The sequence below is a fragment of the Diadema antillarum genome, unplaced genomic scaffold, assembly GCF_040938485.1.
Source record: "Diadema antillarum isolate AM-2024a unplaced genomic scaffold, OU_Dant_1.0 seq00001004_RagTag, whole genome shotgun sequence".
Lineage (NCBI taxonomy): Eukaryota > Metazoa > Echinodermata > Echinoidea > Diadematoida > Diadematidae > Diadema > Diadema antillarum.
In genome coordinates, this window is record NW_027271842.1 from 616,757 (window position 1) to 685,941 (window position 69,185).

At 39.4% G+C, this 69,185-nt stretch overlaps 2 protein-coding genes and 1 pseudogene across 2 annotated transcripts; 1 reads left to right on the forward strand and 2 right to left on the reverse strand.

Moving 5' to 3' along the window:
* Window positions 1-1,654: 1,654 nt before the first annotated feature.
* On the reverse strand, window positions 1,655-22,217 carry LOC139742547 (galactose-3-O-sulfotransferase 3-like; annotated as a pseudogene).
* An 8,097-nt stretch (window positions 22,218-30,314) lies between these two features.
* Window positions 30,315-41,999, reverse strand: LOC139742548 (metabotropic glutamate receptor 2-like). Its single transcript, XM_071653080.1, has 4 exons — window positions 41,213-41,999; window positions 38,393-38,633; window positions 31,851-33,001; window positions 30,315-31,186 (listed from the first exon to the last, which is right to left on the reverse strand). Exons 1-4 carry the CDS (start codon window positions 41,963-41,965, stop codon window positions 30,551-30,553), a joined length of 2,781 nt encoding a protein of 926 aa, XP_071509181.1. The 5' UTR covers window positions 41,966-41,999; the 3' UTR covers window positions 30,315-30,550.
* Window positions 42,000-58,060: 16,061 nt separating this feature from the next.
* On the forward strand, window positions 58,061-68,953 carry LOC139742522 (organic solute transporter subunit alpha-like). The gene is made up of 7 exons (XM_071653054.1): window positions 58,061-58,175; window positions 61,098-61,258; window positions 63,001-63,074; window positions 64,249-64,407; window positions 65,519-65,630; window positions 66,844-67,096; window positions 68,565-68,953. Exons 1-7 carry the CDS (start codon window positions 58,061-58,063, stop codon window positions 68,831-68,833), a joined length of 1,143 nt encoding a protein of 380 aa, XP_071509155.1. The 3' UTR covers window positions 68,834-68,953.
* Window positions 68,954-69,185: the final 232 nt, after the last annotated feature.

Consider the following 69,185-nt stretch of genomic DNA (forward strand, 5'->3'; position numbering starts at 1 on the left):
GATAATAATACTGATAATAATAATAATATAAACGAGAGGAGCATGACGACATAAGTATAGGCCTAGGCAGTTACGATTACGACAGAGTGTGAGTCAATTTTGTAAAATAAAAACTCAAAGCTTTCACTCCTGCCAGGGAAAAGAACCTGCATTTTCTCATATTATCAGATTAGGATATTCTGAAAAACAATGCGAACAATACTTGTCAGATTTATTATTATCAACATCAATATTATAATTATTTACTACTACTATCATTATTAATGTTAATGATAATGAATAATAATAACAATATTATTGTTATTACCATTATTATTATTATCAATTTATCATTATCATCACTATTCAGACTAAGAAGATAAGATGTACACGTCTGGTTCTACAAAATGGCTCGTATTTTACACCGACGCAGCCCAGGCGAACTGTTCCGCTGTAGAGCGAGCTGGCAATGGGGCAATACGAACAACACACCAGCTACAGCGAGGGAACACTCAGCGAGACGCAACGAGACCAACTGGTACGAGCGGCTAGCGAGCAGCTAAAAGAGCAGAGAACGCGCTGCATACGCAACGTGACGAGCAAACTATACGTATTCACTCGTACCGCTATGAGCAGATGTTAGGGAACTTTAGTGGGGGTAATACGCAATAATACGCAAACCGAGCGCAATGTCATTGTACGGGCGGCGTAACGATGCGAGCAAAATACACAATAGCGTGACGGCAACCTTTGTGTTTTTATAAGCACAGCAATACGCAGCAATATACGCAAAGGTGTGACCCTAGCATTAGAATTTAATCTACATATCACATTACAATTAAGATATTTACATATTATAATATGTAAAAAAATCCTTTAAAAGGTGAATATAGTGAAAACGGACACTCCCACATTGCGGTGTTGCTTTAATATACAATTACAATTCACGTAAACTTGAGTTAGATATAATATGCATGCACTTTCATTCTCTCTATTGCTCTTTCTCTCTCTCTCTCTCTCTCTCTCTCTGGGCGTCCATCGTGCCAACGACGATTCGTCACCATCAGGTTACTGTTATTGACAGGAAGAAACATATCTTGAAAATAGACAAGGAATGCAAAAGCAGAGAGTTGTTTGGATGACGACGTTTTACAGAAAATTGCAACTTTGGGCGCTTTGCAATATTAATATCTCCCCCACAAACATGTACACAAAGTACTCGTCAGTAAACTAGTCAGGAAAAAATATCATGCATTGCATATCTTATTCTACAGCATAAGTTAGTGTGACTTTAAGGTGTTCCCATGTTATGGGTAGGCCTACTCATCAAGTTTTTAACACACTACTGTGCATCAATACAAAGAGAACGACTGATAAAAATCAGATGTGGCCACGACAAAGATTTATAAAAGCATACAGTAAAAAGGAATCAAACAATGCCACACGGATCTGAATAAATAGTGACAATGTTAGACTGATAACGGTCACCTACCATATTACCATGTACTAGCGTTGATCACGACAAAAACACAAATTGAGCCAACAAGGTAAAAATGTAACACAGAAACTATGACGCAACGCACATATACACACACACACAGAACACAGAACCCCCCCCCCCCCCAATAATGTATGTATACACTCATACACATGCACATTCAGCTTTGCTCACCCACACAACCCCAAGCTCATTCAAACACATTACATGTACATGTACTTACACAAAGATGTGTATTTCCTCGTAAATGCACTTTCAGTATAACAAAACTTTAACATGGACAGCCAACTCGTCTGACGCAGCTGTCACACTTGTGATGGGATTAATCCCAAAGATTGCCATAACCTCTTAATGTGATTACATTAACATTCAATACGGCGTACATAGTAATTCATAGCTTGAAAACCAACAAATCAAAGGCTACGCAAGGGAGAATGGAGACACATTAACGTATCTAACTAGAATTCCTCTGTCCTTCATTCGCTTGATCAGCTTTTTGGTGTCTCTCGAATGCTTTCCGGTTTTTCTTGGGGAGGTTTGCTGGAGCAATTGACGGAAGTGGCGTAGTTCGTCGTCGAATCGAGGTCCGTAGGCAGCGATTCGCTGCCACAATACGTCCTATTAAAGTAGTCATAAAGTCGCGCATCGGTCGGCGTTCCAATCACTAATCCGCTGTCGCGTGGCCTCGTCTACTGGAATCTCGTTGCTCGAATTTTCTGACCAACCTCTGCGTGTACAGGATGTCTTCGGTGTCCCAGCACAGGGTGTCGCGCAGCAGCAGGAGCGACTCGTCGTAGTACTCCGTGATCATGACCAAGTCCAATTCCTCGGCAAGTCGCGCGATGGTCTCGTCGACAGCGGTTTGATCGTCAAAGTACGAGGTGTTCAGCCAAAGGTCAAATATCTGCTGGTTCCACAGCACGTGCGAGTAGGTCCGATGGACCATCTGGCGGTAGTTCCCTGCAGGATCTCTGAAGAAGCCGTCAATGACATTTGGATAAGCCTCGCCGCGCGCCTCAAAGATTCGTTCGAAGCGGTCGGCAAAGTTGAAGTAAACGAACGAAGACACGAACTGGGACCGGGGATCGCGAAGAATAGTGACGTATTTGGCATTGTGCACCACGGCGTCCATCTCGGGTCGATTGTAACGCGCATGGCTCGTCAGCATGTTAAAGCCATCCTCTCTGCGCCAACCGATCCCAAAGTCTCGCGTTTTGGCGATCATGTCACGCTGAAAGGGCAGCTTCCTATCCATGTATGGCTGCCCACCGGGCGGCACGGCAACGGTAAGATTGTTCTTATAAGCGTAGTGATCGAAAATTCCCGAGGTGGTGCTGCTGGCTGTTTTGTGCGTCTTTACGAAGACCACGTTGTCGTGCGGATGGCAATATGGCTTTCTTACATGACCAGAAGCCATCCACTTATTTCTGACACGTGGAAAGTCGAAACTCCGGCTGCATGAATGATCAACGAGGTAGTGGCAAGACAAAAATGAAAAGTGTGGGAAATTTATCATTGGGATACTTAAAACTACATCTCCCTGGAACGGAAAAACCTTGAAATTACTGTGAGTGGTCATCTTCCCATCCCCTCCCTGTTCTTTCGTTCCTTCCCATCATGGCAATGAAATGACTCCCTTGGGAACAGGCATTAGAAAATTGTCACTTTAATACCTTAGTAACGAAATACGACAGAAGCAATGGATTCACAACGGTCTGATTTGTCACTGAATGACTTAGTTTTGAGGATATGTTGCACAATGGCGCAAACATCTTGATCTACGGCAAAGGACGACAAGTACCAAACCCACATCACTTTAATACTCCGACCAAATTTCACCTAACTATATATTCTACTGTATTACAAGAGTTCTAGAATACATTAACTGTGCCCTCCCTTATTCTCCCAGTTTTCTTTGAATAACACATTGAACTAGCATCGAAAACTCCTGACATCTGATAAATCATCATTTTCCATCCGAACTGATCCAACCTCGTAACACGCAGCCACTTCTAACAGAACAGAACAGAGTTGGTTCCCAGTAGTCACTTCGAGCAACTTTATCTCTAGGTTTATGAATAAACATGGCATAGAGTCGAGGCGTATTTCTTTTTCTTTTTTGAAGGGCGCCTCTTTTCCAGTTTTGATATGCTGATATTGTTTTCTCAGCTAACAAACTTGGAACGTGGAAAGTACGATGTAATAGTCGCACATGCACCGCATATCCTTCGTGCAAGAATTATTGATCACTGCCCATTGGTTGGGCCATCGCAATGCCTCTCAAGCTAATTCTGCCCCCGTTTTGTGCCAGCGAGAGAGTTCATGAATTACCCACCGCTGCAATAATTGGGTAGCTGAAACGGCAGCCAACTGGAGGCCATCGATCACAGAGAAGTTCCATGCATTTTACATTATCCCGCAGGTATTTCAAACCCGGGTGATAGGAGCAAGGAGAGAACAGCATTCCTACCACTCTACTGCACGCATCGAAAGATGTTATCCCTCCAAAATCTCAAGTGATTGAAAAAAAAAAACTGATTTCCTAGAAGAAATAGCACTGAAGGACGAACAATCGTTAATAGTGTCCAGAAAACAATCAAATCTGACATTACTATACGTCCCGTCCTTTATCCAAACCCTATTTAGACCCGTCTTTTCCCTGAACTCAATATTCCCCGCAACGCTCAAGACGTGCTGTGAAATGTTCTTCTGACCTTTCTCACAATTTCACGCCTCAAAGTTCATACGGCAATTTCTTCTTCACCGTAAGTACCTATAAGGTTATCCAATTCCATTGAATGTTTCCTGGATTACCCTTTTCGCTTTCTCCGAATTGCACCTTTAAATTAATTTACATACATTCTTTATTCATTCACTCTACAAAACTGACAGAATTTCCTTGGAACCGTGTCCCTCGAGCGGCTCTCTATATAAGGATTTGCATTGGAACATTTTTCAAGATTCCGTCGATTACTTTCGCTATCAATTTACTACAAGTTAACAAATGATTTAAGCTTGGCGTTGTTCAAAACTTCAGTATCTAGCGCATTATGCTCTCAACATTCCGATTTGAATTCAGATTGTGAGCTAAATATGTTAACCGTATAACATAATATCTAACCCCCTTATCAGCCATGTCGATTCTACTGTGTTGGAACGAGTTTCGCAAGATGCTTCCGATATCATGCCATAATATCCTGTCAACATGAAACTGGAAGAGGTCCTACTAAATGAGTAATAAAGACAAAAAGTGCATGAGCCTTCTTTCTGAGTGTGTTAGGAAATGATATTCATCAATCAAAGGCTGTCAGAGTTGACACCAGTTTTCAAATCGATCTCAAATTAATGTGATCGTTAATATCAAGTGACTTCAATGCCTGACCATGAGTGAACGATAACGGTTAATATTTTTGATGTTCCATCTAAGGTGCAAGGATTTGCTGCTTGATTCCCCCCTTATCCCCCCCCCCCCCCCTTAGAAGAACCTGTCGATGAATATAGCTCTATAATGACACTGCCTAGATCTTGTATGAACTCGAAAGATTCAGTGTGATTCAAGAAACTGCAGTGACTATCAGCATTATGAGTCATTTCACCTATCGTCAATCGATTAAACCCCATTCAAGCCCACCAACACCAACAGCCCGCTCTACAGCTAAGCCACTGAAATTGTTTCTCCGATGATACGCCGAACGTGTGTAACAGAATTACAAACGAGCTCGACCTATTTCCACTTTTTATTAGATTGGACCCAGGTGCAAACACATGCCACCGGGCTGGAGAAAGGGGCACCCACAACCCACTACGGTGACAAAACATCCATCTATCGTGCATTTTACTCACTGGTTTTGCTTGATGGGACTCAAACGCTCTAAAACGTCGGTTATGGCCAGTCAGAAACAGTCAGGATATAATTCGGCGTATTTTAAGAGAATCCTACAAAGTGGAATACTGGAGCTGAGTGATACCCATTCATGCCCGCGGATACCCATTCTTACCCCCTTCCCTAATCCTTCCGAATCCATTTTTCCACTCTTTTGTACTTCCTGCTTCTTTCAATGGAATGTAATCGGTCTTTCCACGTGATGGAAATTACAGGACTATACAGTTAGGACACATGAAGCGTAATCTGTGTCACGGTAATAATTACTTACAAGAGACATCAGCAAATGCAGTTTTTGCCCTTATTCTACTCCCAATATTCAAACATATCGTTTTCAAAATAATAGTTCCATATTGTGAGAGCAATTGTCTCCAGAATAATCGGCAAATATTCCCATCATTCATTTCATTATCACGGGTTTTCTACAGAGCTCACATCATCCCCTCACCCCTGAATGAGAAAATGAACATTGGTTTAAAATACCGGATCAATATCAGGATAATCATATGAGAATCCGGAGTGCTGATACAAAATCAATTGTGATTATTCGATTTAGCACTCTTTTTCGTAAATGGGGTTGTGGAAATACACTAGCTGGTTAAGGTCAAAGGTGCAACAAATAGTTAATTCATATTAGTATCAAATTTGATATCATTATCCTAACGATAAGTCGGGTGTAATTTCCGATTGTGCATTATTATTATTATTATTATTATTATTATTATTATTATTATCATTATTACTATTGTTACCTTGCCGACTGCCCACTGTGATCCAGAATGGTAAGGTGTCGTGTTAAGGAATCCCTTTTGTCGGTGACCACCAGAGTGGAGATCAAAAAGAGTGCAAATATGACCAGAACGGCGAGTAGAGCAACGATCACACGTCTGCGCGCCATTTTGGACGGGTCTTTAACCTGACCACATGTCTTTAGGAGTACCTACAGCACAGACAAGGGGGTGGGATAGTCAGGACGAGAGAAGAGCGAAAGAACGCATGTCAAGATCCCAAGAAAGGGGGAAAGGCATATCGAAAATAGTATGAAGGAACCGATTAAATTCAATCAAACGTTAAAGTGCGGTGCAGTGTACACTTAATGTGGTTAATGAAGTAATACAAGAAGCTTTAACCAGTGTTCCCAGGTGTCAACGTGGAAAGAAATGTCATACAATATCAATTTTACCATATACCGGCTAACTATACAACGATCGCGTTAGCAGCAAAGTATCGATTACTTTTATACGTTCAGGACAGTCTCTGAAGGGCAGATAAAAACGATCAAACAAACAAACCTGAAACAAACGACAACCCTAAAGTACGACGTGTACAAAACAAAATAACACAAAACCATTTTTCCCGAAGTAATAATAATATGCCATATACAGCACCTCGTCTGGTATACCCGAGGGGGTATAAGAGTACCTCCTTGACAGGTCTATATACCTTCAACTTGTCTCGACGAATTGTGATCTACGTGTAACAGACGGAATCAGTGGAGCATGAGAGCATAATGCACAACACACTGCACTGTGGCCAGTTGGAGTTCTTCCACAAATCAAACCACAGACACAAATGCGAGTACACAAGCAGATACATGACTGTAGTAAATGCCAGATTGAGAGCCCCCTTTCTTGAGAGTGAGAGAGCTTATTTTTCTCGACAAACTCCGTTGAGTTGAGCAGCACCATGAAATGCACAATTGGGAGCAACGATAAGCAGTCTTTTCACAATAAGTATGCAGGATTCACCTATTGAACTTTCTACAAAGGCTTCAGTGCGTATAAAGTCTCCCCTACCGAATCCCTTGCCCCCATCCGCACCCTTACAAAGTTCCCAAACAACAACAGTTATTCCTCTCCCGACCTCGACAGGTTCCTGTCACATGCATTCAAGGCGACACACTTTGTAAACGGGATACAATCGAAGAACTCTTAGGGGGAAAAAGAGAACGAAAAAAAAAATCCGTCTGAATGTCTTTAAAACGCGAATGTGACTGGATGTTCATCATACTTGCATGCATGGAAATCGAAAGTGAACAATCCAATCAGAGTATAGGGCCTACTTGAGGAAGCGTACATCATGGAAATGGCAAGACTTGTCACGGTACGAACAATCTACCTTGCCTTGGGGTCCATCTACCTAGAGGACCCCCTCCTCTTTCCCTCTCACCCTGCCCCCTCGTCCCTTTATTTCTCCTCTTGTTATTAAACTCTCTGGACTGACAAGAAGGTAAGGACTGATTTTAGGTGCTCTCCTTACTCCTATATCAAGCTCCTTGCTCCTATCAACCCGACACTGTTAACTGGTACTCCAAGCCTACTTCTTGCTCCCTCGATTCCTACCGCTCAACACTCGTATCCATGTTATTTATTTTCTCCCCCTCTTTTTCCATTCAGCAAATCCACCCTGGGCTATATTCTATTAAATAGAGAGAGAGATGCGTATGCCAAAACGCGGATGCCAAGACTCGACGGCTTCGACGTGTACAGGCCCGAGGTCAACAACCCATCGGATAGCCTGTGCCCTTTTAAATTCCTGCCTTCATGCTCCGACCCCGTTGTTTCCCGAGCTGACGAGATTTACCGGCTCCCAGTCTATACTATTCATCAAAATCTAATTACCAATATCACAATATGTCCGGTATGGATTCCCTTCCTGAAGGATTTGAATAAAACATTGAAGTGAAGCAAAACAAAAAAGAGAAAAGAAGCATATATACAATCATACATAATTAACAATTATGCCAGAAGACTTTGCTTTCGAAGAACACTGAAGGCACGTTCACTGTACTTCACTTAAAAGACAAAAATCTTTTTTGCCTCCATTTATCTTTTTGTCCTGAGAAGCATTTTCTCGTTTTGCTGGATATCACTATTCACACACACACACACACACACACACACGTTTATTCAAGTCAAAATTCATTCAACAGAGCAATCAACTGATCACTGGATTCACCATAGTAACCGATAATGTAATCGTATCTGATCGCGAGAAGATGGGTTGTGTTTCTTTAACATATATCCATACTATTTTTCTCACTCGCAACATGCCGTCGAATCTAACCTTTCTCATATCCAACACTATCAGCCTCCCCGACAACTTCCCCGACCAGCCAAACCAATGCATTATTCATACGCGACTTCTCGCAGCGACATGCCAACGAAGCGTGCGCTAACTCTACGCGCTTCACTCGTCACTGGATGGATCCTACGATCACGGCAAAGGTCAACCGTGTCAAATTGCGCAGTGGTGTCTTCATGTTGCTCGATATATCCCCATGCAAGCGAGCATGCGGGGTGCGATGACTTAAGAATCAATATCACAGCTGATGTTGGGTCCACCACGAAGGAGAAATCAGTCGGTTTTTATCAGAACTACTACATGATGTACTCATGGGGAAGCGGGGCTCGTCAATTGCAACGTTTTCATCATGCAGTATTCATCAACAAGCAGAGGTGCCGATGCAATTGTTCAACAATGTACAAGAAGAGAATGACATGAATTCGACAGTATCGACTTTTTTTTGTACATGAAGCTAAGGAAACAATACAGAGCATTACAGTGTTTATTGCCGCCTGAAAAGTTTCACAGGCTATTATACAAGAAAAAAAGACTGCCACACTAACACGTTCTTTCAAGACATGAACACATAAACCATATAGGCGAAGAAATTTCGTATTTTGACATTACATTTTCATCTTTCATCAGCTGTCCAAGCTGTGTAGGCCATACATGTGGGTACTCAGGAGCTTGGTACATTGAAAGTGATGTGCTGATGCCTGCCCTAAGAAGCGATACAAAGTTGCGGAACACGGAGTTGCGGAGCCAAACAGGATTCCGCCTATTAGCTACAGGTAAAAGGGTGGGGCGTGTCAATAAGAGATACAATGCACAGGCTACACTATTGTTGCCTCACATTTGCACAACATCCAGACGCTACAAGACGTACATTTTCTATTGCGAGTATGTTCATTTGTTTCTCCCTATGTGGTCATTTCTTTGGGTACAGCGACACAATACCATTGGATAGCCACAGACCATCATCTCAACCTTGTGACGTCACAGCGTTTGTTCTGATTCATCTCTCAGAGACCAGTCATTACTAAGTACTCTGAAACCACAACAGTTACAGTCACTATACTATAAAAGCCAAAAGTTTCTTGATAATTCCAAGGAGATACTATAAGCGAGCTCACCTAGTACCTCTTGTCACAAATCGACTATTGTGTTTAAAAAAAAAACCGTGGTATAAAACCAATATGTTATGGTGCATAATCACCGTTAATCTTTTTTTCCCTTTCTTTCTTTTACGGTACGAAAAAAAGAAATCTTTTATTTCTCAGAAACATTATGGTGACTGTCTTGATTCGTCGAGCATTTTTGTATTTTTGTTTGACAGCTTGTTTGTCATGAGTTTATCTCTCTTTTATCTTGTTCGAGAAAACCGCACATCAATTTCACAATCCCCTTCTACTGAGCAATAATCAGAAGAAACTCAGCCAGTCCATTCATTTCGCTGCATGGCATTAAAAAAGCAGAGCCACAGAATCAATAGGGCAACATTACATCGAGAGTAAAATTATACTGTACTTCTGAGTGATCTTCTCTAACTCTCTCTCTCTCTCTCTCTCTCTATCATTTACAACAGCAAATCTTTCTATGCGTTTTGCATCACAAACTCAATCAATGCCCATTGTGTGCACACAGAAAAGAATATCCAATGCACACTCTTTGGCATGGACTATACGGATTATGCGATAGCAGAAACATGAACGCGGTAAAAGCGAAGCAGAGCAATTGTAACTGCTATACCATGTCGTGGTCGAGAGACGACAGATGGGTCGACGCCCGAATCGTCTGTCTATACCCCTGACTCATCGATACGATGATGTAAACAAGGATTACTCAGCGCCAGAAATAAGATTTATGACGTGTCGAGTGTGTCATCTGGGTTCCAGACTCGTCGAGATCTCACAAAAGCGTGGATTCCATTATGGGAGCGCACGAAACGCGTTGAGATTGATCAGTTTACTCCAAGATTTGTATGTTGCTCATTATAGTGGGGTGGCTTAGTGAAATTATCGTGACACGGCGGACAAAAGCATGATTTTTTCACCAAAGGTACTTCATGATGTACCTTCTCAAAAAATAGGGTGCTCCAAGAAAATTGATGCTGGGAAGGAGGTTAGAGGTCAAAGGTCAATGACCTTTATTTGTGAAATAGGTTTTTTGGCTATTTCTCAGGTCAGGAATATCCAATCTGGATAAAACTTGGCAGGAAGAATATTGAGAACAAGTAAAATATTTTGATTGAATTTGGGGTGAAATTTCCAAAGGTCAAAGGTCAAAGGTCAATGAACTTTTTCTAAAAATCATGTTTTTGTTTATTTCTCCAGGTAGGAAGATTCAATTTTCACAAAATTTGATATGAACGTTGTATAGAAGGTACCAAGAGTATAAACCAGGGGTCAAATATAATTGTTGATTTGTGCGTTGCCATGGCAACCCAAAACTAGGGTTTTTAATTGAAGTTAGTTACAGGAGGCTATTTTCCAGTTTGGAAGAGATTCCATTTGAATAGGTACAACTGATCAACGGGATGTATAGAGGTTTGAAATACTTTTCATTAGTGTTAAGTGGTATGTTGCCATGGCAACTACATATATAGATTTTGGTTAAACTTAAAGGAGACTTCAGAACTTATGAATTTGAAGAGATTTCCATCAGGGTTGGTATTATTGATCAACAAAAAAGTCGCCAGACAAAGATTTGTCACCTTTATAGCATGTGGGTTGAGTGAATGCAGCAACAATAGTAGAACACATCAGTGAGAGTTTGAGGAAAATTGGACAATCCGTTCTAAAGTTATGAATTTTTGAAGTTTCTGCTCATGCAGTCGAGGCTGGATGAGAAGACTACTATACCTTGTAATATCACATGTGTACAACGATATAAAGAATGAATAAAGAAAATTCAACATAAATTATTTTCGCTTACAAAAGGATACTCGACTTCTCTTTCAGAAGGCAGGGGGAATAATATTACCCTTGACATACGTCACTAGCAAGTCAAAGAAACTATGTGAACTTTATTCAAAAAGTATGGTTTTGTGAAATTCTCATTTCATTTTCCTTAGAATGTGCGCATGTGACATCATACACTGTGGTAGTCTTTTCATCCAGCCGCGACTGTGCAGATACCTTAAAAAATCATAACTTTTGAACGGATTGTACGATTTTTTCCAAGCTTTCTGTGATGTGTCCTACTAATATTGTTGTATTCACTGAATCCACGTGCGCATGAAGGTGGACTTGTCCTTTAAGGACAGATTCTGAAAGAGCAGACTGTAAGCTTTAAAATGATGTATCACACAATTCAAAGGGATTCCCCTAACCTATCTAAATAATAATACCGGTACTGGAAAGAAAGCACACACTCTGGATAAGTATGAACTGAGAAAAGAGGCTGCATTGTCTATTTTAGCGTTTAATCTTTACCAAGCTGTCTCATGTCATTATGTTCATCTTTTCTTCCCCCCTCCAATTTTCATTTGAGTTTGTCATTATTAATTTTTGATGATAAGAACGATGCCACAAGGCATTGTTTCTTAAAAATGCTTCAACTGCTCCTTCAGGTCCAAAATCTACATCAATATATATTATTTTCCTGATCTCCTCAACATTTTCCAAAAATAAAGCATACACCTTTTATGCATTGAGTCCTCCTTTTTGTGGATAATTAAAGGCAAAAACCCAAAATTAGTGCTTGAAAATTATTCTTAAGTGTGAGTTACGGATAGAAAGAACCTCTGTAAAAAAAAAATGAATCTGTATAATCAATGTTAAGTATTGTTAATAACACAAAATGTGAACAATATTTCTATGATAACATGTTTCCAGACTAAACCGTCCGCATTTATGCTTTAATGAGAAAAATACTGATATCTCTTTATATGTTTGCTTTGATTGCAAAAACTGTATATGGTAGGATGTCTTGTGATACAACAGGGGGGCATTTCATGAAGCAGTTTGGTCAGATATTTTTCTGACAAACTGTTACAAACTACAGAAATCCTTGCATCTGATTGGCAGAGAGCAAATTTGTCCGACAACTTGTCGGACAAAATGCTTCATGAAATGCCCCCAGACCTACACATATTATGCATAAAATGTGATATCCTGAACATTTTTTTCAAGTCACTCTCCCAAAAGTGTATATATAGGACCTTTAAGTTTTTCTTGTGTTTGTTCCTGGCAGATTACTAGTACACAAATGCTCCAATCCATGATGACCTAACGGAAATTAAGGAAATTAAAATGAATATACTGAAAACCAAAACTACAGATACTAATAACTTACTTCATTCTTCTCTCCCCACCCCACCCCTTCTTTTTGGTTTCTTGATATACTAGTAGGTCTACCTGACTTTGATAATTGTCATTATGTAACATCATCTTCAATTGACAAGGCGATAAAACTTAACAATCATTTCATTATGCTGCTGGACTAATGGGGTTAGTTGAACTATATTGTTTTTAATGTGCTATACTTTTTCCTCCTATCAATCACATGTATTTTTGGGTGGAATGTATTTTGACATAAAGCATCATAGAATCAACCGCCTTTGGGGTCGGGAATTTTGTCATATCATATTGTGATTTAGATTCTGCTCTATGCCGATTTTGTTTTATTTCTATCAACTTTTTAAACTTCCCCATAGACTTTGTTCACCAGCCAACTACATCCCACCCTCTTTGGATAATGTGAACCAATCAAACATTGCTTTTACTTTTTAATAACATGTCTATACATAGCTATCAGACCAAAAATATTCAAACCGCTTTAAGTCTTTATGAGTGAAATTACAAATATCAATATATCTTTAAAAATATTCAAATTGTCTAAATTCAACTTTATCTATGAAAGCAGACTTTTAACTTTTTTAAACATTTGAATAACCCCCATAAGAAATAAGAAACATATAAAGAGGGGAGGTGCGGACTATAAAAATTGCTTACGGGAACCAGGTAATCCCTGCGCTAAACCTATGGAATTCACACAATCTTGGAGGAAACGGGTTAAATTTGTTAGGAAATATGTAGGGCAATACCCAAAACCTTAAGTTCTCAATGGAATATGCAGCTCTTCTACTGGTAAACTAGTAGTTCTGGGAGAAAAAATGAACTGTGACATAGTCCTACACCTGGCTCAGTCATTGCCCAAGATTTAAAGTATCTGAGCCAGAGTCACATGTCACTCTTTGCCATTTCTCTACAGGAGGTAGACAGTACTAAAAAAATCCTTTACAAGAAATTATATGAAATTATTCAATGAAAAGGTGCTTAAGAAAACTGGACTATTCCAACACACCTCCCTCAGGTCTGCAACACAGACTAACCACCTGTTACCATAGGAAAACCAGTAAAAATGGTGTATTACTGTAAACATGCACATAATATGTCGTATTATGGGTCTGAATTTTAAGACTAGCAACCATGTACATTGCATTGCATTGTACAGAAACCTGGCGAATGCCCTGTGTATAGTCTTTGAATTCAGACATTATTGTTATGTACAAATTAAGGGCATTTTCTCATTTTTTCTGTTAGCGGATTTCTTGGAGCACCCCCTAATTTTGATCCTCATATATATACCAATGTCTGAGGAAAAAATGACACTTTTGTCCGGCGTGTCACGATTATCAGTATATTTGTCACTAAGCCACCCCACTATTATACTATTACAGTGTCAGTTCCAGGCAGCAGTGGGTTAAGTTTGCACTATCCTTGTCTGTTTGGCCTTCATTATAGACAATGATTTCAAGACTGAATGAAACACACACACACACATAGCACACTAGATCATTATCGAAACTGCAGTCACATTGTGTGACTATTTTGGCGACTTCCTTCGACCCCAAACCAAACCTCCGTCTTAATTCTAAGGAGAGAACTGTCCTTCGCAACTTCCTAGTACTATAGCGAGCTTTAACTCTGCGACGTGAACGCTAAGACGACGCTAATTAAGCAAAATGGCGTCTGCACATGCGCGAGACAGCCGTTTCTATTGTCCAACCTGGGAGGCTGCGTCGTCTCACCGTTCGCGTCGCAGATCTAAAGCTCGCTATTACATTACAGTTGTTGCTCGCGTCCCTCACTTGCCACTGGCATAGGAAGAAGTCGGGTGAAAAGATATAGGGCGTGTCCGTTCCTTATTAATGACAATGTGTTAATAATCATGAAGACAATATATCATTTTCCCATGCTAAGTCTTAAAGGTGCCAATTTTAAACGGACATTCCCGACAGTGACAAGTGTGTCCTATCATAATGCAAATGTCCCATGCCATTGTGTGTGGTATCAAAGATTTTAAAAAAATAAAATAAAATCTCGCAGGCACTCGAATATATTAGGGCCATCTACCCGTACACGCGTGTACAATCAGTTAACCTGATGTGCTAGTAGACGGACTCCTTTGCAGTGTGCGTATTAGAGATGCCAGTAACATAATACAATCATGATAACGCTCTAATTTCACGACCTCCCAACTTCACGTATTACAATATACAAGATTGATACGCATTACAAAAACCAGGGAGATTGGATTCCCACCTCCATGCAAAAACCCTACCCGGAATATACGAACAGTTTGTACGCTGCAAGCAAAATACAGATTATCGTTACTTACTGTACCGAACCCACCAAAAATAGAGATGTTCCCTTGAACCTTTTTTTTTTCCTTCTTCTTTTTTTAAATTTAACGAAACAGAAAGGTCTGAAACAAAATTACCCGAAACACTTACGTGATAGGAAATGAGATCTTCGGAACGACGTAAGTCATTGTTGATGTCCGTTAATGAAATTTTACGGTACCGACATGGACGCTAGCTCTGATTGGAACGGTGAGTATCTGTGATTGAACTGGCATGAAGTAAGGCACGGCGCGCTTCACCTGGTAGGCACAGAACGTGAAGTCGCAGACGCGCTTCCGATTAACATCGACCACCAGTCACCGCGAACAACGAGAGGAAAACGGGAGCGGACAAACACCATACTAACAACCTCATGCTCTTTGGCGATTGACGTCTGTGCAATTTAAAAATTCTAGGCCTTTATATCTCACAAAGTAGCCACAAGATTGAAAAAAAAAGGAATAAACGAATGAAACATGAATGTTGCACAGCAAGCCGACGCTCAATTTAATTCTCAATTAATGTGTTGGCTGCAAGTCATATTGATTATACAACCCCAATGTACTAGTATTCAATACCATCCTGTTTATCGCCTGGTATCCTCACTGTATGATGTACACAAAGGAACTACATATTTGTCTAATCACTTTTTTACTCTGCATAAAGCTGGATACTGTACATAAAGCACTTGATATGGGGGGGGGGGGGGAGTCAGCCAACAATGTATGAAATTAGTAAAGGAGAGGGGAAGTCAGGGCCCCACTGGTCTCAAGACCGTATCGTGGCTTGCGCCGAAATCTTCGTCCGTTCTCTTATATGATATTGAGGACATCATTCATTAATCAATCATCATCCTCGTGTTTCTGTGATTGATGGTTCTTCTCTCTTGGGCAATGCACAATAATCATGTCATAGACATTTCGCAAAACGAGCGCATAAAGAAAACAACATTCAGCGCACATCAAGTGAAATAGTACACATGTTACGCATATAACGTCAGCGGAAAGAAAACACGACCTTTCGACTCGCACAGTAATTCTATTCTTTAATAGGTAATAGAGATTTATATTTTGGATTTTAAAAAAGAATATTCTCTAGTCTAGTGATTGGTTGAAAAAGCTTCACGTGATTATCGGTATTTTCAGCTATGTCAGAAAGTTGGCATGTTTGACATTCCATAAAGTACTATTTGTAAAATGTCATATACTGTAGCAATTCTGAAATAATTGTACACAGAGCTTTGTACCCGTCACTCTGTGAAATGTAGAAGTAACATTTTTTTTTTTACATTGTGACATCACAAAGTAATTCTGACATCACCCACTTCGCCGCACTATTACTCTGTGAAAAGGTAACAATTTCTAACAAAACGATTGTGACGCCACAAAGCAATTTTGACATTGCTCGTATCGTCAGTCTGTGAAATGTATCAATTTCTAACAAAACAATTGTGACGTCATAAAAAGCAATTCTGACATTGCGCATTGCTTCGTAACGTCGCGATGATTTCGCCCTGTGCACAAGTAACATTTTTGAACAAACGTCACAATGCAGTTTTGACATTGTGCGCTGCTTCTTTATGGCCAATGGAAGATCCCTTCACAATATTTGGCAAAGAATAATTTGAATAACATATTTTGCCTTGTGATTCTTTAAAACTATGGGCAGAGGTGACTGCCAAGTACTATTCACCGAGAAGTGAATATCACTAAAAAGGAGAATTCCGGTTCAGATGAAACTTACATGTATTCTGACAAGACTGGCAAAATTTGACAAGTACAACTGAAAATTTCGTCAAAATTGGAAAAAAAAATAAACAAGTTATGAAATTTCAAAAATTCGCTAAGTTTTGTGAAACAATTCTTGAACAGTTGATATGATGGATATATGCAGTAAATGAGGGAGCTGATGATGTCAACACCTTCCAATTTTTCATTGATCACGCATAAAAATGTCAAAAATTATATTCTTTGTTATGAAAGTTTAAAATATACATGTATGTTATTCCTACTTGAATAACTGTAAACTTTTAAAATGATCTGCCTGATATATCACGATTTGAGACTTGGTCATAATTGCATTTGAATAAAGAAAAAATTGGAAATTTCATCTTTTATTTTATATTATTTTTTTTACAAACTGTATGTCAAGTTGTAAAGGGATTATATCATCACTGGATCAAAATTTAAAACAAAAGAAGGATATAAAAGAGGCAGGTAATTGTGTGGTGGATGTGAGTTGTGGAGGGATCCTATAGTGATCATACAATGTACGACGTACGAAGCAGCGATAGACGATGGTGTAACAATGCACCACTGTGTGTGTGCATTTATAATCTTGGGTCACAACTGCTTTGTCACATAATGAAAAAAGTGTCCGACACATGTACACTTTTTGGAAATAATATTGTCATTAACAGTAACGTAATTTTCCATCGGATACCATGGAAAGTCGAAAATGCCGGCATCTAAAATACATGTAACATACAGTAGTTGAAAATCATTATAATCATATGAAGCTCCAATCCAAATATGATCATTCCATATATAACAGGTGATGTTGCAATATGAAAATAGTCTTGAAACTGTAAGATAAATTAGGATATCTGCACATCACACTTCAACGCCTGCATGACATGAGAATTTGTGTGGGGTAAAAACTGCAAACAGAAATTGTCCAATGAAGTGATGTACATTGTATACATGTAGGACCTACATGTACAATGTATAGGGGAAATATTAGGGTGGACTTTACACAATACTGTACGATCTGTTGATTTTTACGAGAAAATTAATGATAAAGAAAGGGCGCACTGGAATATTTCACTCCACTTGGCCTAACAATAAGAAAGTGATGGAAAGGTAAGATATGGATATTTTGCAAACAGTGTGTTTGACCACGATCACAATTCACATGCACATGTCCACTGATTAATCACTTTTATGCAAATTAGAGACTACAGATGTGACATCACAGCCTTCTATGCTCTCTCATTGGTAAGTAAATTTTAATAGTGAAGACTGGTCTGCGAGCAAATGTGAGACTTGAGAGCCCTTGACATTACCTTAAATTCTTATCCAATTTGCACAATTCTGTTATTCCCATGATAGACATCACTATTCTAGAAAATGAGTGAAACTAAAAGTCTCATGACCTCGTCTTGTTTAGTCAGACTTTAAGGACACTCACTTTCTCTTTCTGATTCTTTTGTTTACCTTCTACACACTGAACTAAACTAACTTCACATCAGAGTGTAGAGCCACTGTAAATGATATCAGTAGCTCGAAAGAGGGCATACAAGTGGGTGCACAACCTACATTGTACATGTACAGTAGTGGACATGTACCTGCACAAATGCATTGTTTGCAAATTTGAAGATCAAAAACCCAATTGAAATCACTGCAAGCTTGAGGTCAAGATCGCTGCTACTGGATGAAAGACATACAATGCACTCCTACAACTGCAGAACCAACTAGCCAGTCACCAGAGAAGAATGGTCCGAGAATGTAAAACGATACATGTACAGATGTACAGTACATTGCAGCGACAAAATGAATTGCTTTTAAAGGTGTCTGCTCCTCATAATTTGAACATGTATCAGAAAATATACAGATTTACTTACAGCAGGGATCACCTCCCTGCTTACATCATGTGACTTGCACACAAATGTATACGTGTACACTTTGTATATTGAGCAGGCTTTCCTACAAGTACAAAAATGGTGTATTTTGTAATAAACACACATGTATACCAAATGGTCTCTGCCCTTTACATGTACATTGTATGTGCCAACATAAAAGGAAAGGGAAGACTCGTAAAAAGATAAATTTCCTTCCTTGTCCAGAAGTAGAAATTGAGGATACAATGTAACATCGGTGACTTACAATATTGTAATGGGAGTAAACATGTTCAAGTTGACTATTAATAAAATTCTACCAAATTATGTTTTGCATGGTTTTCACAAAGGATTGATACTGGTTGCAACAAGAATATCTTAGATGAGGCAATGCCATCTCTTATTACCAGTCTCCCTCTGTATCTTACATACAGGGTACATGTACACTATGTGTATGACATAATACACTATGTACATGTATACATGTACACAATTAAAAAATACATTTTGTTTCACAAAAATGTTTCCACTGATAAAACAATTACAACACTGCATAGCCCCCTTTCCCCTATACAGCTGTAAGCCACATTTGCTATTGTTACAACTCATCAGAACAAACACACATGTACACATGTGCAATGTTTAGTTCTAATACAGGAAACTTTAGTGAAGTCTTGTGCACAGGTGAATGGGAGACTTGAGAAGCAGGGATATCATCTACCTCATTTAATTTGCATACAATGGTAAATTTATTGTACAATGCTTGTCACCGCTGACATTGTTCCATGAATACAGTGTACTATACATGTACAGTATTCATAACTTTCTAATCCCACTATGTACCCCCATGGCTGCATTTAATGAAACTTCTACATATCGTACTATTCTGTTTGTTTAGTATAATAGATTGAACTTTATTGTACATGGGGTAAAATTCAACGGACAAAAAATTTTACTATAAACAGACAAAGGGACATTGTACAGTCCACTGCCATTCCAAGCACGCCCTGCCTTCTAAATGACATTTTTTTACATCTTGACATACTGGTACACCTTGTACATTTGAACATCAGATGTGTATACAGTCCACACCACTATACAACTGCATAAAATGGTAACTTGTGGATACTATTACTTTTAAAGCTCCTTGATGATATCTTGTGACCTACACTGTACATGATGGTGTAGATGCTTTTTGTGTTTTAAAAGCTTACTGATTTCACTACTCGGTTTAATCTGATTCTGCATGAAAGATGGCACCAATTTGACTTTGTTTTGATAGTATAAACCCTCCCCCTCCCCATTCTCTCCCCCTCTATCTCTCTCTCTCCCTCTCATTATGTACAATAATATCCTCAAATGGTACAAATTTGCTTGATGTCCTTACTCAATGTCACGCATCACTTTTTATGTCCATGTACTTTAAAAAACACTAAGGATGTTTAAAACACAAATTTGAAGCATACATACTTGTACAAAGTCTGAAAAGTCTGAAATGTCCTCTCTACAAGCTGCATTGATGCCTCCACTGTTACAACAAACGTGTCTAGAAACAACTTCCGTATACTTAACTTCCTCTTGCAGGAAGTAAATGTATTTCCTATCTTCACGTCATAAATCTTATTTTCCAGCTTTCATCGTATCTCACCAATCATTAATATCCTGTGTGTATCATAACTGTAGGAAGTACAATGTACTCATGTATTTCCGATCTTCACATAAGTCTCATTTTCAAGCTTTTATCATGCCTCAACTACGATCCCTTCTGCAGTCAATGTATAGTACACGGATAGTAATGACCAGACAAATGTACACTGTGCATTCAGAATGAGATGTGAGTTCTCCTAACTGCTCTGTACAACATTAGGGAAACTGTAGTGTTACAGTGCATCATTTTTCACACAGGTACAGTATGGTACAAGTGTGAAATTTTAACAATGTTCCTTTCCTTTTGGGGGGAATTATTTATCAAAGTCAATTACCCCTGCCCCCTTTGCACGTCCAAATGAACTTGCATACTTTCAATATTCAATTATTACACTATACAGAGTGTGGAAAAGTTAAAGGACCCCAGAAAGGAAGGAGTTGTTGATGAAAGAGCAATCCGTACGATATTTATTTTACCCGTACTTGTCGCGTACATCAGCTGTACAGTACATCAATGAAATTTGTATTCAATCAATTGCACAAATAAGAATATTTTTTTGAACGTCAAAAAGTGTTAGGGAATGGTTTGTACCAAGACACTATATTTGAATAAAGATGAAAATGCACGTCTGTTTTTGTTGTTGTTTGTATTCCAACTCTTTCATGCAAATTTTCAGCTTTGTTTACAGATGCATGACAGCCAAAGCACAACAACATCAAATGGGACAGCTTTTCCTTTGACATGCTGTGACATGTTGGCTTTGTTTTGGGGCATTTAAAGACAGCTGGGATTTGGACAAGACATCATTTAATTGATTATCTGACCATTAATCTTAACCTATTGAGGATGAGTACCGAGTATACTCGGGCAAGTGTCTAGATGGGAAATGCGTGTTCCTGTAGAAAAATTGAACCGTCCTCAACAGGTTAAAAAGTCATTTTCACCAAAACTTGAGACACAAGGGAGGTCTTGTCACCACAGCGATTATATACCTGTAGGCTGATACAAGTTACAAAGGAGGAATGAATGGCAATTGACACTGCTGTGATGCTAATTACAGTAGTCTTTTACTATTGCTACTTATAATTACTTTGATAATTGCAATGTACTAGGCTAGAAAGAGATTATGATGATTGTCACACACTTCGTCACAGAAAACTCACCTTTCTGTTGAACTTGAATGACAAACAGTGCGTTCAAACACCCTACATGTACATGTAGGAGTATACTGGTATGATGTATAGAGACGTCTGATCTACTGGTAGTTGGGCCTTGGCTGCCGTCATTGAGGAGTCTAGGCGTCTGGGACGTGTCCGGAGCGATATGGACAAGTTTCTGGTCAGCTGAGATTTAATTTGTGACTAACCACACACGAAGGGCAAGAATATCGAAGTTGAAGAAAGATATTCTGTAACTGCAGAGACAAACCAGAGTCTACTAGAATTACTCGGTGTCAAGAGTTGCATGTCCAAAAGCACAATACTGATTTATCTATCCCAGCAATCGAGTGTAGAAAGACAAGAATCCACTGACCTGTACCTGGCTGTGGCCATAAGTGGTGATGAAGAGGGTACGGTTTCTTTGCAGTACCAGTTCGACCCTGTATTGTACCAGTTCAGTGCAAGGCTTCGGTGCAAGTGCGCAGATTGTGTAGTAATTCTACCTCTGTTGTCTTCAGTCCGAGATTTACCACTGTCTTTGCTTCAGCTTCGTGGGGGTACCGAACAAGCATCCTGTGTTGTCTGCGTGGTAATTGGGAAAGGATGAAGGATGTTCCCACCGCATTAATTCAGCCGGCCAGCTGGTGGGTGAATAAACCCACTGGGAAAGGGGGTACAATTCGTAGATTTCACGACATTTTGCTCGGGATTTGGGGATGGGTTGTGGTGGCTGTCAAACTGCGAGAAGGTTCGCGGAAAGTAGCGCGCGACGCGCGCCCGCCCGTACACAGCAGCACGCACCAAGGTGGAATTTACAATGCTACCTCAAATTCAGGTAGCGAACAGCTCGCGCTCGTGATCCTTGAGGTTTACACGCAGGCTGTAGGCAGATTATGGTACACCTGTACAAAGAACGCTCCGATTGCTCAAGCTGAGAAAGGGAGTACAACGTACCGGGTGCCTTGTATCTCGGAATGTATGTCAACCTGCTAGATGAACCCCCGATCCTTGATGAGTATCAATACGCACTGAGAGGGGGGTGGGATAAACTTAAGAGATGAAACCATAATCTGTGCGTCTGTACTCCGGGAAAAGAAAATGACTGTAGGTAACTCACGCAATAGCAAGTAATTGTAAAAGAGGTTCTTGAAAATTTGTCATCAAGTTCACTGGATTTCATTAAACAGAATTCATTGTGAGATTCGTCACCCCGTCGCACAGAACGGAAGAGCGGGTTCTTCCAAGTCAAAACCTGAAACATGTATAATTATATGAAGATTATGGAATTTTAAAGTACCATTTATAAAGGCCCTTCATTTTTTTTCCCGAAACAGTGATTTGGGGAACAACCACAAACACACGGATCAGACGAGGTATAAGACGTCATGAAAAACACCTCGTTTCCTTATCTTGTCTTGCAGGTTTATTATACTTGTATATATATATATATATATATATATATATAGAGAGAGAGAGAGAGAGAGAGAGAGAGAGAGACGATGAAGACAAACAAGTTGACATAATGCATTAGATTCCAATTTCATTTATTTGTAAACCAAATTTTCGACCCTTGCACGGGTCTTCCTCAGGGTAACAGTGATATTTGTATTTGAAGCTCAGCACAGAAAAATGATAATAATAACAAAGAAACGCGCCTGGTTGTCAGCTTAGAGTTTTCCAACAACCAGGCGCGTTTCTTTTTTAATTATTATTATTTCTCTGTGCTGAGCTTCAAATACAAATATCACTGTTACCCTGAGGAAGACCCGTGCAAGGGTCGAAAATTTGGTTTACAAATAAATGAAGTTGGAATCTAATGCATTATATGTCAACTTGTTTGTCTTCATCGTCTTCATGCTCTTATTCCAACACGCGGATAATAATACCATTATATATATATATATATATATATATATATATATATATATATATATATATATATATATAATATATATATATATATATATATATATATATATATATATATATATATATAGAGAGAGAGAGAGAGAGAGAGAGAGAGAGAGAGAGAGAGAGAGAGAGAGAGAGAGAGTGCGAGAGGTAGTTCCCTTCCCAAACCTGCGCGGTGCCTCATTGTGGGTAGCATATACTGAAAGAAATTAGACTGAGGCGGACGCTGCTCTCGATCTTTAGTCTCCCTTTTAATCAGTCGAGCTTTCGGCCAGTCATTAGGTTTGATTTGTGTATATGATGGTAATATTTCAGAAGATTGGTATTATATGAAATTGCATTACACATTGTGACACATCAGGTTATTCAGATAACTATTCTGTTGGTTGATCCTGAGGAAGGCCTGATGACTGGCCGAAAGCTCGAATGAATAAAAGGGAGACTCAAGATCGAGAGCAACGTCCGCCTCAGTCTAAGTTCTTTCAGTATATATATATATATATATCATATTCTTCCAATGATCTAGCGGCAATAACATTTGGAAGGGAAGTTGCAATGCGAAAGCTTCAAAGAATAGATTATCAGATAAGAGAAAGGATTAATTATTATTTTTTCGCCCAATAAGAGAGTTTTGATTAGATGAAATCAATTTGATGTATAGATTGTGACCAATGTAAAAATTTTCTGTAGAAAAAAAAAAGGGAAACTTAAAGAATCCTTTGTATGCTTCGAGTGCTTCATTCGTTCATCTCATAGAGCAGGGCCCGCATAACCCAGTGAAGTGGTCCACCTCACATCCAACTGGACCTCATGAAAGACCAGAGTGTTGCGGCTGAATATGTGGCTATATTCTTCAATGATAGTGGGCTCAGTGATCTCCATGGTCACTCTTCCATTAGTTTCCCCAATATTTGCTCAGTTGGGGCTATGGTTAACAAGGTCTCCATCATCCTTGTTCTTCAAAACAGTATCCAAGTGGTCACTGGATGAGGCGAACTTTTAATGACTGTTCAGCAATTTATTAAACGAGTGCTCAACGGTACACTATTGTTTTTCAATAACTTTAAATCGCATTATATACCAATCTGTTAACGCAGGCTATGATTATTAAATTGGGCGATTCTTTTTTTTCTCCCCATACAATTGCGGAGGTATCAGAGAAATATCGTTGAAAAAGGAGTTAGTTAATTTGTTAGTTTGTTTGTTTGTTTGTTTCATTTCCATCTTAGAAGATGGCTGGATAGCCCATATTCGGCTGTAATAGCCGATCTTCCATGGAGTCCAGTTGGATATAAGGCGGGACACCGAGTTAAACATCCTGCTCTTTGCGATTAATGAAGCGGGATCTTATACGTGCATGTGTATGAGTTGTGCATAAGTCTCTCACACACAGGCCCTTCATTTTATGTCCTATATCCGAGGGATAGTGCTTTACCTCTTTCTACAGGGGACGGTATGATTACTACACACAACATTACTCAAGTGGGACTCGGGAATCGAACCCGGGTCCTTAAGATCTCGAGGCGCTATCGACTGAACTAACTATACCGACTGGCCTAACTCACCGCCAAAGAGCCCTCAATGAAGGGGTGAAGAACCCTCAATGAATACTTTACTACCGAAAATTATACTAATCATAGAAAAATTATTGAGATTACCAATAAAGTGCTAATGAGAGGACCGGTGGTAATGGTTGTGACCACAGTGAGTGTTGGATGATTCTAGGAGATTTTCCGATTTTCCACACTGACAACTCGAAGACTGTCGATGGATAGGTTTCGATAACAGTATCGGTCGCTCAGAGGTGAGTGCTCTGGATCCTGTGGGACAGAGGGCTCTTGCAATGTCATTGGAAGACTGATTACGACATAGCGCCACCTATCGAAAGGCTCAAACTAATGGTCCGAGATTTTTACTGATACATGTACAAGTTAGTGTATAATGCACTTTCCGCGTGTCGCAAGGCTGTATCGAAATAACTCGTCGTCATGTTACCCTGAGCTTTGGTTTCGTCATTTATTTAAAGAAAAACCTTGTGCTATCTATTTTCTCATAATCATCACGTCGCTGCATGTACTTGTGTGGATATGTGTATGTTTCGAATATTGTAGCTTGATATTCTTTTTTTCTTTCTGGCCAGTGATATGTATTGTATTTGGTTGTTGTCGTGAAGTATACGAGTAATGAATTCAAGTAAATTCAGTCATATCGAGACCTCCCTTCCCTTACGTTTTCTTTTTTCTCTAAGATGCAGACATCAAAGCTGAAAAAAAAAAACCCAGATAAAATAAGGTTGCGCGATGGAAAGAGTTGAATAAATCCACACCTCTGTATGAATAAAAAAATGTATAATCAAAAATTGTATAATAATCATATGATATATATAATAATCATAATCATAAGTATGTCCTTCCTCTTGTCCTAACTGCAATGCAATATTTGAAAGACACACAAACAACTTCCAGACTTCTATTTAAAGAAAAAGGTTATGAAAATGACATTGTATTCTGAACTGACGTACATACATATTTCCTTCACCAATAGCCAGGTGTCCGCATCAAAACCCTTTATATATATATATATATATATATATATATATATATATATATATATATATACATATATATATATTGATATAATGATAATATTGATAATCTCTCCCTCCCGCTCTCTCTCCCTATGTCTGTCTGTCTGTCTGTCTGTCCGTCTCTCTCTCTCTCTCTCTCTCTCTTTCCCATCCCCTCTATTAGATAGACAAAAATACATCTAATCATAATACATATATGTTACAGAGCAATTGTGGCATCAAAAAGCAATTCTGACACCGTGCCCTGCATGCTCCGTGCAGTCACTGTATATTTTAGGATCCTTCGACAACATTGATTCCATCCGACACGAGTTCTCGCCTCATTTTTCCCGTTCTGTTGTTTAGAATTTTGATCAAAATATTTTAAAAAATCACATTAATTGATCTAGGGCCTACTCTATCTGATTTCGAGGTTCTAGTTAAAACTATGGGTCTTCGTGCTTGCAGTGGTACTACTTTTAAATCACCTCTACCCATAGTTTTTTACCTGAAACTCTCATAGCGAAGTATATCATTTTGTATATTATATTTTGGCTCAAATATTAATCCTCTAGTGATTGGTTGAAGGATCTTCACGTGATTATGTATTTTCAACTATATTTCAGAGTAGTGACCTGCTTGACACTTCATGGTACTCAGTATACACTATTTGGAAAATGACGTCACTGTTTATGACGACATTTTTCAAATAGTGCACTACTTGTGAAATGATATCACAAAACAATTCTGACGTCGCCGGCTGCTTCGTATGATCACCTTGTGAAATTAAAAAAAAAGAAGCAATTCTAACATCGCGCCCTGCTTCGTGGGGTCGCTGTAGGATACCTTCACAACTATCATGACTATATCGTATCCACCTCATGACTTCTCGCTTCGTATTTCCCCTTCTTGATCCTAAATATAAAACACATCTGTAGGCTCTGTCTTATTTCGAGTTTCTGGTTTACAATCGTGGGCCTCTGTGCCTCCAAAAGTACTATTCATTTCGGGACTGCGCCCCTCAGTGAAAAGTGTTATTTTGTATTATCTATCGAGTACTATCACCTCTGTTCATGATTTTAACCAGAAGCTCGTAAGGGATAAAGTATGATTATTGTTATGATTATTATGACGTATAAATCTGAATAGATTCGAAACATTTTTTTTTTTGGTGATTTTCTCTTTTCAGCCGTTTTATCTTAGTGCTGTACGTCGTTGTTCTGTTCTTGAGTCTGTCATGATTTTGTTCCTGTCAGGCAAACAGAAGTATGTGTAACAAACTTTCTTGCCTTGTACAAACTTCCTTGCCCTTTACAAAGGCATTCTACGTGTTTTTAGCAATAAAGAAGAACAATATAGAAACCAGATTATGGGTAAGCACCCCCAAAGATTTACTATACCCTATAAAGTTCTTATTCCTCCTGTCCATATTTTGCCTCCTTGATGGAGGTATTTTATGACAATTAAGAATAAAGTGCTCGCACTTTTTATTCTATACCACGTATGATCAGTTGATGATATTCAATTAAAAGATATGCAAGAGCACGAGACTGGTAGAGGGTTTTTTTAAGTTACACTTACACACACACACACACACACACACACACAATCAATTAATACACTGTGCAAGAGAGTAACGGAAAGAAATTTAGAAAACTGAAATAGAGGGACCCGTTGCATAAAAGTTACTATTATGGTAATTTTGCCATCCAATGGTAACTACCGTGGCAGCAATACTCAACAGCCAATAAAAATCAAGAATTCCATGGAAGTTACCATTGGATGGCAAAGTTACCATAATAGTAACTTTTATGCAACGGACCCTAGGTCTTACCCATGGCGAAGTAGTAGTAGGCCTATCATAGTAGATTTCTTTTAGTATTAGTATTGTATCAATACAAGTATGAGTTTGGGTACGAGTATGAGTACGAGTTATGTGTATAATATGTGTATGAGTACGAGTTATGTTTATATATATGAGTATGAAGTGTTAGTATTAGCGCTTGTATATCAATATTAGTTTAGTTTTATGTATTTGTATTAGTATTTGTATGGAGTATTTTGTATTTGTATTATTTGTATTTTCATTTGCATTAGTTTTAGTTTAGTAGTATAATAGTAGTATAGAGTAGTGTTATCAGTAATGGTGACAATAGTGATAGTAATGGTAGAATTAGAAATATAGACCAGTTTGCGATTGGCGAAATGGTAGAAATGACCCCGAATTTTTAAACATCGAAACAAAACAGTTGTGCCAACTTTCTGTAGATATCGATGGATATCACCCACGTTAATATACACAATCTGACATGCCTATATTAACAAGCTCCCTTGAATGTTCGGAATGATCTGTCACTGCTGTCACTTTGTTTGTTTGTTTGTTTATTTGTTTTTCATATGAACTGTTCTACTCATGCGCACGATAAAAAATGTACTGGTTTATTGATAGCAGAAGTGTTAGTAGAAGTCGTAGAAGAAATAAAAAAGGAAAAACTACAAGAGCATGGACACCATCACTTCCACTACAGAATAGTAACATGACAGGAAAAGAGAACAAAACCTAAACAGCAGCTGCAATATGAACGAAACAGACAAAACACAAAATTTAGCCTTCTTTTCTTTTATAAATGTTGCATTTTCACAAGAACATGTATAGGCATTGTCACTCAAATTGCTTAATACAATGATGATGATTGAAATCAGACCTATATGAAATTATGCCCTACGTGTATATAAACTGCGGATATACGATAGCAGTCATTGCGAAGCGGTAAGTCAGTAATGAGCGTTAAAGTGTAGCTGTGATAAAGATGAATTGTTGCAGTTAACATTATTCAAGTGTTAATTGTAAACATGTTTATCAGTGCGATGAGACCCTATACTAGTAATTGTCATTGAACATGACTATATTGCACAAATACATGTATTACAAACTAGTGACGAAAAACAAATGATATATAAAATAGCTATTACGGAATGCGTATGTAGGGCAAGTTTGTATACGTACTGCGTACATCAATGAACAATTATATATTTTCCTCATGTGGTGATAATGAGTAGCGATATCAAATGGAAACCAAACTCGTATAGAGATTGACGAGAGAGATATATAAAATCGATGAAACAATGATCAAGGTCTCACACCTGTAAATAATCACACAAGGCGTAATCACGTGGTCAAAATAAAATTCGACTATAATACATGAAACTAACCTGTCTCACTTCAATCCTGAAAATTGATATACAAAATTGTAACAATATCGGGGTTTTATGTTGTTTTGGGGTTCGTTAATGTGTTTTTCTTTTGCTCAGGTTTGTTATTATTTTCGCTCAAAGGTCCTTCAAGAAGAATACGGTTTCATCAAGAAAGAAAAAAAAAAAGAAGAAAATGTCTGCGTTTTCTGCATGCCGAAACAACTGTAGTCCCCTCAAGGAAAGAGAAAAACGTATCACGCGTCAGCACGGGAATTGAATTGAAAAATGGGATGCATTTTGTCAAAGAAATCAACCTCATCAACCATGATAACAACGGATCTTTTCTTAGCAATTTCTTTTATTAGCAGTCCCTTTTCTGTATGAAATTTGTCACATTCGTTTCAGTATCTCTTTTGAGGAAAAACTACTGGTAATGGAGCTTGGGAAAGTCCGTTTTGATTACAGTTCATATTGGAGTTTTGACTAGTGACGCTCACGTTGGGGGATTGATAATCGTCTAGGCTTCCGAATCCGAGGTCCTCATGTCTGCCATTGAATATTGAACTATCCGGGCTTAAAACAAGAAAAACAGAGAAATGATAACTTGAGCTTTTTTATCAGATTGTTGTTTGTATACACATGGGTGGGTGTGTTTATGATTAAGTGAATGTAAGGAAATTTATGTGTCATGGCGCTAGCTTTGGAAAGGTTTTTGCGTTTTACGTTGCATCTTTTATTACAGCTGTATAACTTTTTGCCGGCAAGCTATGCAATATGTAGTGTATATGATTATAAGATAAAAATTCGCAAGGGTGCCAGTTAAAAAACTTGAAAATTATCGAAGTTTCTCAGTAACCTTCTTTGAACGCGTGTGAGGTTAAGATATCATTTATGATACAAGCTAAAAAGATTAAACTTCGCATAGGTGTGACAAAGAAAACTTGATAATTAATTTTTCTAAGTTTCTCAATAACCTTCTTTGAACGCGTATGAAATCAAGATGTCATCTATAATACAAGCTATTAATTTTTATTGTCCTAATGCAGGCCTCGACACTAACATTTTTCTCTAAAGTTTTGAAATCTGAAATTTTGGTGGCCTGAAATAAAACCAAGATCACAAGCTATACTTCAAATATTAGTTGCCCGATTGGGCCACCAAAAGATAACGGCTTTCAAAATTTCGTGGCCTGACATCAATTTTTAGTGGCCCCGGGCCGCCGGGCCACCGCTAATGTCGAGTCCTAACTAATGTTATAGTACACCAATGGCCGCAGGTTCTATAGATCCCTTTACATGGCTTCGTCTAGACACGGTATCAGTCAATGTCTATGTGAAAGCCCTTGATACTTTGGATATTCAAGCTTTCAAATTCATAAGCAGAGAGTATTTTATCTCTATTTAAAGTCTGGTACTCTCTGTTTGTAAATTGTCGCTGCTCGTTCCGTTTGCCTCAGGGCGTATATCGCTGAACGTGACTTCCTTGGACGCCTTCGATTTGCCCTTAGGCCTTTGCAGAAGGTTCGTCGTACTTGAGCCCACCCGGATGTCTGTACTGCTCGTCGTCCGGGTGCGGGCGCGTTCCTTGTACGCCGATGTCGCGGTCCCTGCCAAGGCGCTACTCACCATGGACGGGACGGCGGGCGTGACGTGGATGACGGCGTAGAGCTTGATGATGAAGACGCAGACGAGGACGAGCATTGAGTTGACGCCCGCCAGGATGGCAGCGTAGAGAAAGCCCTCAAAGGCACGACTCGCCGTGATGTAGGGCACGCAAAAGGCGGCGATCAGGATGCAGCTTCCGAAGGAGGAGAAGGTGATAAAGCGAGTCTCGTGGTAGTTGTCCGGAAGGTGGCGGGCCAGGATGCTGAAAATGCAGCAGAGCAGCAGGAAGGAGAAGTTGTAGAGGATGGTGGTCAGTGGCTCCGCCCAAAAGACGTCGCAAGCCATCTGGATGACGAGATCGTCGTTGACCGTGAAGGGATAGGGAACGATGGCTGTAGGCTTCATGTACAACCATACCGTTGATATCCCGGCCTACAGATAAAGACGAATATATTGCATTTGTATCAGTCAAATATTATGCTAGGCTTAGCAAGTTGCACAGTCATATCATAATGTTGTTCTCTAATACGAAACGATTCCCAGGTAATAATGATGATAACATAGTCTTCTTTATCTTCGGTAGCCTCTTCAATTTGACACTGTTCTATAACAGAGGGCCCTATGATTACTACCCTAGCGTTGCCAAATAATCATCTTTACCCCTGGGTCGCGAGGGACATGGTGGGTAAAAAATCTTGTCCAAGGATGTAAGCATTGAACTGGATTCGAACCCAGGTCCTCCGAATGAGAGTCAGAAGTCTTACGCACTATGCCACAGTCCCCCACTAATGATAACAAACAACCAATGATTTAATGACGATAATGGCACAGCAGCACAATGATGAAATGATACTGATCTTATACATTTGCATGGTGCATCCAAATGTCTTTAATATGACGTCATCAGGTAGCAGGATTATATGCATCGACTAGTAAAATAAACGAAACATAAAAACTAGCCTGTTCACAGGGAGCACAACCTTTTTTTTAATTAATGGCTCGAGCAATTAATAAAAATGAAAACGTATGAGTAAGTATCTAGAGTTTGCGTGAAAGTTATTCAATATAACATGGATGGGAAACGAGCGGCACTTACCTGTCCAAGGACGCCAAAGGCGAAGAGAGTAAGCTGGCTTGGGAGGCTCAGTAAGTGAGCCTCTTCTTGCGAGTCGGTCGCTTTGGCCTTCTTGAAGATGCGGAAGAGGCGCACACTCTTGATAGCAAGGGGGACGTAGATCACTGTGTAACTCAGAGAAGTTGCTAGTCTGTTGAAGGTGCAAACAGGTGCCAGTGGCGGGAAGATCACCGTCAAACCGACAGCGAAAGCGAGGAAGATGCCCACGAGGATGATGAAGAGGAGTACGGGCTCGGAGCGTTGGATGAGGGCATCTTTGATGTTGACGACGAGGAGGATCAAGACAACACAGGCGATGAGGCAACCAAGCGCGGAGACACCGACGAGGCAGGGTCCGAGCCAGCTGTAATACAGAAGCGGGACGAGCTCCACCTGTTGGCACATGGTGTAGCCGCTGGCCGGATCGGGAAGGGAATCTGCAGGACACGGTTTACATTCGGTGAGGTTGGCTACAACCTCGTCGCGCTCGCACTGCTGGCAATTCCAGCAGCAGATGGCTGTATCCTGCACGTGGACCCTAGCGTACTTCGGCGGGCACTCCTCGCTGCAGAACGACGTGGGTGGTTCAGTGGTGTTCCATCCTGCGTCCGTGTAGAACAGAATATCCGCACCATCCAACACCAGGCGTTTCCCTTCCTCGCGGGTTTCCCGCCACGAGCCCACGTAGACCGCCTTCAGGTCCCCAGTAGCCGTCATTTGGTAGTTCTCTATGGCGTATCTACCTTCCCCGTTACCGTCTGCGGTAAAGCTGAAGTTACCGTTTGCAAGGCTCTCAAAAGACGTCTCCTTCAGGTAAGACAAAAGGCGAGTCCCATTTTGACTCCGGGTCACCAAACAGTATTTCCTGCTCTCTTCGCTAAAGTCATCGCATTCTTCCCTCATCAGAGTGTCCATGGCGTGGGCGAAGGCGTACACCGCGTCCATAACCAGCGTTTCCTGGCTCGGAGTCTGGACCACTGGTTCACGGCAAGGCAAGTCCTCTAACGCGCACGGGATGTATCTCCCGAAGAACTCGGGCGCCCAGGGGTTGTCTGTATTGTCCGGAACAAGCTGGACGAATTCTTCCTCAAACGCCTCAAGAGTTTCTGAGAAGGGTACCGTGGCCAACATTCCTGTACAGAACAAAGCCAAACACAATCTAATTATAGAAAGCATCATCAACAAGTTTTTTCTTTCTCTTTAAGCCGTGCATATTTTTTTTTAATACCGAAAGACGCGCTGTACTTTGTCTTCTCTGAACATGATATACACGTATGTTTGTATGTCTGCTGCTGTAAATGTAGGCATCGTTGTATTCATGCAGAATGTACTGATGTTTATAAGTAGGCCAAGCATGACAGAGTAAGTATTATTTACTCCATCATTCAATTACCGTCAAAATAATTGGAATCAGAATTACAATTTTTATTGTTTTGGTGATGCACATCATAAGAAGGATTGTGATTATGATTGTCATGGTTGTCGACGATGGAATCGGTGCCGATCGGAAAACTCGTCTAAAACTTTCCCTTTTTGCCAAAGCTATAAAATAGCATGGCAAAGTTTTTGCCCGGTACATCTATCGATATCAGCTCCCCTCATACAGGTCAACAGTACTTGATTTTGCGATGGTTGTGCGCTCACTGCACCAACTTCATCCATCTCCTATACCACATGAAATCCCCGAATCCCTAGAGTGTCGGAATGGGTCCCGTGGGCAATAGGCTAAGAGGGAGGGTATCATACCTGCAGAAAGAGAGCAATATCATGTCATCAACGAATATGTCATGACAAGCATACTGATGAATTGCAACAGTTGTCTAACAGTTACGGCGCCATCAGGTTGCCATCCGAGCATAAGCTTTTCTGTAGATAATCGGCTGCTATAGACTACTGTTCAGAGATGTGAGAAACACGTCTGCTGAAATTAGGGGGGGGGGGGGGGGACAACCAAAATTTCCCGCTGGTCCAAAGGAGTTTATAACGACGATAAAAAGTGACAAGGGCTTCGATCAAATCCTTGCTATTCTTCAAAATCATAAATCTCGGTAAATAGATAGTTTTGTCTTCGCACATTCTTGTTGTTTTGAATAATTCATCTCATCTCGTTTGTATCATAAAACGGCAAGTATTACATTTGAAAAACAAAGTGAGTATTTTCACATATAAAAAACGACATCTCCGCCATTACAAGTAGCGTGCAACCAATTTCCTTCACAAGTAAAGGTATCGATGGAGCCCTTAACTCCTTGAGAAATGTGTCCACGGGGAAATAAAGATTCTACTCCGTTTCACTTCAAATTGTGCAGCGTCCTGCATAGGTAATCAGCCAAGCTCTTGATATATTGAATCTTTTTTCATCCATCGTTTCTATCCTCTCTTTCTGATTTGTCTTCTTCTAAATAAATGCACCTGTGAGTGTATTCAGCTCCATGCGACCAAGTAAGCCCCCCCCCCCTCCTCCCCCCCCCCCCCCCCCCCCCCCCCCCCGTATACTGGCGCTCCCAAAATGCACATAAAGATCACCCGAGGCCATAATTGAAAGGGATCGCTGAATTATCACACCTCAGTATTCCCCACATGATACCACGCGGAGCTGAAACCCACTGGCATATCGGCAGGTATAATGAAAGATGAGAGCTGATCATCTGGCGATACTTTCGAACGAGCGCACTCAAAGTTAATTTCGGCTGGCCACGCGGTGTGACATCTGTATAATATATGTTATTGTATTAATTTTTCTGCCTCCCTCCGCTCTCCCTCTCTTTCTTTCTTTCTTTCTTTTTGTATTTGACAGATTGAAAGGACAAGCTGATTATTGCTTTGACTCAGAAATGAACGCGGGCGCTGAAAATCAATTTCATTCGATTAACTCAAATAGGCCGATGCAACGGGTGGCGGTTGCGAGATGATCACCGGGAAAAATGAATCAAAATCCCAATTGAATAAGAAGGTCAACTTTCATTTTGGCTCTAACGAGTTTCTGTCGCATTGATTAAAAAAGAATAACGCAAAAGGGCCTACACATACACACAGATACACACAATTGTACAAACACATAAAATCACACGCACGTTGGCGAGAAAGAAAAAAAACACACCAAATGCCAAATTTTATCATACCTAATCACCTAGGTCAGGAATGGACGTAAGTGAATAAAACAACGACTGGTACGCAGAGAGGAGGGAATTCGATAGTCTGCCAAATAGGAAAAGAAAAGCAGAATGTTTTTTTCTGTTTCCATCAAACAAAAGGCATTGTAACGAAACGAATGCGATGGAACTGTGTCAATAGAGTCACTCGCCATTACGAAAATTTGGCGCCCGCAAAGCGCAAAAGCGCTGTGCGCACAGAGAATGAAATTTTCTTTGCTTAATTTCATTTTGTGCTCATTCTCTGACCACATGATTAAGTGATTATAATCCGGTTGCTATGACAACTCTGCTCCACCGTGAACTACAACAAAAACATTTTTATTATCATTATTATACGACAGCTTGTTGTATACATGCGAGCCACACAACTATATATATAGCATTACCGTTTTGAATAAATTGTAGCCTTTATGATATACGTATATAATTGTGAGACAAGGAATTTAAAAAAAATCGGATGATTTGGAGGTTAACCTGTTAGTAGATTTATTTTCAAAGCTCGCAAGTTTTCCATTACATTATTATGTATGTTTGTGTGTGTTTACAAAAGCGTGTGTGTGTGTGTGTGTGTGTGTGCTTGCTTGTCCATGAAGAGACAATCTTGTTGTGATTGTATCAATATCCTGCGATACAACAATTTCACCTTCTTTCCCGGGTGATGATTAAATTTTGATGATTATTACTGGTTGAGTCACGTTTTGTAGCAGCAGGTCGAGAAACTGCTCCGTTGTCTTGATTAATGGGTGGCTATACGATTGTTGCAAGATATCGTATCGGTTTTAGATTTACTTTCAGTTTCAGTTTATTTAACACCAAGCATTAAAAATAATGATTAACGATATTTCTGTATTGTATCTGATCTTGTACCTTCTTGTTTTGGTGTATGTTCTGTATATCATACTGAACATACACTAAAACAAGATGGTACAAGATAGGATGAGATACAAATACAGAAAGTTCATAAATCTTACAATGATTTACACCTAGAACATTCACAGACCTACGTATATAATCTTCCAAAAGAAATTGTTTATATTCAATTTTGAAATTATTTATGAATTTTGACGTTTTGATTTCTCTGTAGGAATAAAATACCATGTACAGTATAAGGACCTTGATGATTTTATATAACCGAATTTTTCAAAAAGATATATACAAATATGATATAGATGATAGTTTCCAGAATTTCAAGTTCCGTAATAATTCTTTTTTTTTTCGGTTCAGCAAAAATTGTCTAAAAGGGATTCTGGAAGTAACTTTTGGTAACGTAAATACATAATATACCCAACTGTAAAAGATAGATATCATAAGATTGCAGCGTTTTATGCAAACGAAAAACTGGTTATTACAAAAGCAATCTGAATAGCCTACAACGTGTTGGACTTAATAATGTTTTGTGTGTTGGTAGTCTGTTTTTAGAAATTGGTGTTCCTTTCAACATCAACACTATCAAGTGTCTGCAATTGCGCGCTGCACTATCACAGCCATACTATTTGTCCGTCCGTGACGTATTCATGTCTATTATAAATGTGAAACACGTGCTCTCGTTTTGTGATCTTGTACTCCTTTTTATTCTTTCTTTACACTTAGTCTTTTGCTTCCCTTCCTTGGTTTCTAACGTCTATACCCTCCCTGTGATTCCACAGATCTTTCACCTGCGTTTTCACTGTCATGTTCATGATTAAATAAAAAAAAAACCAACACAACACTTGGATGCGTGCGTTTGGCAGTGTTTACTACATCGCACAGCCGAGTAATGCATCCTGAAGCGAAAGTACTGCAAAGAAAAATGTACCTTAATATGACGAGGAACATAAAAGTAACACAGAGAGCGAAGAGAGACGGGGGGGGGGGGGGGGCGAGAGAAGTAAAACGTAACTGAACTCTATGTGTACAAGGGATGTGTTCACCCTCGACATAATAATGTTCCCTCAAGTGATGTGCATCATTTCTATACTTCCGTTGGCCATCATTCTGATATTATTGACAGATGATTTAAACATTAAAAAAAAATAATTTGACAGGGATTCTTTATTTTCTGGGGGTTTTTTCCCTTCTATGTTTTCTTCTATTTCAATTGCTCATTAGCTTTGCAACACTTCTTGGTATTTCCATATAGACATTGTCTATAAAATAAACCCGTGATATCTCGATATGTCTATAAACCCGTGATATCTCTTACTTGCTCATGGCATGCTTATCTTATTTGGAAGCCTTTCTTTACCAGCACAATACATATACACAATTCACATTCATTGAATTATTTGTAAATGCAGTAATACAAAATTACTGATTGATTCTTGTGTACATGAGTTTCCTCTCAAGAAGCTGAAGGATTGCATAGATCTCAGTTGTATCTCAACACGTCGAGGCCATAAGACAGTGCTCCCTTCGACGCAGTTTCAAAGACAAACGCAAGCAACATCCCCTTACACACACACACACACACACACACACACACACACACACACACACACACACAAACACACAAACACACACACACACACACACACACATACACACATTTACTTGATTTTTTTTCTCTCTTTCTAGCAAGAAGCGCCTTTCGTGACCCTCTGTAATCAATATCATTCCTTGTGTGTGTTTTTCCCGACATTGATGAGTATGTTCTGCATATTGAAGAGTATAATGTATATCAAGGTGATGAGAGGCGGCAAGTGTTTGATGAGAATCTGAGGCAGCAGCGCGGGGTAAACAGACACTCGTGAGAATGCAAACGGCATCGAAATTTGTAGACCTGTATACTTATGTGTGCGAGCGAAAGGGACTCCGAGAGAGAAAGGGAGGGAGATTATAAAGGCACTGGATGGATTGTTTTTGAAGGGAATGAAAGTGGTAACTCACTCTTACACCTTGCATATTACTGTCATTTATATGGACAGCCGATGCAGCTTCGTCAGTAGGCCTAAATACCTATCTATAACACATTATGCATAATATGCATTGCCTCTTTGAGAGTGTGTGAATTAGAAATGGTCGAACGTGGAGAAGAGTAAAAGTTTTAATGGAGAGAGAATGAAACAGTCAAAATAATCTGAGAAGTTTCTCATATATAAAATTTTGAGAACAAGCCGCATATTCATGTAATTTATAGGCAAACACGTGCGAGATGTTGGTGTGTTTGATAAGGCCCTATTACGCGTTCTTCAGCAGTGTTATGGTATGACTGAAATTGTCGTTTCCTTATTTCCGCAAGGAGATTGAAAAGGAATATTTTACTGATTTCGATGTGCACTGTGTTTTTCCATGCAATGCAAGCATCATAATTATTATTTAAATGACTCTCCAAATGCAGGTAACACGCGAAGCTTATAAGAATTGTTTCCTATATAAACTCTAGGATTTTACCGACTGCTGCCGTCTCCAGATTCAGCGCCTGAAACATCTCGGCTCCGATGTTGCCTACGGCGTCGCTGACGACCCAGGTGAACGCGCTGGTGATCGGGCCCCTCAGCGACGCCTCGAAGATTTTCCTGGCGCCCTGAGCGTGGGTGAAAAGGACGACGACCTTCGCTCGGTGATACTGATCCGACAGCAGCTGCAGGTAGATTTCATCGTACACGGCTGCGTCGGCGTCTTCGTCGAGTGCCTGTGATGACGACAAGATTAAAGTCGGGATCTATGATCACCATTTCAGTGATATCACGATAACAGATTATAGACAAAGAACGACAAAATCGGCTAAACTCATGGTTTCTTGCATAGATGCTCTTGTCTATTTTCAAGAGATGTTTTCATTTAAAGCATTTTAAAAAATCATTTTAATCATTTAAAACAACAACAGAATAGTAAAATCAAGTAAATAGAACAGTAAGAGTTTCATAAAAAACAGAAAAATTAAAGAAGTTGAAGATTACTTCATAAAACGTGACTATCTTGCTCACAATCACAAATGCAACTTGATGTCGTGATGACATAATTCCTGCCCTCTGTTATGAATGTCAATTATAGTATAATTATGGATTGGGGATCTTCTTCAATTCAATTTGATTATCCTTCAAGCCTTCAAGTCATATATGCACCCGTAGACCAAAACCTTGACCCGCTGTTTGCAATATTTTGAAATCTAAAAGACTTTGCTCAGAACTCGACACGTTGATGTAGGCAATAGCTTAAGTGGCATCATATTACATGTCATGAGATTCTACAGATTATGGAATGTTTTTTATATCGAAATAATTATGAACTATGAGAAAAATTAAAACCCAACAACAATTTGATTACATTATTGCATGTACGTGATTCGCCAGGGTAATGAAAGTCGAATACATTTCAACAAAAAGAGGTATGGTGCACACTTTTGATGAAATGTTACATTTTTGTTTCTATCAAAAAGTAAGTAAAAATAATAAAGACTATTAGGCCTTTAGCAGGGGAGCGTGAAGGGGACGTTGTGGGAGGGGGTATCGTGGAAGGTGGATACCACTCCCAGACGAGCGAGTGTTTTTTTTTTTAATGATATGATCTGGTACACATTTTTGGTGTTACGTTTGGAAAGTCGTCCATCCTCGAAGATTAACAGGCTTTGCGCATGCTCAAGAGTCTGTCACATCTTTCCGCGCAAGCTTTGCTTGTGACATGCGGGGGACAACATTTTTGCTACCCGGAGGTCCTCGCAGATGGCCTGCACCTGACAGTACCTAGCACGTATAGCCAAGTTTTGAGCATGCTCAAAACTTGTTCTGGGTGAGTCGGGGGGGGGGGGTTGTCAGCGTAGGAAAATGCAACATCCCCCTCATGTGGGAGGGGGCAACCCCCTCTCACCCCCCCCCCCCCGCTCCCTGTTTCCCAAGTTTTGCCGCTTCCTCTATCATTAAAACAGATTGACGCCCCTGGGGTTTTAATTGACTTAATTGAAGAAAAAAAAACAGAGAGAGAGAGAGAAATCCGATAGATATAAGGAAATATCTGCTACATTATTGCAAACACGGAAATAATTATTCACATTACCATTTCGTTTATTCTATTTCATGTTAGGGCGTGTTTATCTAAAGATTTTCTGAGGCAGAATCACCATCCTAAACGCGTTTGAGGCATTTTCCGAAATTAGATAAATTTAAAGTCAGTGCAGCAGAAGCAAAATGTATCACTTGAAATTATTATTGGAAATCCCAATACGGATAACAAAAGCAATGTGAGGAGATCAAACATTTGCATGGCAATACAGCCTCTAAATTGTTGAACAGCTTACCCTATATGTATATAGAAACAAGAAAATGAATATCCTTAAGCATTTCAATCAATCGCAGCTCAAGACATATATCTTAGTTTGTTTGTTTGTTTGTTTGTTTGTTTGTTTGTTTGTTCGTTCGTCCATCAGAGAAGATGGCTGAATAGCCCATCTGCACGAGCTGGCCTTCCATGGGCGATGGGGTCCAGTTTTATGTGAGGCGAGATCACTTCACCGGGCTATATGCACCCTGTTTTTGTTGTTGCTGTTGTTGTTTTGGTTTTAATGGCGTGTATCACTCAGAATTGAGTATTTACGCCACAAACTTGCACCCTTGTCTGTAGCCTTATGTCAAGTCACAAGACGGAAAATAAAGCTTGGTAAATTGATACGTGATGACTACATGTATCAGTGAGCCGCAGCAATAGCACAGCTTTCATAAAAATGTAGAATATATATTTTAATATATTATTACTACTACTGATATTATTATTATTATTATTATTATTATTATTATTATTATTATCATTATTGTTATCGTTACTACTATTATTATCATTATCGTTATTATCATTATTATTATTACTATTACATAATTATATACTACATAGTTCAAAATAACAATATAATTCATATTTTTCTAGTCTTGGCGCTTTGATTAGAGGCAATCGTGTGGCTGTGCATTTTCATTTCATTACATTACATCCCACAGTATACTGAAGTACGTCTTTCTGAGTCCATTACGATAAAGTGGAAAGGAAAGACAAATAGAACTTGATGTTGGTGCGAATAACCCGGAAATGCAACAGTAATTCTATTCTAACATCTTTTTTTTAACTTCTCCTTTAAGATTTGACAGTCCTCCTCGCAAATTTTGCAATCCCCAGATAATGAAAACCATCCTTTACCTTCTCTTTTACCACCTGGGTTACGGTGACTTTTAAAGACTAACCAACTTTCCAAGAGTTCAGCCAAGGCAACTAAAGACTATTTCTCACCTCAAAATAGGCCGTGCATATCCCAGCCTGCTGCGTCTGCTCTCTGAACGAATCATAGGCACTCTGGCCGTACTCGTCGTCGGAGTAGAGAAAGGACACGTAGCTCCATCCGAAGTGGAGAATGATGTCGACGATGACGCTGACCTGGTGCCGATCTGGCGGCACGGTACGCAGGAAGTACGGGAAGGAGGCCTTGTTGCTCAGGGTGTCGCTGGTCGACAGGTAGCTGATTTGCGGCGTCTCGTACAGGCCCATCAATGTCGCCGCCTGCATGCTGGCCTCGCTTCGCTCCGCGCCAACCAGCCCGACCAAGGCCGTGCCCGAACAGCATGTCGACATCGTCTCCACGTCTTCGACGACTCCTGAGTATTTAGTCTCGCACTCTCCCGACGGTGTGACGATGGGATCGCTCTCCGCCACGTTCACGCACGAGCAGATTTCACCGCTGCGATCGGGGATGAAGTTCATCGACCGTCCCAGAGCTACGACATCGTAGAAACAAGTATCGTAGATCTCGAAACCGATGTTGACACCGGGCAGAAGAGTTTCATCCGCGTTGATGCGGTCGATGGCGTACGTCATCGCTTCGACCCGCTTCAGAGTCTGGAATTCTCGCAGGATGCGGCAGGCGTTGGCGTTCCTCGTCGTGTAGTGCAGGCCGAACAGGCCCCCGAGCACGACATCGCCGCTCCTGCGGTAGACGATTTCGGGTTGAGGACCCTCGCATCGCGAGAGGTACACCATGGTTGCCATGGCAACACAGGCAGTTATCGCCGGAAGACGATTCATCATGAACGGCTTGCAGATGACGCTGCAAATCCGGCGCAAACAAAAGGAATCAATGCGACACGGTATCAGTGGGCAAAGAGTAGACACATCACCACTCACAAAGACCCACTTCCCCACATCAGACAATCATTAGATGTGAATGATGATCGTTGCGGGATAAGGCAGAAACTCGCCTGAGAATCAGGAGTCAACTGATTTCATGTCAGCGTGTGTTTAGACAGCAATGCCATCTCCACCGTAGCATGCATTTCTTTCAGATATTTTGAATTGATCTTCCTGTGAGAAACGAAATATAAAGACAGAGTGGAAGAAAAGTAAACGACAAGAAAGACATTGCTCACTGCCCTTTTGATTAGAGTCTCTTTACTCGATCACACCCACAGAAACGAGCAACCACACACACGCACACAGCATGAAATTAATGTACATAATGATAAATAATCTTGCTCTGCTTGCTATGCCATTAAGCATACTACATAAACGGCAACATGCCCATTTCGGTAGCCATGCTCGATGCGTTCTTCATGATTAATCTATTAGCGCGTGTATGTATATTCGCCATCCATAATCCGCAGCCAGATTGATTTCGATACGTAATACCACGCCTGACGTGTGAAGGTGACAAATCGAAAGGGCATTTTGCTAATTGTTTTCGCCGGGAGATTTTCATCTTCAGAGTGAAGTCTTCTACATGCAACGGCAGCGCTGGTCTTCCATCGATTGCACCAGAACAAATATTTGATTTAGAAAGATGGGCCAACACAGATCCATTTCATTCATCACTACTGTCTTCTGTTAAAGGGACGTCAGTGAATATATAATTACATTAAAAAACACAGTACTTTCTCTTGATAGTGTACAGATTGCCATACTTTCAAAATTTTATCTGCAACAACAGCAGCCACAAAAAACGAAAACAACAACTATTGAAGTGGTCTTTAAACTTGAATGCTATGGGGATAAACTTGGATATATCAGTGATGTGTTTTAACCGTTACTGTGCCGATGAGTTGAATATGCACAAATTTCACACACGCAAACGTATGGACAAAGAATTCAAGTGGCAAGCAGACGGTTAAAGTAATACCTCGTGTGTTTAGTGCTGATTAGTAGAGGCAGACATAGCGGTATGATTTCAGTTGAGGCTGAGTGCGAATTTCTTCATTAGGTATTTTCATGAAATCATCAATATCCTCACGAGAAATCGTACGAGATTTGACTTTAACGCAGCCAATTCCAGACCGCTTGTCTGACTGTATATCGCAATACGTATACCGCGTTTTCACCTATACAGCATTGTCACCAAGCGATTGCATCATAATAAAGAATGCGGTCTGAACAAACGATTATGTTATACCATAAATTGCACAGATTACATTCCGAAATGCATTATGCTCATAATTCAAGAAACATCTAATTTTTTAACTTGGCCTAAGAATAATTCGTCAGCACTCATTGGTTTGCTATATTGGATTGCTTGCAGAAGTTGCAGTTCTGGATCTTGCCGACGTGGAGCATATTATACAGTATATATGAGAAAGTATCAACACTCTAAAGAGTAGGCTATTCTCAAAACGTGAAAATTCAGATTGAAAGATTCATACATATAGGCCTATGTCTGTGTGTACATGTAGGCATGTATATGCATGTACGTATTCACTTATTAATCTATCCATTCATTCAATCACTCTTAATGGGGCGAACGGAAATGAACATGAGAAATGGTTGGTTGAACTGAAGAGAAATGATTTTGAATATGATAAAGAATATGGGACGTTCTACCTGATCATCATGTCATTTATATTGCGAGGCTACAAAACACACACACACAAACAAAAACAAAATGTCCGTCAAACATAATCACATAATACTGCAATATATTAGGGTTTGAGAGCAATCGAAAACCCAAATTCGTCAGAAAGGTGTACAAAGAAATGATGATTATTGATTTGCCAGACCAATACGTATCGAATGAAATGCGTCTTCAGTAAGACGTATAGCCGGGTTGTCTACACATAAGCCTATACATGTAAATGCTTACAGCGTTCGTGTTCTAATAGTGACAGACCACAAGTTTATGGTCGATGTGACGATTGAAGTGTGTACACACGTACCTTGCTCCACTATCAAACTGCTATTAAGTTATGGCATTTTTCTTTACAAGAAGCTGCGGGAATAATATCATATTTACTACACCTGTTAATTTTACGGAGGGTTGGTCATAAACAAATAAGTCTATAAACACTGATAAAGCATTTTGGAGAAACTTACCGTGTGTTTATGCTGTCGAATGCGATGACATTGCTCCCAAAGCTATTTACTTTTCTTTCCAGTGACAACTAACATATTGTGTAGCCTCAAGACGTAACTCATTCTAGCTGGTGTGCACGAAGCTCTGGTAAACCCGTGACTCAAGTTCTACGGGCCGAGTTACGATGGCACCTACATTCTTGGACTTTGGAGTGTGGCCCAGAAGGGGATAACGAATATGTAAACGTCTAATTTGTGTCGGCCTATAGTAATCCTCGAATTAACTTGTCCAAACATTGATGGGGTAATAATCGCCGTTCATAATGAAAAAGCTCCAAAGCTTGCCCGTATCATCGAAGACAGCCCGCCTGCCTCCGTCGCAGTTAGGGAAGCCAGTGCGCTCAAAAAATGATCCAGGTAGACTGCGATCACTTGATCTGCAATCGATATCATCCGTTCGAGCGACTGACTGTGATAGACAGGTGGATCGTCTGAGCGACAGCGAACCCACGGCGCACGAACTCTCGAAGACTCAAGAAGCGCAACGCAAGTCCTATTTCTGCTTGTAATACTCTCTCGTTATAATACCTCGATGGTTCGTAGCCATATAAATTCGACCAACTGCAACTACGAGTATTTTTCGCTCATAACTTACTTTGAACAGTGAACAGAGCTGTCAGCGGTGCGTGAAACCGACGTGCGACCCGTAAATTAGCGATGCTCCGTAGAGTAAACACATTAATGTATCGCCTGAATGGGCAAACATCGGCGCGCTGTCACGTTCTGACGCGCGCTGACAGCATTCCAACATCTCTCCTCATCGACCTCGCCTCCCGTTGGTAATCGTAGACGTATGTAGTCATAGTAATTTGGTGAATAGATGTTTGCCAATCGACGTCGCTCACTGAGTCAGTTGAAAAACTGCAGTAGTTGCGAACAACCTGTTCTTGGAGAAGGTTTGCGGTTGCTGTCGTTTTTAACCACAATATCTTTTTCTTTTCGTTATTACGAATCGGTTTTAGCCCTCCATTTACTAAATGAGAACTCAGTATAACATAGATACGCGGGTACATTGGAAAATCATTCTAATGTGCTGCTAAAAGTGTCATCATGAGCTCATTAAATCAAAAGTAAAATCGATTGTAAATTCCCTTACCACACAGGCTGCCATAGACTTATTATAGAAATCAACTATATAATCATTTACAACTCTTCATAAAACAGTGCCATCGTGAGTTATGGGGAATCATGGATTCATCAGTCATAGCTTTAAAAAGTAATAGAAATCAATACGTCTTCAGGAGGGTCACGTGAACAGTTAATTGAGCATTGTTCATTATTTAGCAGCGAAATCGGAGATATACACCTCAAATGTTGTCTCGAAAGAAATATGAAAAGGGAAGAATGTACTCGTAGATCAAACTTACAATTACATTGAAGCTATGATGCCTACGGCTTTTTGTAATAGAGATATTGTACCATGGGGCTACTACAATTTTCCTCGGTAGCCCATCAATGAAGGAGCATGGCTATGCGAATTCAAGAATAGCCGCTAAAGACGGTGGAGACTTAAGTTTTATACACCATACATTCACGATGATTTTACATATTCCTCATGTTCACTGGCCATTTTGTTTAAATCATTTTCAGAATTAGTATGCGGAACGTGCAACCATTCTACCCTGACGTCCACTGCCAACAATTCACTCATAGGTTTGGACTGTTGCAGCTTTACTCCAGTATCATGAACTCGTCACAAACTTCGATCACATGACTTTTACATGAATTACTTAAATGCTGTATTCATCCTTTCCCAGGATCTATAACCTTTCAAACGTAATAATAGTTTCAAGTAAGCGGCTGTACTTGACACTTAGAACTAAACACAGATGGCGCTACACTAAACGCCAAGCTTCCGAATCGCTGTATATTACGATCAGTGTTGTGAGTTCCTGGATTATGTGAAAATGGCGCGCTGGCTGGCATTCATCCGAATATGTACCCACAAGAAGATTTAAAAAAAAAAAAAAAAAAAAAAAAAAAAAACTTTAATATTTACACGACAGGACAGAAATAGGAAGTGTACATACATCATTGTAAGGATGGCTGGTTTTATGTAGCACCGTTTCAGATATCAATGAATTTTCCATGCAGTACATGATTTTATGGGCAGGTCATTGCCATTAGATTGGAATCTACAGGGCGTTATTACTCCTCTCTATGATGAGTTCTTCGTTCCTCTTACATATTCTCCCTCCCACCTCCCCCCCCCCTCTCTCTCTCTCTCTCTCTCTCTCTCTCTAATGATTATGCTGAACTCGAACTACACTGTCAATCACGTTCTCGGGTATTACAAGTTATTAATAATTGAGAAACTTTCTTCATGCGTAAACATTGTGTGGAGTCAACGAATGCTGTAAAAATACGAAGAGAAAGGTAAAAGGAAAATGGACAAGAACAATATTCAGTAAACGTTTGAGGCAAACCAGAAATATAGTGATTAGCGGTAAATACGAAAGGAATTTCTAAAGATAGTCTCTTATTTTTAAGTGCACACTCCCTTGACCTGCTGGTTATACAAATGGGATAGGCCTATTGATACAATTGCCATTTCCTTTCCTCCTGCAAGAGAAAAAAAAAAGATCTCTTCTAGAATCCTTGAAATGTGTATTTTCGTGATTTTTTGTTTGGTGCCATTTCTGTATGTTATCGTTTTACGACTGTGAAATCGGGAATTGTAAAGATCTCATCTATAGAGGGCGGCACACACACTTAACAAAAACTTGTAAAAAGAAATCGTTATTTCTGACAGGAAAGCTCTGTTTCATCAAAATTTCAGTCAGTGCAATCCTATTCATTCTGCAAACTCAGAATCCACATTCACTATGTTTCAAGAAAAAAGAATCTTCTTTTAAATGTTTGGTTGTCAAAATTACGTGTTGTAATGATTTTTTAGCACCACGTCGTTGGAAAGGCGCTACGTAATTACTGTCAACATATAAATGAATCAATCAATCGATTAAAATGATTGATTGGTCGAAAAAAAATTATTCGTGATGAAAGTGAAGATGATAAAAGAAAATCTAATTAAAATAATAATGAAAATAAAAGTAACTGTATCAATAATAGTATTAATAGCACTAGTAGTAGTAGTAGTAGTGTTAGTATAAGTAGTAGTAGTAATGATAGTAAATGAATATCAACGATAATATTGCATATATCATTATCATTATGAATATCATGACCCACTTTACTTATTACTGTTATTATCTTTAACCTATACGTACTACAAAAATATTTACTTAGCATGGCCATAATACTGTAAGTAAAATGTTTCACATTAATAGACGTGGATTCATTTAAATGTTTGGCACTGTATACGTTTGGTGTAGCCCGCAATCTCTTATATAGATGAACAATGAAGCAGAAAGATAACATGGGGCAGAACACTAAATATAAATGAACATGATATCAAAACATGTTGTCATAGAAACGCTTTGTGCTTATCATCCGGCAATAAAACTATCCTGTATGAAGTGGAGACAGGAAATGAAGGACATGTGTGTCGAAATCTCTCTTATCCCTCACCCCCACCCCCTTTCAAATGATAGAAGGAATGTTTGCCAAAGGAGCTGTTTAAAGGAGACATCTGGAGGGTTTTCAGACTTTTGCCTTTAAACATCTACGAACTGGTTATATTACACTGGGTACAGATTTACAGAAAAATATAGTGATTGGGATAAGGATACGAATGGGTTTTTTTTTTTTATTCATATAACAACTCACAGTAAACAAGAACCACGATAACTTCACATAGGAATGCATGGTGCCCATGCGATATAAGCAGAACAAAATAAGAAAGCATGCATAAATGTATAAATAAGTAGTATTGTAGTGGAAATAAATTGCTACATTAGCAGAATATTATGTGAGCCTCCTGATATGTCATCATCCTTGCTAAGTGTGATATATGTTTTTGGGTTTTTCACAGTATTGTTTGTCTACTGAAGGACCACAATCAATTCCACAAATCCATACATGGCACTATCAATTTATGTATTAGGCCTATATAATGTCAAATGATATAGACCGTCTCTAATGTCCCTTTAACGGGACGAATCGAGTTTCTTTCTTTCTTCTGTACCATGTTCTTAGAGACGCGTCCAAAATCAGTGCTCTATGTATACTTGTTGCCAACTGCGGATGCCATATCATTTCATCTTGCCTATAGATTTTCAGCAGCTCTTTCCAAAGATTTTGGTGAACGATGACTAAGCTAAACTCGAGATAACCTCCAAAACAAAGCTCCGCTCCAAAGTTGACCTTTCTTCTTGTTTGTATACGTGCTTGATTATCTCGAAAAGGATTGTACGCATTCTTATGAATTCATATTCTTAGGCTTTTAAGGCGAATGCAGTTATCAGAATTATTTCGAAAGTATTGCAGGCAGTGTGTCTCACGTTTGGAGAAATGTCTATAGACATTTCGTGACGTGTACATCACTGGTTAAAGGGAATGTATAGTATTGGTGGAGATGAGAATTGGGCTTTTAACTTTTTGTGAGATACCAAGAAAACACTTATGATATAGTACAGAGCATACAATTTTAAGAGGAATTCAAAGTTTATTTGATGAAAATTTGGTTTGGAATGACTGAAACATCCAAAAATAAAGTAAAACAAAGTGATCGTAATAAAGTGTGGGTCCCACACTTTATCAGAATTGCTCTCTTTTGGATATCTCAGCCATTTCAAAACCAATTTTCTTCAAATAAATGTTGAATTCCTCACAGAATTACATGCTCTGTCATATTTCATAAGAGATTTCTCATTATCTCACCAAAAATGTAAGAAACCTAAGATTAGGTCTCAATCAAAACTGTATGATCCCTTTAAAGGGATTGTATAGTATTGGTGGAGATGAGAATTGGGCTTTTAACTTTTTGTGAGATACCAAGAAACCACTTATGAAATAGTACAGAGCATGCCATTATAAGAAGAATTCAAAGTTTATTAGATGAAAATCGGTTTTGGAATCACTGAGACATCCAAAAACAAAGTAAAACAAAGCGATCCTAACAAAAGGTCGGTCCAGCATATTATTAGGAATGCTCTTTTTTGGATATCTCAGCCATCTTAAAACCGATTTTCATCAAATTAACGTTTGAATCCCTCTTGGAATTACATGCTCTTTCATATTTCGTGAGAAGTTTCTCATTATCTCACCAAAAATATTAGAAAACTTAATTTAGGTCTTAACCAAAACTATACGCTCCCTTTAGCACAAAAAGTAAGAGAAAGAGAGAGAGGGGGAGATGGACTGGTTGAGAAAGATAACAAGGAAACAAGAAAGAAAGAAAGATGAAACTAAAGAGTGGTGTTAAGCAAGAAATGAAAATTGAGAAGAGGAAGAAACAAAACAGGCAACCATTTCTCCCAAAAATAGACACCTTTCTTGGTCAAACAAACAATGAGTATTATTTTAAACTTTGCAAACCCTATAACCGGATAAAACTTTCAAAATACCTTCAACGCGAAAATAGTGTCGAAGTCAATAAGGTTTGCAGAAGAGGGCTACATGACCATTAAGAAATATACTAGTGTGACTCTCATCATATGTGAATGAAGAGATGATATAATCTAATTAAGTTTGGCTTTCGTTGCTGATTTGTGACAGTCATTTTGGTCGTGATATGAAGTAACTGCAAAAAAGGCGAGGATCAGGCCAACATGATGAGAAGGAACGTTTATACCGCTGCTCCCTGATAAGGGTACGCGGGGGAGGGAAAAAAGTAGTTCTGGAAGACGAAAGCGAGGGAAGATAGAATTCTGGGCGGGAAATACTAATCACAAACCTCACTCATCTCTTTCTCTCGGTCTCTGCAGGAGACAAACAGGCTTTAGCTGAGCACTTTAAACGGATATATGCCAGCAAGTTACCCGAAGAAGAATTCCACGGTAATTTACGAAATGCCTGTTCAGCCTTACACCAAATTTAAGAAGTGTTCTTTACACCTGGTGTTGAACTTTTATTCTCCGAGGACTTTATCACCGTTTCCTTGAATAAATATTGTCACAGGGGCAAGGTAAGTTTCTTCTATTGTCACTCGAAACGATTAGGAGTCAGAGAGTTCTTTTTTAAACGTATTGCGTCACAGTGTAAACCAGAGGTGGAAACTCTCAGTAGTAGAGACGGTGGAGAAAGCAGTACCACTATAGTATTATCTAGAGTGCCTTTGTACGCAACGACCACTGTGGTAAGACGATGTAAATGTGAGCGCTCAACTTTGAACAATCGTTACGGATATGAAGCGTGGAACGAGAAAATGACGGCTTACAAGAACTACAGCACACAAGAGGAGCGGATCGCTCGACTGATATGACTCCATGAAATGTTGATGGAATGAAGTTATTCTTACTTTAAATCTTTTTACTGCTACAGACGAACGATAGCATGATTGATCGATCGATTGCTCAGTCTGCAGGTCAATAGTATGAAGATCATCCTCGAGTCTGACAACTTTTTTAACCGTGTGAAATCAACAAAGTTTATACAACCCACCACGGAGTAGGGGAAAGGCCGGATTCACTTATGAAGGTAACTAACTATATAATAGTCTTCACAGTATATATAGGCCCACTGTCAGTAACAGCTTTTTTCTTTTTTCTATTTTCTTTTTTGAGGACATAAGTTTGTGCATAAGTGGGAATTGATTTGCATCATCCCGTCTAGTATTTGCTGCAACACCTCTGCAAAAGGAAATGGTGTCTGAATCTGAAACGTCAGAAGAAGTTACTCGACAATTTTATGTACTGGTCTGCGCGACACACCAATAATTCCGAGCTACAACTATACGTAATCGAAGAATTTGAATTTTCGTTCATCAAATTCAAGTTCAAGTTCAATTTATTCTACACTTCTCGTATAGCAATATTACATCAAATGTGATAGCACATGTTCTTGTACCTTGTCAACAATTTACAAAACAGACAAATATATACATACATGATACACACAGTAATTATGATGATAACTGGTCGAAATCGAAATGCATGTAGGGTGGGAGAAAGAGAAGTATAAAGGGACCAACATGAAAGCAAGCTTGTATGGCTGTACGCCCCGTCATCAGATTGGAGTGTCAACACAAGAGTCTTCGTGACTATTATCATTAATTTTCTAGAGGGTGACCATGTTATACTACATGGCACTTTTCCAAGTTGTCATCGCAAAATAGTCAAAGCTGAGAGTTCAGTTGGGTTGCGGTATGTCTCATATTATGGCCGCCATTACCGTGGAACGACTTGCGACTACTTAACATTTAGATTGTCAACTTAAAAATCTTCTAAACGGGTCATTGAGGAGCTCAATGGTAACCTTGTTATGCCTGTTATATGATAGCAAACTGTACACCATGTACACTGCATGGTAAACATCTTTTTTTTCTAATGAATCCGTCGGTGGCTCGCTGTTGGTTCAGCATTACAAAACAAATATTAACCGAGAGTCGCAAGTCTAACTTTGTATATTATCGTTGTCTCAAATCCCCACATATAGTTAGCCGTCTCTCGTGTTTGTTTGGTTCTATAAATGTTGTCATCCTTTTATTTATTGGTCTTTCAAGGCATTGGAGGTGCAAAGTTTAACGCAATGACGATGGAAAAAATGCAGATCGGAAGCTATTTTCTCAACCTGACAGGGAAGGGTGGGGGTGGAGAGGGACAGGGACAGAGACAGAGAAGGAAAGAGAAGGAAAGCAAGTAAAACGGGGAAAACCACTGAACAAATTCTTCCGTTTTGGCAATTATTTAACTTGATTGCAACTCTAATCTGTTGATGATGTTTGGCATGACTGGTACCATAATTGTGAAATTTACGCTGTATGTACAACCATATAAAACGTGTCATTGAAAGTTACATTTCGTATTCCGTGCTTGAGATTTTTCTTTGCATTCTATTGGTGAACGATAAAACCTAATAGCTTAAAAAGATACTGAGGTCTTCACTTAAATGAAAATTACTGTCATTGTCGACTAATGTACTGCATGCACACGATGTCCATGCATGGTACTAGCATTCTAATGAATGTTTACGTAAGTTAAAAAAAACTAACTTTCGGAACCAGGGTGCGTGTAATTCACACTTGCCCCCCCCCCCCCCCCCCCCCCCCTTCCTTCTCACCAATAAAATAGAATTCTGTGTCCCTATAGATAGAATTAATTTCTTCACGGTATTATCGACCCAAAAGTATAGATTGATAGGATTCAGCACACTAATGAGCGCAGCTTAGTAGCAGTCAAGTCTTAACATTTTGATTACGCTGTTTACCCCACCCTAAAGAAGGATTATGGATATCAATGCTTTGTTGACGATATGGAAGAACACTCTCTCACAATGTTTTACTCGTGGGCAAATCATTCTCATGAGGATGATTTCGGACAAAGAAACATCGTTTTATTTTTAAAGTTTAGGGAAATCATGGCGTTGAATAATACAAGCGAAGCAACACTAAAACTCATTATCACTAGCAGTGTTGTTCATAGTAAGAAATAAGTGGCGTGGAGCACTGGCCCGGGCACAAAAAGGGTATCTGTTACAACTAACATTTTTACTGATTCCTCTGACATATGATGAGCGGAATGCATTTAAAGCTCCGCCTGTAAGGTATCCTTTTCGCACATCGGTGGAATGACCTCAAGAGAACAATGGGTTTTAGTTCACAGCGGTGTAGGAAGTGTGTCATACGCTAATCTTATGACGTCACAAAACCGATTGCTCAATCTATTGCACTCTAATCACATGTAATTCTTTGAGTTACCTGACTTCAATAGGTCGTGACCTGATATGATGTAGGACCTAAGTTGAAATGTTTCAACTGTTCCTAAACGTTATTGTAAGGATGAAACATAGTTTTTATCCACGGGGTCACATACGTTTTTTTATTTCATGATGTGTGCGTGTTTGGGGTCGTTTTAGTTTTTGTTGTTAACTAAGAATCATCCAGACAACAGCTAAGAAAATAATTGTGCCCTGTTGTGATAAAAAGAATACCTGAACTGCCACACAGAAATCAATACGATTTTGAAATGCGTCTATTTCAGTATCGTTGCTGGAATTCTCACATGATACATCAGACCTGATAGATCAGACCTATTAGTTGAACGGTTGTATTTCCTATCGCCAGTAAAGCGTTCTATAAAAGCATCCGCAAATTCTAGTTTCTATATCGAGAGACTTGAATCTATGAATATACTCTATGTATGTATGTATGTATGTATGCATGCATGTATGTATGTATGTATGTATGTATGTATGTTATGTATGTGTGTACCTACGCACGTATTTGTGTATAGTATGTAGGTATCATGATTATATATGTCTGTGTATGTCTGTCTGTCTGTATGTATGTTTCTATAGCTCTCTTTTTATATATTTATATGATAGCATTATCATCAAGAACAAGAGAGCTTCAAGAATCAATGCAGATTCTTCAAGTTGTGTCATCATGCTTTGTTCTGGTTCTTTATGTGTGTATGTGTGTGTGTGTGTGTGTGTGTGTGTGTGTGTGTGTGTGTGTGTGTTTTCTTTTTCAAGATGTTAGGCCTAATGAATAGATATGAATGATTTGACGTAATTGTGGACACGTTTACCTTCAAACCTAATTCATTAACGAAAGAGGGCTCATCATACAAGTACCCGAACGCCCGAAGGGCCGGGTTCCACCCAAAGCTAAGGCCTAGACGATGAACGCTGCAAATTCCTGCAATTATTGGATCATTTAGCGAAGGATATTAGATTGCCGGCTCGAAGGAAACGAGCAAAGAATGGTTTGGGCGAAGAAGAATTTGGGAAATATCCCGAGGATTTCCCGAACCCTCTAAACCCCGTCCCCTTTCATTAACCCGTGCACAGTCTAGAAATTCAATTAAAGGACAAGTTCGCCTTCATAGACATGTGAGTTTTGTGAATGCGTAGAACACATCAGTGAGAGTTTGAGGAAAATCGGACAATCCGTTCAAAAGTTATGAATTTTTGAAGTTTCTGCTCAGTCAAGACTGGATGAGAAGAATAGCTTGCGATGTCACATATTGTGTACAACGAAGAAAGAACAATGAAAATTCAACCCATTTTCACTTTTCTCGCATGATGAAAGAACACTCGAATTCTCTGTTTCAGAAAGCAGGGGGAATGGTATTATCCTTAACATACGTCAGTAACAAGTCGAAAAAAATTTGCACTTTATTCAAAAAGTAAAGTTTTGTGAAATTCTCTTTTTATTTCCTTATATCGTTGTACGCATGTGACATCATACATTTAGTAGTCTTCTCATCCAGCAGCGAATGCCCATATATATTTGAATAATTCAGAACTTTTGAACGGATTGTCCGATTATCCCCGAACTGTCACTGAGACGTGTTCTACTAATATTGTTGCCTTCACTCAATCCATAATTATGTATCATAAAGGTGGACTTGTCCTTTAACTTCCAGGTTCCTACGACGGGGTGGGGGGGGGGGGGGTGATCATATACACTCAAATGATATTGATACGTCTTGTATGTGGTAAATGCGTGTCGTCGTGTCTTGGGCATCTACAGCTTCCAATGTTATTATCATGTTGTTCATGAACGTTCAAATATTGATGTGTGCCACCAACGCTAAGTCTGGCCATGAATAAGTGCAGTTCCACGTTAAAGTTAAAATTGATTTATATGTAAGCCTATATGACACAGTCAAACAAACAGCATGAGAGAAGCTTTATCGAGATCATCAAAAGAATTAAAAAAAAAACTTTAGATGTTTTGACATGTTTTCACCAAATAGTGATATTCAATCACACAAATCAGAACTGGGGGTATGCCGTCATTATTAATACCTCCCAACCTGTACACGATCATTATTTTCACACCCAAATCATTCATTAATCATGTTTTTAGGGTGAATGCAATTTTGCAACCACAAGTCCTTTCCTTTACATAAATCATTGCAAGTTCATTAGAACACTTCACGATGAGAAGTCAATTTGAGCATGATGTGTAGTCAATTTGAGCATGATGTGTAGTCAATTTGAGCATGATGTGTAGAATTAATAGCAAAATAGTAAAGGGATAGGTACAGTGTACTGTAATTATGACCAGATCTAAAATGATCACGCTTGAAGATAAACCGGAGGTTTCTTTTCTTTTTCATACATTGTGACTATGTTTCAATATTAGTTAGAGAAGACCGATTGAATGAACATAAAAGAAACTATAAGTAACAGCCTAAACACGCAGAAAATGTGAATCTATATTCGTAAACGGTGTGTAAAGCGATGCACCTGCTATTCAGATAATTGCAGCTACACACCGCAGATTACACTTTTGACATAAAGTATATTTTTTGGGAAAAACAAGGAAACATGTTGGTCGCTCTTTTCCACCGAGACTTTTGAGCTCATTTATTTATTTTAACATCTTCATACTTTCAAAACCTACACGTCTTGTAATAGATCAACATGCAGACTGCAACGGGAGCACAAGAACTTGTAATTGTAATAACAGTAATTGATCATCGACTATATACCGCATTTATAGTTATTAAGCACACACACATTCTTACTCGAAACCTGTAATGCTGTATTACAATAAATCCAAAAGCATCTTCCTGCGGATATATAACCTTCAAACTGAAATGTATAAAAATGATCGATGAGCCCATTAGAATTCCTTGGAGAACATGTTAACTAAAAATGCATTTATAGGAGTTGACGAAAATAAAATCGATGGTTATGATACTAATAAAACGATTAGTGACATTATAATTAGCATAACTATTATGATAATTATTCACCATGTTAGCGTGTAACATAGGACGTCGAGAAATAATCAGTGGCAAATACCTTCAGTATGTCAATTTCTCCTGATAAGCATGTGTGTTCACAGTATGACTCATTTAAGCATTCTTATAAATGATTATACTTTGACCATTTCGTCACATGCCTACCACGTGACGTCATAATCATCGCGTGATGATGAGATTCGCTTATCGAAACAAATGGCTGCAGGTTATTGACAAAATGGCCAACTCCCGTTTGATTTATTTCGTAAACATGCATTGAGATAATTACGTTCTAGATGTAATCTTATTCCTACTTGAACATGATTGATATCCATTTTCAGTTTCCATCGGAACTTACAGGAGGTAATTAGAAAGAAATAAGCATGAGCCAAGGTTGGTGTGCTGCGGTATATCAGAAATGAACTGCAGTATATCAGAAATGAACTGCAGTATATATCACATATTATGCAAAAATCGGCGTGTTTAAATTGTTGTTTTTTGTGTTGTTTGTTCGTGTTCGCCAAAACAATATAATTATGCAATGATCAGTTCGGAAACTATTATCAGTAATTTCAGGATTTCTTTTATTTCTCTCTCTTCATCGTTTCCCACAGAGCTAGCCGATAAACAACTCTATGGTGACGGATCAATGCAGCTAAGATTGGTATTTAGTCCACGTCTGTTTGTGCTTCCCCGAATAGGTGAGATCAATGGTTGTTTACTGACGACTTCTGTTAACGGCAAAAGAGGCAGTTAACGCCGGGCGGCGTAAATACGAGTTAATGATTAAAGCTACACAGATAAACGGACCACATCGTGTCTGGGGAAATATCATCACAGCGCGTTTGAGACGCGGATAAAATGTTGGACTGTTGCGGCCATTGACACAAAATGACATATCAGCCGATTACATCGGTTTATGGGGACCGGAGTTTGAAACTCACTTGAAAGATTTGACACGCGGAAGCTTAATGGAAGCCCGTCGGGAGTAACTCTCGGTTACAATACCATAGTCATTACTTTTTTTTATCAATCTGATGATCCAAAGTTCACGAGTCTGGAAAGTCAAAACGGAGTTAATTGTTTTCTTGCACGTTCATTGCGTTTGATGTTGCATCTGAGTCCAGTGTTTCATCCAATACGGTGGGAATTACGTGTGGCTGTATGTTCGATACATTCAATGAGTGCGGACCGTTCTTCGAAGCATGATTGTCATTGATTGTGGCGATGTGTCCCAATCTGTTACGCTGAATTCGGTATTAACACATCGCTGATTTGATATACCACCAAACTGGAGGGCTTCGCAGCAATAATAGGGGTTTTGAATGCCACCCACATTTCGCTGTCGCATTCACAACACATGAGCACCTTCAATGAGCGCCTCTGACCAATAACAACGTTTGTTTCTGTTCTCCCTTCTCGCTATTCAGAGTGTAAAGTGCGTCTCAGTGAGTAATTTCGAAGATTGTTCAAGAACTCGGCGAGCGGTCTGTTGTCAACCACTTCGCCGTCGGAAACCCGCACCTGTGGATAGTCACACTTAGGTAAAGTGTATTAAGGATTAGGTGTTGAAGCGTGTTAGCTTTTAAAACGAATCCTCATCGACTTCACCGTTATGACTGAAATCTCATTTAGACGGAAGATTAGTTGTATTATGGTTTCCGTTCAGGAGATGACCTGACAGTCATTCTGAGGATTTACATGACAGATTCAGCTGGGATGCCAGCAAGGCCAAGGGTATAATAACGATTGCTAAGTGCCTGTTTCTTCACCAAATAGTCCAGCATTACATGTTTTCAAGTTTTTGACATTACAGTACATCGTTCGCACGATTTGTTGCCAACTACACCAGAGTAAGTATAATAGGGTTGAAAGAGCCCCGCCAAAATTGAGCTGGTCGTCTGGATTGGAACGCCTAGCTGTATCGTGGATCAACCGCGGGTGATCGATTTCATCTCGATAATTTCTGTGACAGAACTCTAGAATCGACGACATGGCTGCGACAGAATCGTCTATGATCTTTTACTCGGAGATCGATAATGCCACGTCCAGCAACAAGTCGACGGGTTGCTCGGATCATGTCAGCTCATCGGGCGAAGAGATGAAAAGTAAGCAAGGATCACCTTTTGTCTTAATCCGTTATCCCCAGCAAACGAGAATTTCGATATATTACTTCCATACATTAATTATCTGTTTTGTAAACATAATTATTGTGTTCTTGATATTACTTTCAGAAGCAAATATACCAGAGACCTATAACGATGAATGTGTTGGAATAACTGGGATGGGATAGGCCTAATTGTTTTTATGAATGTTATACTTTAGCGGGCGTAGTCTGAAAATGATTGTAAAATATTCTTTTCTGTTAAGCTGAAAGACTTGTCAATTGCAATAGGTTTATAGATCGTGGAAACCAGTATGGAAGAACAGAATCTAACATGATCAGCTTTCCACTTAACCCGTTTTCTCCGACAAATGAAAATTTACAATTTATAAGATTGTACACGACACAGGCAGTTCTCGCAGCCGATGAGTTGAGAGACAATTCACTTCAATTTTTAGTGCTATACTGTATATATATATATATATATATATATATATATATATATATATATATATTGGTGTGGGTATGTGTGCGTGCGTGCGTGTGTGTGTACGTGTCTGTTTTTTTTTTGGGGGGGGGGGGGTGCTGAGGGCTGAAAATATGTAATATGAAATATTCTCTTTCGAGAGAAATGTATAAGCCCCAGGTGAACCGAGCATGACAACAGACACATGACAAAGCGAAGACAAGTTAACAACAACTTGAATCCACCACTATATGCTTTAACCCTATCTAGTCCTGTAGTCTATCGAAGCAAAATAACATATGCAGTATGTTCAAAGTTTGCCTATGATAGATATTGATGTAAAAGGACTTACCATTGGTTCCCACAAATGCTTACATCACTTTGCAGGTGTTTTGTCATACATTTTATTGTAGATGACAGGAAAAAAAAAATCTGTAAAGGCATACACTTTGATATATGGAATGATATATGAATAAGGTTTGGAAGTTCACGCCTTGGCTATTGTCATGATTGTTTCCGTTGAACAATGCCGCGGAAGAAAGAGTAACAGAACGAAAAAAGTATAAAAGTTGATTTATTGCCCCATTCATCAACAACTGTAAATGCACGGTTCTGAGATGTTGGCAAAAACCATGAAAACAGTAAGTGTTGGTATATACTTCCTCACTCCCTGCCGTGAGGGGAGGACCAACAATCTATGACTGAACAACCTAGCCTTTCGGCAGCGGCACTGTATACAAATGTTGATAAGATGGGGGTTTCGAATTAAAAATGTGGTTATTTTGTCGAAGAGAGTAAGAAACTGTAATCGCACATCAGGGCCTAATATCAGGCGTTAATGGAATCTTTCGTCTTTCAAATAACATATTCGAATATATCAATATCGAATAGAGGCGTTTTAGGGTGAAGTCACTCTGCAATTTCAGTCCATTGGCTATTTCTACTGATTTCCTTCGGACCTGAATAAAGCCGTGCATCGTGACACACACACACACACACACACACACACACATACATACACACACATTGTTATGCTATCGTAACTTGTCCTTATAGGAATCAAAGGCATAAATCGAATTCGATAAACATCTGCGGATACAATATCGCAAATACATCATTGGAAAGTGAAAACCTAAACTAACTGCCTGGTGTGTCGAGAGTGAAGAATGCATCGAGGGAGACCACTCACTTTGTTCTGTAGTGCGATACGATTGCTTACATCGGGACGTGAACAATGAAATTACAAGTGCTCCTTCAATGACCACTTGTTCTCAGAAGTGGTGTGTGCAAGGATATCTGCATGAACAGATGAAAGCCAAACTTTTCAGTTTCGTATACAGCTTTATACAAGCTGCTGCCCGCCCCCGGCCTCAAGTCAAAGATATCGAAATCTCAGAAACAAAGAGTGGTATTTTTATTTGACCGTAAATCGGCGCTGCATCCACAGCCATATTATGTCGCTCTTTGTTCCCGACTGACCAGGATCGCTTTCAGACGGAACTTTGCGACTGAATCAAACAGACACCGAAATTGTTACTGCCAATTCTCGGTTTTCAATGGCCACAAGAAGACTTGCAATTGCGAAGGCTTTTCTTTGCCTTTTTGTTTATTTTCTTTGACATCTAAAAGCCAAAATCTCCTCCCTCTATATCCACCCGTCCCAATTCCATAGCCCAGGTTAATACTGCCTTCCCGCATTCTTCTATCAGTTTCAAGAAGTATAACCCAAATTTTCAGAATGCTGTGTACGGACGAATGGTGTTATAATAAGGTAATTAATCAAGACTGTGTCAAATGAGTTCTTATCAAAATCTGCTAACAGTTGCGACATAATTGTAATATCGACTCCCTGCTGACCAATTATGATTGTATTTTGTAGAAATACACCCAACTGAACACCCGTCACAAATTCGTCTTAGGCACAAACTCAATAAGGCTGAAGAAGATCATACCATGTGCTCTCGAGGTGTTGAAGCTACCATATAGATCGTCATGATTTCGAAGTCGAATTTAAAGGCATTATTTACCACTTGCAGATGAAACAGAAACCCAGCTTGAATGCTTCAAAATAGTTCTAAAATGTCAGTTAGGGATAGAAACAGCCAATGTTGAAATATTGATTAGTATAATCAATGTTAAATATTGTTAAATATATACATGAACAAAAGTTGAATATAAAATCGTTTCTAGAATAAAGCCATCTACAGTTATGGTGTATTGAGAAAAAAAAACCTTCTTATATATTTTAGGCTTCACTGCGAAATTTTTATGTAGGGCCTATGGTATAGCAATGTTGTTTTGTGATACGACAAACCTATACATAAAGAAATTATATACAAATGTGATAACTCGAACATTTTTTAAATCACTGCTCCCAATGGTAAACAATACCATATGGTTTTATATATGGTTATATTTTTTATTTGTTTTTGGTCTTGTTGTTGTTTGTGTTTCTCGCAGTGATTTTGTCCGTTCCTTGGGGCTTACCTATCCTGATCTCTATAACCATCTGCGCCGGGCTCACCATCATCATGTTCTTCCACTCCTGGATGAGGATCAGGCGCCACATCCCCTATGGCAACCGGAGGATGTTCCTCGTCCGCCTCTTCGCCCTCTTTCCGGTAAGGGTCAAAGGTCAACCCGTCCCTTCCCTTCCTCCTCTCCATGCGGGACACAGGTGGTGACATAGCTCCACAATCTGCTCACTTGTCCCACACATAAGATTATGGATGAAAAGAATGGAAGATAGATATCCATGGATATACCTATATAACGGAAGGGATAGTTGTTATCTGTTTCTTTATCTATAGCCATTCATTTAATTTCTACATTCGCTCATTCATTCATTCACCTATATGTTTATCTATATTGATGTAAGGATGTATGTGCAGAGTGCATTTGTATGTAACAAGTTTTGTTTGCAATTATATCTTCATATTTGATCATCCATTCAGTGATTTTATGCGTTTATGCATGTTTAGGTTCATTCATTCATTCATTCATTCATTCCTTCCTTCCTTCCTTCATTCATTCATTCATTCATTGTTTACTTATTCTGCAAAGCAGAAGGTGGATGGGTCACAACCAGAGAAAAATGAATGGAAAACCCTTTGAATGTAAACCATAAGTACCAATTTCCATTGATGTGATGCTTCCCTTTAAAGGGGATGGCTAGTAACTGATCAGTGGGAATCAGTGGGAATGCTGGGTGATGATTGTTCCAATCCTTGTGGGATTCATTTAAGAGTACATTATATATCTATTGTTGTGTGAAAATAATTTGCTTCAGAACGGTCTCATATTCAAGTAATGTGCAGTTTAATGTTTCAAGGTTAGCGTGCCTGGTCAGTGACGGGGCATTAATCTGCACATTACTTGAATATGAGACCGTTCTGAAGCAAATAATTTTCACACAACAATATATATATAATGAATCCCACAAGAATTGGAACAATCACCCCCAGCATTCCCACTGATTCCCACTGATCAGTTACTAGCCATCCCCTTTAATTGCAGTTTTAACGTCATGCCGGTTTTGTGAATAGGCCGAAGCTCAGCAAAACAACTTTGAGTTTGAATTTCAACTATAGATTCTTATTTTGTCTAATGTGCTATAATCTGCGCTCATAAAAACAGCAGTGTTCGTCCTGGATATACCTTTGAATATCGGGTGTCCTATAGAATTCACGTTAGCATTTCTTAATCAAACTTGAACGGAGTTTCGACTTTGCACCTCTTCGTGGTGAATATGTTTTCTGTGCATTAATCTTTCCAAAGAACTGATAAAACTATGCCTCGCACATATCATTTATCTAGATCACCAAAAAAAAAAAAGAAAGATAAGGGAATGTGCTTGTGACGCGAATTCGCATGCAATGTTTCAATTTGAAAGATAAAACAAATGTGACAGAGCAAGCTACCTATAGGCCTAGTATTCTCAATTTGCAGGAAAGCTAAGTATACTACGGAATTTATAAAATTCCAGAACATATAAAATATGTAACTATTTTAGCTGCTATACTTTGGATCAGCCATAGAAAGACCAAGACCAACGGTCTCTGTTGATCCCCAACAAACTGAAATAACTGTTTTTATGTTGTGTTTGTCTATTGCGAAATTGTTATGTAAGTTGTACATTTTTCCTGCTTTGTTCCAATGTTCTATAAATATAAACCATCTTGCATTCTTTGTAAATGCTTTTTATCAGGACGGGAAATAAATGAAATGAAATGAAAATGAACTGAATTCACGATAAACTGTCCTTGCGGTATATGACGACATTGACATGAGAATTTGTTATTTTAAACCGAACAAATTCAATCGAAAAGAAGCATGTTCTTGTTCTTGTTCTTTTTTAACACAGATCTATGCTGGCACATCCTTGGCTGGTTTCTACGTGCCCAAGGCATCGCTAATAGCGAACTGGGGTGCGAGCTTGTAAGTACCAGTCGAAGATGTTGTAAAGTCAGATGCTTGCTCATGAGTTCCGGCTTCAAGTCGCCTGCACTCCGACACACCAGACTATACAGCATGTCGATTAGTGTCGACATAATATTTCTTCATGTAGTGCTTTCCAAAATATGATGCAGACTTTTATAGTTCTTATAATTCATGACCTGATGCTAAACAATTAATGTAAAATTAATGCAAAAATTAATACGCCAGTAACACATCTCCGGCCAGACTCAAGAAGCATCTTCTTCTTCTTCTTCTTTTTCTTCTTTTTCTTCTTCCTCTTTTTCTTCTCTTTCTTCTTGTTAAGTCTGCCTCCTTCAATAAGCTGAAGATTCTTGCAGACTGTGTTATTTACATCATAATACAGTTTATTTACAGATATTTACAATAACAGATATGAAGAACAAAGACTATAACCACAACGATCAACCGTTAGTCGGATACGGAATGCCCCCATAGATGGCACTGCAACAATTTCCGAGCACAGGGAAATTGTAATTATTCATTTTGTGATAATAAGCAGAGTAACATGGAATTAATGTAGTAATCAATTCGCTGGTCAAACGTTTCCACTCTCAATTTTATTCCACTCTTCGTTTTGACCAGTTTATTTAGTCTTGTTTCGGGGCAGTTTTAAATCTGCTGCGCTAATGCTATCTATGACGCGCCTATACCGCAGATCGAAGAACGATTTTTTGGCGGATAAACTCGTCGGATATGGCATTTTCATCGCGGATCTTTAGGCATTATTTACCATGTTTGTAGATAAAAAAAACAGCTTTAGTGCTTCAAAATAGTTTTAAAATGTGAGTTGGGGATAAAGACCACCAATGTGAAATTTTTAATCAGTATAATCGACGTTAAGTATTGTTAAGTATACAAAATGAGAACAATAGTTATAATGAACTTGTTTCTCGACTAAACCGTCTACAGTTATGGTTTAATGAGAAACTTAGGGATAACTCTTTACATTTTAGGCTTTATTGCAAAATCTTTATATGGTAAGATGTTTTGTGACACAACTGACATACACATATACAACAAATGTGATAACTCGGACATTTTTTAAATCCCTGCTCCCAATGGTAAATTATACTTTTAAAGCTGCCTATTGAAAGAGATGCTTAAGTAGTGCCCCCTTTTAAACCTCTACCAGGTACCTGTCTTCCACTCTCTACACATTCGTGCTCCTCATCGTGGATTATTTCGGCGGAGTGGAGCCTATGGAGCTCCACATCGATGGGATCAAGGTGTCCCTCTCCGCCCCGCCTCTCACCTGTTGCTGCCCCTGTCTGCCAAAGATTAACTTCTCCATGTAAGTTGATATCCACCAACTTGTTCAAGGAAAGAAAAAAAAAAGAAAAAAAAAAGAAATAATAATAATAATAATAATAATAATAATAATAATAATAATACTAATGCTAATACTAATACTAATACTAATACTAATACTACTACTACTACTACTACTACTACTACTACTACTACTAATAATAATAATAATGTCTTATTTACCCAGGGTAGCCTCTTCAGTGTTGCCACTGCTCTACCAGAGGGCCCTGTCATTATTATTACCCTAGTGTTGCCAGGTACCCATTTATACACTTGGGTTGAGAAGGACATAGTGGGTAAAAACATCTTGTCCAAGGACGTAAGCACTGGGCGGGAATTCGAACTCGGGTCCTCCGATCGGAAGTCGGGAGTCTTATCCACTATGCCACAGCGCACCCACCGCTTGAAGAATTATTTGTGAATTCTAGATTTTCCTTCGGGGGGGGGGGGGGGTGGGGGCAGACATCCTGTATCTAGAGTATAGTATTGTCTTTTGTTTGTTTGCTTGTTTGTTTGTTTGTTTGTTTGTTTGTTTTTGTCATCGTTCCTTGATATCCTCCACTCAATAAAGGCATAATAAGTTGTAACATTTTCATTATTTTGGTGATAAGAGGGAACAACGATGTTGTCAACGAGTGACGTCATAGCTAGGTCTCATCGTGTCATATCCTCTACTCATTAAAAGAAATGAATTGTTACAAATTAATTATGTTGGTGATGAGAGGGAACAAAGATGTAAAACAAAATAAAACAAACGAGTGACGCCCGAGGTCTAACACAAGACGGAAAGATTAAAGGTGAAAGATCAAGAGTGACAGGGAAGGGAAATGGAATGAGGAGGGAGAGAGATCGAGAGCGATCGAGAAAGATAGTAAGGGGATGAGCAACAGAGGAGAGAAAGATGGATGAATATAATAGAAAGGAGGAGGAGGCGAAAGATAAAGAATAGAGCAAAGAGCTTAACAAAAGCCAGCCGTACTGGTTTTGTTGCATGTCCGTTTAACGGCGAAAGCACTTTTATGATCAAGATATGCCACAATCACTGATTTTAAACTATGCACACTTCATTTTCCCTTTTTGCCGTTCTTCATCAGGACAAACTTTCATCGGTTTAGACGGTTGGTTCTTCAGACTGCATTCATCAGACCAGTGTGCGTGTTTATAGGGGCCGTCCTCTGGGCAGATGGAATTTACAAGCCATCCGTGGTAAGGAAATTACGCTTGCTCAGATTGATGTAGACAAAAAAAAACCAAAAACATGATTTAAAGGTTGTACGTCGCGAGACCGACACCCACGAGTCATACAGCCCACGAGTCATACAGCTCACGAGTCATACAGCCCATGAGTAATACAGCTCACGAGTCATACAGCCCATGAGTAATACAGCTCACTGGTCATAATTATATACATCCCATGAGTTCGACACCAAGCTAACAAGGCCCATGCGACCGACACATTAAGCCCCGCGTTGTATCTGTCGAACTCGTGGGCTTTATTTGCCTAGAGTCGAACTCATGGGCTGTATGACTCGTGGGTGTCGGTCTCGTGGGATGCGTTTTAAAGTGTATATAGTAACAGTGTTTGTAGTGCATGGAAGTGGTGTAATGATGCCTACAGACACGATAGATGAAGGGAAATCTACGCCAACAATTGTTTCTCAAAGGATTGTGGTATACGCTGTTCATACTGATTATTCCTTGCATTGAGTGACAGTAACGACAATAACGACACCACAAATGCAAGCATTTTCCCGACATCAACACTAACACTATAGTCAGGTTATCCTTCGTTCACAGCGTCAGTTGACAACTGCATTAATGTTAACACTCTGTAATTTCTTGGAAGTATAGATTGACTGTTCAGTCGTGGAAACTAAAAACAAGGAAATCATTTATTGTTATAAAATGGAAAAAAATCTGAAACCATCTTGCAATTTGCTGCTGGGCCCTGACACTGCCATAGAAACTACCACAAAAAAAAAGTGAAGCTCCCAGTTTGCTATGAGGCTGGTCGACCTGTTAGCTGGGAATACGGCGATATGGCGTATACTCACTCTGAATTTCGATTCCATCACCGTTGTAAGATTCATGTGTAAAAATAGAGAGCTAGTAATGGTAAGATGGCTAATGGCAAGACATCTTGAAATATGTCAGTTGCGTTTCAACTACGAAGATGCTGCCCTGAGATATATGACAAGATTTGTAATGCATTAGGCATACAATGCTTAATTGTATGTCTCTATCGTATTCATTGCTATTATAATTTATATATTGAGGTTTTTCAGTAGCGTTTACAAATTATTATCATAGTCATCTCTCTAAGTAGCATCGTATCTATAAAATCTATTTGGGAGTATATCGCGGCTTCACCCTCAATCATATCCCCTCCTTCTCTCCCCCCACCCCCACATCTTCACAGATCGAGGCCGACTCCGCCTTCGTCTACCTTAACGTCATCAGTCTCGTGTCCTCCCTCATCGCCGTCTACGGACTCTCGGTCATCTACAACGCCACGGCTGTGCCGCTGAAGAACTTCATGGTGTCGGCAAAATTCACGGCCATGAAGTGCGTTCTCATCATGACCAACGGCCAGAACCTGATCATCGCCATTCTTGTGAAGAAGAATGTGATTCCATGCGTCGGCATCTTAGACTCGGCCTCCAGGGGTGAATGTAAGTTTATAACGTATGCCCCACCCCCTAAAAAAATACATTATGACCTTCCGCAATGACAACTTTAACTTTCAGCACCATGAGCACTGAAAGGTGGACCTGTGCGCTATACAAGTAGCCACTATGATGGTGATGATGATGATGATCATTATTATTATTATTATTATTATTATTATTATTATTATTATTATTATTATTATTATATATTATTATTATTATTATTATTATTATTATTAATTATCATTATCATTATTATCATTATTATTATTCAAAAATAGTGAATCAATCCAAATACAATTATAGGGTAGGTAATCATTGCCCACATCTTACTGAAAACCCCATCCAACTTGCTTCAGTGGTTAAAGAGAAATGAGGAGTTTTGTAGAGCATGTCAGGAATCCCTCCCCTCCAACTTCTGTCCATTGTGTTCACACATTAATATGAAGTTCCAACATGTCCAAGAGCATCGAAGTGCTAAACTTGGAAGAATCAGACCTATGGCATGCTTTACAACATTCCACATTCCTCTGTGACCACTTAACCAAATTGAATGGGGTTTTCTGCAAAATATAGCTTAGATGTTATACTTCAAGACCCTGAAATAACATTCAAACAATTTAATCATATTGGAAGTTATTAATGCGAAAATCCGGTTGTATGGGGGGGGGGGGGGCATACTGTATTGTGTTACATGCACATAGATGCACACATTACATACACAAGGAAACAGAGAAAATCAATCGGCAAATTGTTATAACGTATTGTCTTCTCTCCTTATTTCCTTTGTTATGATAAAATCGTTATAAAAAGAGATGTAGTGCAACAGGAGATTCTTTGATGTTCATCTAGTTTGCATAATATTAAGAGTAAACATAATGTTAAGTGGCTTTGCAGCCTTCTACAAAGAGGAGACCCAAAGAGATTAATTACTAATCTCTTTAAGAGACCTACACACTGACATTAACTCGGGATCCCGTATGCATTAAATTTATTTTAATCGGTTTTGAACGAACTAAGTTAAAGCAACATAAATCAATACTTAAGTTCGCCTACTAAAATTACTGTGCCATGCATCTTGTTTCAACATTCCATTCGCCTAAGAAGCCACTCACACTTATCTACAGTTTTGACTAAACCCGCGAGTGTTAGTAGATATGGTAGAAACCATAGAAAGATTTAAGAATTTACAGTTCTAACATTTCTTTTTCTCCTCTCCATCCTCCTCCTCCTCCTCTCTCTCTCTCTCCTTCTCCTCCTCCTCTTTCTCCTCTTCCTCTTTCGCCTCTTCCTCCTCCTACTCCTCCTCCTCCTCCTCCTCCCCTCCTCCTCCGCCTCCTACTTCTTCTTCTATTCCCCCTCCTCTTCCCCTTCCTCCTCCTCCTACTCCTCTTCCCCTTCCTCCTCCCCCTCCTTCTCCTCATCCTCATCTTTCTTTTCCATCTTCCCTCATTCACCTCTGTGACCATAGTGTTGTACAACATGCTGGTGGTCTATGAGATGTTCCTGCTCACCCTCGTCTTCAAACTCTACTACTGGCACTGGATAATCAGTCACGAGTACGGCATGAAGTACATGTCGGCGTCGGTTGACGACCTTGACCTCGACGGTGTCGACGAGAAGGAGCCGATGAGCGTCACCCACGAGCGTATCCAGGACCTGCAAGAGAAAACCAGCGCCAACGGCTCGCTGTCGAACGTCTCGAAGACCGGTTCGTTCAAGAGCGAGACGGTGGTATGAGATCACGTACTCATAGGAATCATTTGATGAATGTGAGACTGGTGAATTGCATCATCTCCCCGTCCTGTTGCATACTTCTGTGAGTGCTGCTAGAGCGAAGAGAGGACAACAAGTTTGCACTCGGAGGACCATGCATGGAACACTCACATAGCTGTGGAGTCTCACCCAGCTAGCATGTAGTTCATAATGCGTCAAAGTCAGTTGATGAAGTCAGTATAGATGAGGTCAGAGTTGAATTGTACGACCTCCCTGAGCACTGTTTTTAGCCAATATCCGATCAAAATGCTAATGGTGCTACGGATAGGCATTCCAACCTGTGGCTAACTCTCTGGCTAACGATTGACATGGAGAA

Bases quoted from the DNA above. Each gene is read 5' to 3' on its own strand.
- LOC139742522 (XM_071653054.1), top strand. From the start codon at position 58,061: ATGGCTGCGACAGAATCGTCTATGATCTTTTACTCGGAGATCGATAAT. The intron at 63,075-64,248 runs GTAAGTACCAGT...AACCTCTACCAG, and splicing joins GCGAACTGGGGTGCGAGCTT to GTACCTGTCTTCCACTCTCT. The intron at 67,097-68,564 runs GTAAGTTTATAA...CTGTGACCATAG, and splicing joins CTCGGCCTCCAGGGGTGAAT to TGTTGTACAACATGCTGGTG.
- LOC139742548 (XM_071653080.1), bottom strand. From the start codon at position 41,965: ATGGCAACCATGGTGTACCTCTCGCGATGCGAGGGTCCTCAACCCGAA. The intron at 33,002-38,392 runs GTAAAATCCTAG...TGTTCTGTACAG, and splicing joins TCTGGAGACGGCAGCAGTCG to GAATGTTGGCCACGGTACCC. The intron at 31,187-31,850 runs GTAAGTGCCGCT...CTTTATCTGTAG, and splicing joins CCTTTGGCGTCCTTGGACAG to GCCGGGATATCAACGGTATG.